At 41.5% G+C, this 72,089-nt stretch overlaps 2 long non-coding RNA genes across 3 annotated transcripts; one reads left to right on the forward strand and one right to left on the reverse strand.

Moving 5' to 3' along the window:
* Positions 1-24,567: 24,567 nt before the first annotated feature.
* LOC102901719 lies at positions 24,568-28,771 on the reverse strand. Of its 2 annotated transcripts, XR_006596208.1 has the most exons (4): positions 28,630-28,771; positions 26,688-26,829; positions 26,138-26,290; positions 24,568-25,813 (listed from the first exon to the last, which is right to left on the reverse strand). It is a non-coding gene; the product is annotated as an uncharacterized LOC102901719 (long non-coding RNA). The 2 variants fall into 2 exon arrangements; XR_442525.4 differs by having other exon boundaries at positions 24,568-26,290.
* Positions 28,772-28,901: 130 nt separating this feature from the next.
* On the forward strand, positions 28,902-32,759 carry LOC123384729. The gene is made up of 2 exons (XR_006596210.1): positions 28,902-29,038; positions 32,434-32,759. It is a non-coding gene; the product is annotated as an uncharacterized LOC123384729 (long non-coding RNA).
* The last annotated feature ends 39,330 nt before the right edge of the window (positions 32,760-72,089 follow it).

Genomic DNA, 72,089 nt, shown 5'->3' on the forward strand with positions numbered 1-72,089 from the left:
GATCGTGACCTGAGCTGAAGTCGGACGCTTAGCTGACTGAGCCACCCAGGCGCCCCCATTCATTTCCTTTTAATGTATTTTAACACAACAATAAAATGGCTGTGCCTATAATTTTCTTTATTTTCAAACTCTGGTCTAAAAACCTCAAAGACGGCGGGCAAGACAAATCTCTTGATCTCCCACAAAACATTCAGGAGTTGCACGACCAACCTGACACCAAGCCCACCAGCGCCTTTGAATCGCCGCAGTTTCTGGGATAGATTGTGACTTGGTACCAGGGCAGGTACCAGTTAGCACAGAGTTGCTTTTACAGAGGAAAAAAAAAATTGGAAAAAAAAAAAGAATTAAACACATGAAGTCTACGTACGGTAGCTGCATTTCAACACACTTGTCTTTCCAAGGTCACTGGGCCATGAACTGGAAAGTGAGACTCGCTTTCTTTGAAAGAACAAGCACTAGGAAGGAAGGTGCAATTGTGGGAAATAATTAAAATATGGTTAATGGAAGCTGGCACCTGAGATTCTTGTCTTATTATTCAACTTGAATCTAGCATTAAAAGCAGTATATTTTCCACTTCGTGGAAAAGTGGGGAATCTAGAGGGTCTATTTGTTTATCACGGGGGCCAGAAGTCTGAATCTTCACTTTTCAAGTCAGCACGTGACTTCTCTTTTCCGATTCCTTTGGACACTGAAGCCGAGACTGCTGTATTGAAGGAAGAGACCAGACTCCAAATACCTCCTAGACTATACCCTATAGGAGGATAGGTACTAAATCTGATTCAGTCCTGGGATCCCAAAGTCAAAACAGCACCTTACATGTACTTGGGATTCAATAACTATTATTTGGAGGAAAAAAAGAACGGAGAAGTAGAAAGATGTGTATACTTAGGATTTTCAGGTCCCACCATGGAGACTATTACAAGGTCTATCTTGCTCCCCTCACTGCAGATGCAATTCTAACTATAAGAAGACACCCTCCTTGTTAAAAGAAAGGGATTCTTATTCAAGAGCTGAAGAGCCCCTCCCCAAATATCTTTCTCCCGTAAAAGTAGGTTGATACAAATGGTTTCCTTATGACTAAACACCATGTTATTAAGATGTTGTCCCTTTAAAGATACAGACCCCTTACCTTAATTTTTACATAAGAACGCCTTACTGAGTTACAGAAATTTATCTGGGCCCACTTTACAGATGTGAATCACACCAAAACTCTAGCCAATAAATTTCTTTGACTGGTTCTTTGCGTTCTTAGTGGGACATGGCATTCATTCCAGAAATCACCTATTTGAGTCTTCTGAAACAGCTTTACAGGCAACCTGTAGTTTCACCAAAACCATTTTTACAAATTGCAATTGGTAATGTAAATTATATACATACTCATCTGGCTTTCAGAGAGTTCAAAATAGAATGTTACAACACTTTCAGTACTCGGGTATATGATTATCATTAGCCTGCCCAAATACAAATGGCATTTATTGTTTCTATTTAAAGGATTTCAAATTCAGTGACATTCCAGGACGCAGGTTGATGACTAGACCCACATCCTTCTTTTAGCTTGTGAACGCTCCCAGGGAAGTAATCCAAGACAGCAAGTGTAAAGCCAAACCAAACAAAATAAAAATTCATTTGAACGGTGAAATACATTTCACATTAATGAAGAGCAACTATGAAGAAATGTCACCTAAATTTTGAAATGGACGTTTTATTTACTTGTCTCACACGTTGCATTCCAGCAACTGGCAAGTGATTTCACCACATCCTGGCATCATTGTTTCTTGACAAGTCGGGTGCACTTTGGGTGGAAAATTGGTGATGGAATTCTATCGATAATGTCTGTGTGTACGCTGTTTGGTAATTACATAAACCCTGTACCCTTTTAAATTCTCTCCCAGATATGTAGTTAGAGGAGGGCACAGATATTAACTGACTTTGTTCTACTCAGCCATGGCCAACTGTTTCCTGTGTTACAGAGAAGCAGAGTACAGAGTTTGTAGGTATGACCTCTTAAATACATTGACCTAATTTCCAGCTTTGCCACATGTCCACATAAATTGACAGTTTTTTCATCCCTTTTCACCATCTTCTGCTAAGTTTAGAACTTGAGCTGGAGCCAGTACAGTCATTCACAAATACAGGATAACATATTTCATCACAAAGTCTTAGCTTATTTAATTAATGACACAATGCTGATTCGAGCCCAATAAATGGACTCTACAGCCTAGCACATTTCCTTTCTTGTCTATAAGAAGCAGAGATATCATGGTCCACTGAAATAGATCATAGATTTTTCTAGAATACCTTAGAATGGCCACTATTTCAACTTACTGATATCTCTTATGATAATGATCTTAAGAAGGACCAGAATGGGAAAATGAAGGAAAGGTGTCTTAAAATACCTTTGATGGTATTGAAAATTTTATTTTCCATTCTCAGTGAATTTTTGGAACAACTCAAAGTTAAAGTCACAATAATTCCCTAGGCATGGAAGCTAAATGAATTTACGTAATACTGAAGAAGGAAGGAAAGAAGGAAGGAAGGAAAGAAACATTCTAAGACCCAAAGGGATGATACTGAGTTTTAGACTTTCACATAATCTCATTTTCAATTTTCGTTTGCCAACTATCTGGTTCTCAACTGTTTTGATGCCCACTATTGCCAAACACACACACACAAATGTGTGTATATACTTTTTCCGTCTTTCAGTTCCGCGACTATAAATTTAATGTGTTTGGACTAGTGAAAGATCCCTAGATGAAAGTCACTTATTTCTTAAAATGATAAATGTTAGAATGATTTTATACCATGAAAAACATGCTTAAATGAAAACAGACATATATTTACATCATTTCATCACAACAGACAATGGACATATTAAGAAAACTAAAATGTAGAAGGTCACACAGAAGTACCTTTCAACTTCTTCAACTACCTGAATGTTGGCTTTGCTGTGGAAACTGAAAAGCAAAGTAAGACCCACCTCATGACACACAAATTGTAGCTGCTTTATAGACTGCACTAATTTTCAAACCATCCTTGAAAAACACCCACTTATTTTTTTGCAACAAAGTGCATGGGGCCTTAGCTCTTCGGTAAGTAGTATGCCCTTTCTGTTGGCAGCCCTTTATTTGGGTTTAGGTAGCACCGTGGGCACATAACTTAAATACATGGGCTTATTCATAGAGAAAAACAGTTGTGTATGCTACCAAGGTTATATTCTTTGTTCTGATAAGAGCACTTAAGACACAAGAGGAAAAAAGTGTGTTTGGGAAAGACCTAGGAAACTTCCCCTTTGTCTGCGATCTCCACAGGCAGGTGGTTACTTTCCGCTGGCCATTACCTGTTCATGGTCACTGCAGCCACTGCAGGCAGCCGGGAGCAGTCTAAGGGGCAGAGGGTGGGAATAGCAGCTCAGTGGCCAGAATTCTAGCACCGGGGGTCATTGGCACAGTGACCTTCGAGGTATGGTGATGTGGAAGGTGGGGCAGGAAATACTCCTTACTGCTCTCAGCATTTTTTTTTAATGTTTATTTATTTTGAGACAGACAGAGCCTGAACAGGGGAGAGGCAGAGAGAGAGAGAGAGAATCCCAAGCAGGCTCAGTGTTGCCAAGGGCAGAGCTGCTGTGGGGCTCGAACTCACAAACTGTGAGATCATGACCTGACCCCAAATCAAGAGCCAGACACTTAGCAACTGAGCCACCCAGGCGCTCCTCCTCTCAGCATCCTTATCTGAGCATCTTCAACTTGGAAGATGGTCAGGTACACACGTTTGAAATGCAGCTGGGTTGCCACATAACCAGGGATGTCATCGGAGCTACTGGCATTTACTGGATCTATTCAAGGGACACCAAGCCTCCTCTATGTCTAGGAAGTCCTGCATAAACAAACAAACAAACAAAGCAGTCTAAAACTAAGATTATTTCTAGATCGGAGAATATTCCATGATTCTAACATGTATTTTTTTTATCATATCTATGACCATCATCCTGTATATCCCAGCTCCTAAATTCCTATAGTATCTGTACTGAAAACCAGAGAGAAAGTAAGAGCCCTTGACCTTTAGACACCTATCAAAATTTGCTTTGCACAGCTCTGTCGCTATTTCCATCAGAAACTTAAACAAAACACACACACACACACACACACACACACACTAATGTAATAATAATTTTCCCAGTATTGTTGGTCTTTTATGTCCCAAGATTGTCAGCCATGTTGCTGAAACTTTTATTTGCAAAATATCCAGGCCCCTTATATGCTAATTACATGTAAAAATATACAGATTAATAAACCATCTTGAGGGTCTTGACTTCCTACTAGGGTAGCAGGAGAAGTGTTTTGAGGAAAAGTGTAATTAATTAGGACATCTTGGAGGAAAGGGTAAATACTGTGAGCTCTTTTCTAGCACTTTCCTCTCTTATTGGCTTGAAGTCAGCCCAGAAATGAGGTAGAGATGTTTTCTCCAGATTTCATGCAATAAAACTCTCAGAGGCAAATCCCAAAAAGAAATAGAATTAATGTCATTTGAAAAGAAGCAGTTTTTAAAAACTTCAAAGTTCAATTTTTATTTTTGAGATGTAAGATTTAATAAATCATTCACTGGAAGAAAAAAGATTGTAAACCTTGGCATCTTTTCATTTCCAACCAATAATCCTACTTGTACCATTTGAACGTCAAATCACCGTGGCCCTAAAAGGAGCCAGAAGATTTGAACCATTGTGCTGTTGGAACCAAGGATAGAAAGGGGGAGCATCCAGTGCTGAAAAGGGAAACATTAGTCAACCCACGGTAAATATGCAATAGATACCAAAAGGGAGTAATTATAGGAAAATTGCCCATGCTTAAGATTATTGAAGGGTTTCATGTGTGAAATTATAATGCTTAAGTGATACCCTCCAACATGAAGAAAAATCTTCACAAACTTATCTGGTCCTCAGAGGATGCCCTGAAGTAGAATGATTGATCTTCCGTCTAATTTTATCTCAGTGAATGGGATGGCTGATGCTCTCCTTGTTTAATCCTTGTTTGAAGATTTCCAAGTCTTAATAACTTGTGGCAGCGAGTTCTACAGTTTAATTATAAGACATCTCATTAGCCACATTTATCCATTTCAGATATGTTTCTTTTAAGCCGACGTTTCATAATCTCTTCAAACAGCAGCTACCATGAAGGCCTTCTAGGAGAAATGAATTACAGAACTTTTATAGGACAAGTCTGGGGTTGCTGCAAGAGAGACAGCGTACCAAAGAGGACAGAAGAAAGCGGACGCATGCACTTGCTTTGCTTTGCGTACCGGAGAGACCTCAGGCTAAGTGCTTACTGGATAAGCCACGTACATTATTATCTTGCTTCCTAGGGACACACGTCCCCAAGCACTTTGTACTGGTACTCAGTCCTGTTGGCGGGTGTGCCTGGGAGCTCCTTTTGGCTTTTGATAAACGCGATTTACATGCTTCCTATCATATCATCTACCAAGCCTATGAATATCTACAATTTCACCTACAGATCATTTCCCCCAAAGAAATCAGGGGATTTTCCTTGCTCCAAGCAACTGAAATGATTACTGAAAATATTGTTCCTTAATGGTACTACTATATGGCCTTTCCTCCCCCCCCAAAACAACCCTGGAATAAATACAATTACATTTATCTTTCTTACTTCTCTTCTAACACTCCCAAATGAATTACATGTCTTGTAAAAATAAGAATTCACTTGAAGGATTCGAGAATTTGATCTGCCTACAGGTGGGAACAAAGGAAGAGGGAAAACATACCACTTACAGGCACATGTTATCCTACATGACCTTGGGAAGTTTAACATCTGTGTATGGTTCATTCACATTTTTCAGTACCTGGCACGTCCCAACACCACGTTGAGCAATAGAGAGCGAAATACTACCTTCGGCACTATCTTAAAGCCTAGTGGTGAGGAGATAAGTTCAATCAAAGCATCAGCTAAATAATGTACTCCCCTGATAGGCATTATACGGTGCTATGAGAATATATACTAAGAGTGATTGAGCAGACAATCAGGAAGCAGGGCATCCTCACCCGAGAAAGCATGGGTTATGCAGAGATATATATGGTAACATGAATAAACTGAACAGACAGGGTGCAGAGAACTGGAGAAGAGTCTAGAACTGTTCTAGACAGGGTGATGGAGCATCATCATGGTTTTGTTGTTGTTGTTGTTGTTTTGTTTTTCCTTCCGAAAGCCAATGGAAACGACACTGAAACATTTTAGGAGAAGAGTGGGCCCTGTTGACTGCACTTGCTAGATGGAGAATATATGGGTGAATATGTGGTTGCCAACAGAGTAAAAGACCATTATTCCCAGGAGACTATTATCCTAACTAAATTAAAGACAATCATGCCACGGACAATGCAAATGTACATAAATTCAGCAAAGGAATTTATAAGACTTTGAGGAATAAGATTTTTTTTAAGGACTCCCCAAATCCAGTTTCCAATAATGAATGCTCTATTTTTACTCATGGAGATAGGGAATTCTCAATAAGATGTGGGTGTGAACAAGAAGATTCTGACTTCACATACCTAGGCCTTTCAACATCAAGTTTACCCTCTGACTCTCCGGCAGTGGAGGGTAAGCCCCACATGTAGCTGTGTTTTCAGAACACAGGGACCTCTTTGGGAAGTCAGGATCAGAGCTGGCTGGGATGCCCCAAGAGTAACTCAGACTTGACGAGGGCATCACGTAATTCGCTTCTCCACAACTTACCAAAGCTCCGAGTTTTTTCTTCCATTGCCTAACATCACTAGACTTATGAGCAGGGCGTGTTTAATTCTGTGTTGGTTTCTTATTGCTCTAGGTCAGAAGCCCAGCACGGCTCCTTGTGGACTAGAACAAGATGGCGGCAGCCTGTGGTCCTTTACGGAGGCTCTAGAGGGAAATCTGTTTCCTGCTCATTTGACTTGTTGGCAGAATTCAGTTCCTTGAAACAACGGAATTGGGTCCACATTTTCTGGCGTGCTGGGAGCTGAGGGCCATTTCCAACTCATATACTGCTTCTGTCTTTGGCTCTTGGCGCTATCTATCTCTTCTGCTTCTCTCTGAGGACTCCTCCAGAGTCACATCTCCACTAACTGCAGCTAGGGAAGGTTCTCTGCTTGCAAGGACTCTTGCAGTTAGGTGAGGCCCACTTAATCACAAGGCAGGCATTTCAAGTTCCCTAACTCAATCATATGCGCAACTCTCCTTCTGCCTTGTAAGGCAGTGTATCCACAGGCTCCATGCATTAGGGTGTAGGTGTCCTTGCAGGATGAAGGCATCCTTTGGGGACCCCAGCTTCTTACTCGTCATTGCTGCCCCCAAATAATTCTTCCTTCTCCTGCCTAAAACTCTCCAGTTTCGCACGAAAGAGGGAGTGGATGACATAAACTGGTCACATGGACTCCATCATCTACCAAATGCCAGGGTTTGCCCCTCCTTTATTTCCTGAAGATATCAGCTGCTGGATCCCCATCACAATTCACGTTGTACTCCTTGATGGTCACGGTACCTATGCAGAAGCCCCTTCCAGTGTTTTGTCCACGCGGTGCCCACACCTTGTCCCCTAAATTGCCTTGGCCCAACCCTTTCCAAGCCATCCGACTCCATGGTCATATGATAGTTATTACTGCCAAATTCTTCTACCCCTTCATGAGCTCAGTGTCAAACATTATATTCTACCTCTTCTCTGCTGAGCTCATCCCTGTATATTTTTTGAAGTATAATTAACACGCAGTGTTACTTTACTTTCAGACATACAATATAATGGTTCAACGATTCTATGCATTACTCAGTGCTGATTACAACAAGTGCACTCCTGAGCCCCTTTATTTCCCCCAGCGCCCCCCCCTCACCTCCCCTCTGGCACCTGTCAGTTTGTTCTCTATAGGTGAGAGTCTGTTTCTTGGTTGCCTCCTTTCCCTTCACTTCTTTGTTTCCTAAATTCCACATGTGAGTGAAATCATATGAAATTTATCTCTTTCTGACTTATTCCACTTAGCGTTATACCCTGTAGCTCCATCCATGTCACTGAAAAGGGCACGATCTCATTCTTTTTTACAGTTGAGTATTATTCCATTCTCCCTATACACAACTTCTTTATCCTGTCACGTATGGATGGACACTCGGCTCCTTCCATATCATGGCTACTGTAAATAACGCTGCAAGAAACGGAGGGGTGCATACGATTTTCAAACTAGTGTTTTCATTTTCCTTGGGTAAATACCTAAGTAGTGGAATTACTGGATATTATAGTAGTTCTATTTTCAAGTTTTTGAGGAACCTCCTTACTGTTTTCCACAGTGGCTGCACCAGTTTGCATCCCCACCCACAGTGCACAAGGGTTCCTTTTTCTTCACATCCTCACCAACACTTGTTAGGTCCTGTGTTTTTGATGTTACCATTCTAACAGGTGTGAGGTGATAACTCACTGTGGTTTTGATTGGCATTTCCCTGAGGATGAGTGACATTGGGCACATTTTCATCTGTCTGTTGGCCATCTGGATGCCTTCTTTGGAGAAATGTCTATGCGAGCACCCTGCCCATTTTTAATCAGATTGTTTCCGTATTTGTGTTGAATGGTATTAAGTTCATTATATATTTTGGATCTTAACCCCTTATTGACTATATAATTGACTATAACCCCTCATTGACCATCCAGTAGGTCACCTTGTCATTCTTCCTTACATCTTGACTGCAGTAACAAGTCAACACTACCAACGCCCACAGTGCATTGTGCTACCACCCCCCTCCTTGCCTCGCACCTCTCCTTAATCAGCCTAAATTGCAGGGAACATTATTACAAGCCTCAACTTCCCTCTACAACTCCTAGCCTCACAAACTCTGCTGTTCTGGTTTGGCAAGATCTCAACCCTCACTAAACGCAGTTTTCTGCCGTTCGGGGACAATATGAGCGCAGCTGCATGAGAGTGGGGGAAACGCACGACTGTTGACATCTTCCTTCAAATATATGACTTAACCTTACTGTATCCTCATAATGTCCAGCATTTGAAGCTATCAGTAGAATCCAGAACCTCTACCGCTACATCAATGCAGCTGTTTCTTTTCATTCCTGATTAAAAAGCAATCCCTCACTCCTATTTTTAAGAAAATACTTTCACTTATGAACTGAGTCATATTCCATAGGGCTCTCCAGAGAAAAAGAACCAATAGGTTGTGTGGGTGGATGGATAAATAGGCAGACGGATAGATATAGATTTATGTTAAGGAACTGGCTGATGCCACTGTGGATTGTGTCCTAAATCTTGCTGGTTTCATAAGCTGGCAGGCTGGAGATCCAGGAAGAGTTGATGCACTTGTCAAATCAGAAGGCACTTGTGCAGGCAGAAATCCCTCTGCCTCAGGAAAGTTCTTCCCCCCACCCCCACCCCCGCCCTTAAGGCCTTCAACTTCTTGGATGAGGCCCACCCACATGATGAAGAGTAATCAGTAATTGGCTTTCCTCAGAAAATACTGACATCAGTGCTAATCTAGAGGTACCTGGGGGTTCAGTCAGTTGAGTGTCCAATTCTTCATTCTGGCGCAGGTCCTGATCTCATGGTTTGTAAGACGGAGCCCCTTCAGGGTCTGTGCTGACAACATGGAGACTGCTTGGGATTCTCTCTCTCTCTTTCTCTCTGCCCCTCCCCTGAATGCATGTGTTCTCTCTCTCTCAAACCATAAATAAATAAACAAACATACTAGTCTCATTTGACCAAATACAAGGGTACTGCGGTCCAACCAAGTCGATAAATAAAATTAGCCACCACACTACCTGTCGAAGAATACCAGTCCACGTCTCCTGGAGCAATATTCTCATTAGTTAAAACATTTCTTTGACCCCCATTTCCTCCTCTACCATTACTCTCCTATTTTCTCCATCACCATTTACAGTAAAATCCCTTGATGATTTTAATCCCTTCACTCCTTTCTCCCATCTGAGTTAGGCTTTTGGCCCCCAACATTTTACCAAAACTGCTTTGTGTCAAGGTTACCAGCACCTCATGTTGGCAAATCAAAAGGTCAAATTCCAGGCTTTATTTCATTTCACCAGGGTTTGGCACAGTCAGTTAGTCCTCTTTGAATCACTGTTGTTCTCAGGTTATCCACAACAATCAAAGCATATTCCCTCTTCCTCCCTTCCTGGTCTGGCAACTCCTCCTTAGTATCTTTTGCTGACTCCTCAGTTATCAGACTTCTCAATTTTGAAGAGACCCGGGCTATGGTCCTTGGACCTTTTCTCTCAATAAACGTAAGCCTTTGGTGAGCTCATCTAATTGCTTGGCCTTAAAGACCAATTATATGCTGATGACTCCCAAATTTACATCTCCAGCCCGGACTTCTCTTTGAACTCTAGATGTCTAATGGAAACCTCAGCAAACATCAAGTCGGCTTCTCGGGTTTGGCTACGGCCAGACACCTTGCAGCTCCTGTGACCCCTGTCTTTCTCTCTTACTTCACATCTAATTCTTCAGCAAACTTTGTCATCTAAGCCTTCTCTAAAATGAAAGGTCAAGGGCACCTTTTCTATCTTTCCATAGGTAGTAGTGTCCTGGCCATATTTAAAACGCTGGGAGTATTTGTGTGGCATGCAATAAAACATATCATGTATTAAAATCAAGCCAAAGAATAAAATGTAATAGTCATAAGGCGACTTTTTTAAATAAAAGTAAAGAAATGTGAATGTGAATTCAAAGTAATATTATGTCATCACTGATAATTTCCTATGTGTGGAACTGGCATTTAAGTTATATAAGAGAATGTACTTTTTCTCAAGAGAGGTGGAAATATCTTGCTGTCTACAAGTTGCTTTCAAAAGAATCATCCATGGTTTTGTGTGTGTGTGTGTGTGTATGCGTGTGTGTGCGCGCGCGTGCGCGCGAGCGCAAAGAAAAAAGTTAAAGCATAAGCGGAGAAATGTTACAAATTAGCGAAGGTAGGGAAAGGGTATATACAGCTATCTAGGTGTTCAAGTGCTTTTTGCAAAATAAAGCGTTGGAAGAAAACGTATGCAGAATCCAGGCACCTCTGAAACCACCACGATTACCGCACTGGTCAAAGGCACCCGGCAACTCTAGCCTCATTTACTGTAAAAAGTTCTTAACCAGTCTTCTTTCTACCTCCTTGCCTTTCTGTCAGCTAATAATTATTTTTAACAATCGTATTTGTAAAATATGAACCGCATAATGTAATTCCTCTGCTCAGAGCCCTCCAACTGATGCGCCATGTTCGTGATTACAAAACTCAGTACGATCTGCCACCACCACCCGCCCATCACCTCTCTGAGCTAATCTCCTACTTCTCTACCTCCTCCATTCAAGCCACACTGCTCATCTTTCCCGGAATACACTAGGCACATTTGCTTCAGAGTCTTTAAACTTCATATACTTTCTGCCAGATACACCCCAAACACGCTTCAGAATCTTTTCCCACTTTCTTTAGACCATTTCTCCAGTAGGTCCTTCTTTCTATGATGTTCCCAGACCCCTCTACTGGAAACCACAACCCCTTCTCAAATGTCCCCTGATCCCTTCCCCTGATTTTTCTCCATAACACTTATCATGAACTGGCATATTTTACTGCCTCACTTATCTACTTTAGAATGTAGGACATTGTAGCAAGGATTTTTTTTTTTTTTAAGTTTGTTCACTTTTCTAGCCCAACGTCTGGAACTACGTCGGGATCTAAAGAAGTGCTACACGTGGAATGAAGATGTATTGAATGTGTAAATGCTTCCACGGAAGGGTGAAGTTTGGTTGAGTAGGAAGGAGGAACAAAGCTGGCAATGAGAACAATCATGCCACCAATTCTCCTGGGACATCAGTCTCCTGTTCTCAGAATCCAATCACAATAAATTCTTTACTTTTAACGTTTGTTTATTTTTGAGAGACAGCATAAACAGGGCAGGGGCAGAAAGGGAGGAAGATGTAGAATTTGAAGCAGGCTCCAGGCTCTGAGCTGTCAGCACAGAGCCTGACAGAGGGCTCAGACTCATGAACTGTGAGATCGTGACCTGAGTCGAAGTTGGACGCTCAACTGACTAGTCACACAAGCGCTCCCGTGATAAATTCTTAAATAATATCTAAAGAGTCATACATGAATGATTTTCATTACATTTTTGGAGGCCCTCAATAACACTTTAAGTGTATCCAGCAATGTTGCTGAGGCTCCTGGGTTTAACAGAGCTGAAAAGAATGCACCATGTTTTTCTGAAAGAATGAGCCATTGGTGGCCTTTAAAAGAAAGAAGTGTAGGGGTGCCTGGGTGGCTCAGTCAATTAATCATCTGACTTTTGATTTTGGCTCAGGTCATGATCTCACAGTTGTGAGGTCGAGCCCCACATCAGGCTCTGCGCTGGGGTACTGGGTATGGAGCCCGCTTAAGATTCTCTCTCCTTGTCTCTCTGTGCCTCCCCCACATGCACTCATGCACTCTCCAAATAAATGAAAGAAGGAAAGGAAAGGAAAAAGGGAAGGGAAGGGAAGGGAAGGGAAGGGAAGGGAAGGGAAGGGAAGGGAAGGGAAGGGAAGGGAAGGGAAGGGAAGGGAAGGGAAGGGAGAAGGGGGGAGAAGGAAGGGGAAGGAAGCATGTATAATCATGATCAGGACCTGTGACACTCTGTTTCTGTCTCTTCCCCTCCATACACATATACTACTGCCTAAAATCTGGGGTGTCCCGGGATGCAGTGTGTGATTTACTTCATTTGTAGCCATTCTCCATAGTGACCCTAGATCAATTCAACAATGCAGGGCTCTGTGAGTAGTAATTTAAGGGAGTCACTTCAAGCTATAAAGACAGGTAGGGTTTCTAAACTTAAATACCCCCTAACTCACAGGCGGATGGAAGGTTTGCGTGGCTCATGACTGAATTCAGAAAATGGCACCCTTCTGCTTGGTTTACTTCCTATCCTATGGAGCTTCCCCAGCCTTTCCAGAACTGGTCTGGGAAGAGCTGGAAGGCTCTTACGTAACCTATCACGGATCCTGCCTGCTTGGCAGAGAAACTGTATCTTCTGATTGGCTGCTTCCTTCCACCATGGGATGCCAAAGGCCTCCTTGAATTGCCCTGCAAAGCTGCCATCCTCTCATCACAGAGGCTTACCCATCATGGCACTGGAAGAGGCCAAAATAGCTGGGATACCCTTCCCTGGGCTCATTACCAAATAATATAATAAAAATAATAGTTATAATTACAGAATTATTTCCTGAATTAACTGAAGGAGAGTAAATTCTATCAGGATGTCCCCCTTAGGCTTCTCTTTCGATGAAAGATAAAGCTAAGTTACAGCAAGGCCAGATTTGACCTGTACTGATATAATCTGGTGACTTACAGGCCTGGTTTTGTGCCCCAAACCCTTTATCCACTAGGATAAACAAGCTGTCCCCTTCTAGAAGAGAGAGTAGGGATTCATCACTTCCAGAAACTATCCCCACGGTAAACAAATGGATAGATTAAGAGTAGCAAGATTGGGTGATACGGATAAAAACTACTCAGAAATATGTTGTTCAGAGACCTTGACCACAGGTGCCTACGGTCCAGAACCATCAAGAGTTCAGGATCCTGAACTGGGCCCTTGAGCTTCTAGGTAAGCTGAGCTGTGGCATAAGTAGGTTGTCAGTTCAACACCATCAATGTTGAACAGGTAGCTCCCCACTCTCTTTCAACCTCAGAAGGGCTGTCAGAAATCAACTTTGCTCTGTGACCGCAAAGAACAGAATCAGGCCAATGGGTGGCATAAGGAGACAGATATGGTGGTATCTGTGACCTCCTATCTGCCCTCATTGCTTCCTAATACTCAGACTTTAAATAAGTAAAGATCTAATACCTTAAAGTAAAACTTATAGTGCTTAATTATCTTCTGAATCAATTTTTTTTCTTTTTTCTATGTTTATTTATTTTGAGAGAGAGAGAGAGCACGTGCATGTGTGAGCAGGGGAGAAGCAGACAGAGAGGGGGAGAGAGAATCCCAAGCAGGCTCCATGCTGTCAGCAAAGATCCTGACATGGGGCTGGATCCCATGAACCATGAGATCAAGACATGAGATGAAATCAAGAGTCGGATGCTTAACTGACTGAGCCACCCAGGCACCCCATAATACTTAATTTTCTCCTCTATAATTTTTTTAAGTTTATTTATTTTTGAGAGAGACAGACACAGCATGAGCTGGGGAGGGACAGAGAGAGGGAAAGAAAGAGAATCCTAAGCAGGCTCCTCAATGTCAGCACAGAGCCCGACAAGGGGCTCAAACTCAAAAACTGTGACGTCATGACCTGAGCTGAAATCAAGAATTGGATGCTTAATCAACTGAGCCAAACAGGTGCCCCTGGATCAGTTTTCTCAAGTGCAGGCCAATGGTGTATTCCCAGATGTTGAAGGGTTCTTGTATTTCAGCCTCCCCATGGTTAGTGTCTTCAAATATTTCTTAAATATAATACTGGTTTCTCAGTTTCATTGCTTAGTTCTGGAAATCCTCCTAAGTAGGACTCAAGACTCTGAGGCAATTATAGCCCTGAGCTAAAATGAGGAGCAGTCTTTGGCTTTCTATGGTCTTCACTCTTTTTTACGAAAGACGTGGAACTATCTACTGAAATTCCCTCTGGAGGAACCTTGAACTCCCCAAGGAGTTCTTTCTTCTCAAAAGATCTGATGCATATTTTTGTATGTTATCTATTTATTAATTCACATTCTCTTTCTCAATGCATCCATGCTGTGCCTTTTTCTATGACTTTATAAGAGAATATAAGAAACCTTCCAGCTACACTGTCAGTTGCAATTCTCTCCCAAACCACCCTCGACTTCAGTGAGAATGACTATCTTACAAAGGTCTAAATGTATTAAATCCACACAATCACTTACACCTTATAATACACACAGTATTGTACTTCCTAGTCGTGCCTTCAAAGAGGAATCCAGGATCGATCTGCCTACATCACAGAGTTTTCATGAGGAAAAAATAAATGAGACTTTTTGGCTACTTCTTCATGACTTCCTGACTTCATCAGAGAAAATCATTTTTTATATCTTTGCACACTGGAAGAAATAGGTGGAAACGTTACCCACCTCGTCGATTCCATGGAGACGAAGGGTGTGCACTTGGCAGGACTGGCCCCACTCAACAGAGCTATGAACTTCATGACAAGCTCAATCACCTCTTATTCCAGAACATTTGCTTTTCCCTTTGCAGAGTCTATTAATATTCGGCTCTCTCCAGCCGATCTTTCTGGCTCCTTGATTACCCACTACAAATCAGCATATGCTAGCATGTATATAGGCATTAGAAAGGAGCATCCTGTCTTGGGGACTCTGAGAAGCCAAACACAGTCAGGTGAATGTCCCTCCCTCTGGCAGTGATAGGATCATTTTAGTTTTGTTGCTCTGGAGGGGATCGCACACAATGTCCCCCATGCCATGAAAAATATTCTTCCTAGGGACGTCCAGGTGGCTCAGCCAGTTGAGTGTCTGACTCTTGATTTCAGCTCAGGTCACGATCCCAGGATCATGGGATCAAGTCCCACACTGGGCTCTGCATTGAGCACAGAGCGTGCTTAAAATTCTTTCTCTCCCTCTGCCCCTTCCCACCTCTCATATGTGCTCTCTAAAATAATTTTTTTAGTTAAAAAAAGTGTAATTAATTTTTTTAAATATAAATAAAAATAAAATAAAATAAAATTAAGTTAAATTAAATTAAATTAAATTAATTAAATTAAATTAAATTAAAAATAAAATTTCTTCCAAACAGGGGCACCTGGGTGGCTTAGTCAGTCAAGCGTCTGACTTCGGCTCAAGTCATGATATCACGGTTTGTGGGTTCGAGCCCCGCATCGGGCTCTGTGCTGACAGCTCAGAGCCTACAGCCTGCTTCAGATTCTGTGTCTCCCTTTCTCTCTGCTCCTCCCCCACTCATGCTCTGTCTCTCTGTCTCTCTCTCTCAAAAATAGATTAACATTAAAAATTTTTTTGAATCAAAAAATTAAAAAAAAATTCTTCCAAACAGAAAAGAAATATTTAGTTGAACCTGTGGACAGCTTGTCAAAACAAGAGTCCGTGAAAAATTTCTGGATGCTTCCACTTCCAGCTATTCACGGCTAGATATCTGGGTTGACGTGGCCTTCAGTATCATTCTCAAAATATTAAAATCATACTAATAGTACTACCTCTTAAGCCACAGGATCTAAATCGGAGTCGAAGAATGGAAAGGGTCTCCAGAGGACAATGTTACAGATAGAAATCATTGCAACATTTTTGTATGTTTTCCGGAGATGGATAAAGATGCAGAGCGTTTATTTAGGAAAAGAAAGACCATGTTTGACCCAGGGCTTGTGCTCGCAGACAGAAGCACTATTAGGTGAAGAAGTCCTTAAATTTCCTCTAGGCGGCTCCAAAGTCAGAACCACAGTCAACACAGAAGTCGAAGAGGTGGGCAAAAGGCACCATTCATCACTGATGAATGATTAAAAATATCAACCTTACCTTGTCAATCACCCCCCGGTGGGCTCACTTAGTGGCCGCTGTGTCACCACAGGGACTTGGGTAAGGTCTGAAAACTGTTGCTGGGGATGTTCTAACCTGTAGTATACGTAACCTCGCATAAGATGTTTATATTAGAAAACACATCCCCTTGACCTCATAATCCCATTCATCCCAGTAACCTCAATGTCCCCGCTTCATTTTAGGATTTTTGATGAACCAGTATCTTTTCAGCCCACTGTGGGTAGCAGTGTTCTGAGACAGTCTGGGAGGAGATCACGAGCAAATGTTATTAGAGAAATTATCATATGCTCGGGGTCGTCAGTTTTGGCTTCCTATCTTTCCATTCACCACTGTGCATTGTCAGTATTAGAGCTGTTAAATACCGTTCCAGTATTTAGGCTCCAGCTTCAAACATTGCCCATCTGAGTTCTGAAAGAGGGACACCGAATCCCACAAATCATTGTAGCACTGTATCGCACCTGAAGACAGTACGTGTTGTATGTGACTTTTGTGTTACCAGATATATTGTGCTATGACCCATTTCACTTCTTGTCCGTCAGCAAGACGATTGGCTTCTCCCCCTCCCCCACCCCCCTCCAGACTCTCTCCTTCCCGTGGACCAGCACCGGGTCACGTCACCAACCACCTCATCAAGCCATACTTAGGGCAGGCACAGGTAATTTACTTGATCTTACTCGAAAATTCTTATATGCATGGGGCGCCTGGGTGGCTCAGTAGGTTAAACATCTGACTTTGGCTCAGGTCATGGTCTCAAGGTTTGCGAGTTCAAGCCCTACATCCGGCTCTGTGTTAACAGCTCGGAGCCTGGAGCCTGCTTCAGATTCTGTGTCTCCCCCTCTCTCTCTGCCCCTCCCCCACTGGTGCTTTCTCTCCCTCTCTTTCTCACAAAAATAAACATTAATTTTTTTTAATTCTTATATGCATGTTTAACACTCTTCTGACACTTATTTAGCTCAAGCATCTCTAAATGACAGATTAATGAGTAGTGTTATTTCCTCTCCAAATTCCATCAAGTGTAATTGTTGAGAGTTACCCAAACACGTTTGTAGAAGAATGCCTTTTTAAAAGAAATTTTTCTTTTGCAACACGCTGGCTTCCCAGGCAAAATTTTCCTCAGGTAAAATTTTGACTTGAAAACAACAAGAACAAAAATAAAATACACTTTCTTTAAAAAAAAAAAATAATAATCCCTTCCCTCTTTAACAACAACAACACAAAAATGCATCATTATTTGAAGGCCTCTGGGATCGTGTATTTAAATTAGATCAATAGGCAAAATTCAATAAACCACAGGAGGGTATAACAGCCCTTTAGGAAATGTGAATTTTTTTAGATGTCCAACTTAAAAAGGCAGACACAGGCCACTGAGAAGGTCAGGAGACTATGGTTAGTAGAGGAAGAATCTATGACTCTGCCAAAAGCCAATAAAGTGCATGGTTTGGGGAGGCAGTATAAATAATTGCTATAACTAAATCGGAATTCTTCCTCCAAACTCTACTACCAGACCTTATTTCTTAGAAGGTTCTAACAGGGAATTAGTAACAAAAGCTGCCTTTGAGGATTTTCTAATTGTGCGGAAGTGAAAAATCTATATACATCACACTAAAATGTAGCCATGGTGTGATTGCATTTATTGATATATACATAGATAGACACAGTCATTGGGTGCCTTCATCTCGAGGAGTCCGTTTTCTTCCTCACTATTGGTGTGGTCTATTTTTAAGTATCTCTATTTTCTGACACTGTCGCCAAGAAAAAGAAAATTACTCAAGAACAAAAGAAAAAAGAATATAAAAAGAGAACAAAGAGACTGTTTTCGGTCATTTAAACACTTTCCCGGTCAGAACACAGTCTCTATTGTTGAGGGCAATCATCTCCCTCTGGCCTGTGGACGGATTTGATGGTGCAAATAATATATTCCACACCAAAACTGTGCCTGATCAACTGGTAATAGTTTGGAGAGAAAAACTCTGCCTTCTCCTGGAATTTAGTTTTCTACACCTCAAATTAGTGGCTGTAATTTCACCTGCCCAGGTCTGGCTGGGGGTGGGGGGGGGGGATGTTCAAGGTAGTGACATCCAACATGTCACTAATTATCATTTCTTTTTTGCGGTGAGAACAATGAAGACCTGGCCTCTTAGAAATGGTGAAGTTCATGATCCAGTATTGTTGACTGTAATCACTATGCTGTGCCTGAGGTCTACAGGACTCATTTATCCACTGGGTGCAGGTGTGTACCCTGAAACAACATCTCCCAATTCTCCCACCTCCAGCCCGTGGCAACCACCATTCTACTCTCTATTTTCATTGATTGGGCTTTTTTTTACATTCCATTTGTAACAGAGATCATGCAGTATTTGTCCTTCTCTGACTTACTTCCCTTAGCATAATGCCCTCAAGGTTCATCCACCTTGCTGCAAATGGCACATTTCCTACTTTCTCGCAGCCGAATAATATTCTGCTACATATATACACACGTCTACATAGTCTTTATCCATTCACCCACCGCTCCACACTCAGGAAACATGCGTATGTTTTTGAAGCCCAGTACTTTCTCCTCATTCCTACCTGTTCACTGATGTAGAACTTGCTTCTCCGACCTCTGACCACAGACCTTGACTTCTCTCCGTGTATTGCTGGGGTTTCAGCTTACCCATTGGCTTCACCGAGGCCCCATCATTGCTACTTCTGAGATGCATGCTTCTGGGTCATGGATCGAACTGCTTGGTAAAGTCCAGTTCTGCATTTATATACCTGATGCATCACTTACTGTGTCCGTATGCAAGTTTATCTTGAGGAACACCCAGTCTTTCATGCCCTGGCACCCAGATTTCCCCTGATTTTATTCCCCTCATTTCCCTACAAGCAAGCCTTTTCTTAAGCCACAGCAAATTGTTTTTAGGTATTTCATGCCAATGAGCATATATATATATATATATATATATATATGCCAATATATATGCCATATACATATGCCAATATACATATATGTATGTGTTTGTGTACATATATATAATATATACATACAGATGCTTATATATATTATAAATAATTATATATATAACATATATACAGATGCTTATATATATTATATATAATTATATATATAACATATGTATATATGTATACACACACACACACACATACATATACATACATATATTCTTTTCAGAATGCTCTCCCTTTTCCATCCACACCCTACCTTCACAGAGCTGGATTTTACTTATCCTAAATGTCTCAGCTCCACTGTTACCCTGTGAAGCCTTCCCTAACCCACCTGAATCATGTCTGCACCTGTGACCCCACAGACCGTAGCAGATTCCTGAACTATCATACTTAACTCCCCGCGCCGAATGTTGGGTTCTTTTGGCTATCCCTTCTAGCTATCAAGTACCTCAAAGTCGAGGATTATGACTTCTTTGATTTCTATACCAAGGGTCATACGCTAGGCATTCAATACGCTTATGGAGGAAGACTCACTTCTGTGCACCCACTTCTTCATAAAATGGGAATGATGTTACCTGGTTTGATGATAGGAGTATATAGCAAAATAACACATGTGGAAGCTTTCATATATGGTCATGGATACACGCTATACCCAGCATAAATGTTAATTCTCTTACCTTTTTCTTCTGGCAACTTTTTAACAACTGCCTCAAGCTTAGTTTACAACCAGTTAATGTACCCAATTGACCTTGTCTTTGCATGTGATGTGCTGACTTGCCCGGTTCCTCTGACAAAAGTACTTACTTCTCCTACCCAGGGAAGAAAGCCACTGGAGGGCACATGCCTGAGGCCTCCCACTTGCTCAGTGCACATAAATGTCCTCACCCTCATGATGAGCAAGTTCCCCTGGTCCTATTTCTTCTTCAAAGCCCCCCCCCCATTCTGTTTTGACTGTTTTCAACTAAGACTAAATATGACATCAGACATGCCTTTTGAGGGGCACCTGGGTGGCTCAGCCAGTTAAGCATCTGACTCTTGATTTCCGCTCAGGTCACGATCTCACTGTTTGTGAGTTCGAGCCCTGCATAGGGTTTCAGCACTGACAGCACGAAGCCTGCTTAGGGTTCTCTCTCTTCCTCTCTCTCTGTCCCTCCCCTTCCCTCTCTCTCTAATAAATATATGAAGAAGAAATATGCATTTTGAATCACATTGTGGTGCATACATGGTAAGCTGAAAAACACCCAATGTTCCTGGAGCATTCTTATGACCTAGCACCTCGAATTTTTGCACGTGCCTTTTCTGTGAGATCAAGGGGGAGACTTCAGTTCATACTCCCCATAGGTGGGAACATATTCACGGAGCCTGCACACCTGCCTATATTTTTGAAGAATGTGGGAGATTTCTCCAGGAAAAAAAAAAAACAAGTTGGCATGAAGGCCTCCATATGCCATTTTGAGGACTCCTTTAGAGAATGATTTCCAACACTTCCCAAATCCACAGAAGATCACTTCGATCTCCCCTTATACGCCACATATTAAGATATATATTTGACAATGAAGATACATTTTCAAAAAAAAAAAGGATTGGTCTTTTCTCTTGGGATTAATCAAATGTGTGTGTGTGTGTGTGTGTGTGTGTGTGTGCGCGCGCGCACGCATACAATCAGAGCTTCCTGTTGGAATAAAATTATCAGCGTTTCTATACGTGAATGACAACTTTTTGTCCCAAAATGAAGAAATATAATGTTCCTCTTCAATTTTGCTGTTCTTTCCTGAAAAAAAGTGTAATTCTTAAATTCCTTAGAATATGCATGTCTCCTAAGGATGAGCTATTGCTTTAAGTAAAAGGATTTTGAGAATAATTTCCAAAATAGAGAATGACACCAACATCCTGATGTGTCTTAAAGATACAAGGATGGCATTTATAGCGTGGAGAGACTAGATCATGGGGTCCAGGGGTCCTGAGAGCTCAGAGGAGATGCAGGGAGGACCACAATGGAGGCAATGTGGTGCCTTGGACGGGTGGGGCATCCGTGCCCTACCCCAAGCAACCCGAAGCTAGTTTTAAGATAAATCAACAACATGGATAAAAATTTGAGATCTTCTTACAACATATGAAAAAAAATGCCAAAACACTTGTCTAAACCCTGTGGAGCAGGGACTGAGAGTTGACACGCAGCAGGAAAACTCAAAAGCAAACCAAGGAACACTGGATATACACTCACCCTAGAACAGCTGGGACTCTATCAACGTTTGTCTGGCAAGGAAAGTGAAGAAGCGGCATTTGCGATTTCGAAAAAGGAAGGAAACCAAGTGAAATCAACGTGTTTCTGAGGAATTTTGAGATGTGGTAAAAAAAAGGCCACCTGGGGAGGAGACAAGTGCCCCTCCTGGAGGCCACAAAGAGCAGGAGGGAGAACACCGAGAGCCCCAGCTCCTCAGCCTCTTCTGTCCTGAGTTCTACTTGATGTTCTCTGGAGCAAGAAGCCTGCTCATGGCTTTGCTGTACCGGTGACTGTTAAAACGAAAACGCCTCTGTGTTTTGGGGGAGGGAGGGAGGCAGATGGGTATATTGCATTTCCATAGCAACCGGCAGGTTATTTCCAAAAATATGTCCAATCATTCATAACACTGAATGAATCCCAAGTCTTTGCATAAAAAGTATATTCCTTTCTTTTAGTACTAGACATTCCTTTTGCTGGAAACATTGGGTTTGCCTATTCAATGAATCGTTGCCATTTTTTCCCACCTGGTTTCACTTCTGTATGTTGACAATCCAGTTCATTCTCCTCCCTTCTTTATTTACTAATTCATTGGTTCATCTATCCAAAATTTCAATGAATGTTTATTGATCACGTACTTGCTATACGGCAAGTCCTTTGCTCTATGTAACGTACTAGGGGCCATTTCTCATTTCTCATAGTGCGTAACTCTAAGGTAGAAGATCTAGGGGTACACACACAAAATGGAGATAGTGGCAATGGGGGAGGGGCAGGATGACTTTGCTCAGGGGAAGGGGGGCTCCTGATGTCTTCTCTGCACTACGCAGCACCCTCCCTGAGGGACAACGTTCTCCTGACATTAGCTTCCATGATGACAGAAGACAGAGAATGAAACAAAACCTGGAATGTGGACTAAAAGTCACCAGTTCCTGTCTCAGTTCTGCCACTTAATATCTGTGACTTCTAGAAACTTCTTCAGATTCTCCCCGCCCCAGGCTGGGGGGACTACTCAGAGCCCATTCCAGCACTCCATGAATGGTAGTTTTCTGACTCTCCATCACATGACTCCCTTTCTTCCCTTCTCACATGGCCTTGTCAGAACTGGGAAGCCACTGGGGATACCCTTGCTGTCTTCCCCCCAAACCCTGGTCAGATCCCCCTCGGGGCTAAGGACTAGAAAGAGAAATCGGAAACCACAGAAAAGAGACAGTCGGAAGCCACAATCTAGAGACAGCATGGCCATTCCTGGCCATATTCCTAGAAAGTCTAGATGTGCGGAAAAATCCTGACATTCTCCTTTATGTTCAGTGGAGTTCTGTAGGGCAGGTGACAGACATACAAAACACTGCAGCTGATAAGAAAGGGCATCAATATCGGAGAAAGTGTGCAGGCATTGAGGCAGACCTACAGGCCAGCTGCACCATTCGTGGGCTGTGTGATCTCAACGTGAGACCCCCAAGCCTTTTTCCAGCTCCTGCCTCCATCTCGTGGAGAAGCAAGCTTAAAGTAGGAGTGCAGGCCTTTGAACAAAACGATCACCACTGTGGCCGCTGTCCCGCTGTCATTACTTTCAGACAAGGCCAAGTACTCTGTTTACATTTGTCAGTTACACGCACACCACCCCGGATGCTCATTTGCCCCTTGTCTCCGTGAAAAAGAAAAGCATTGTCGATAGTCACCAATTCCGCTAACTTCAGGGCTGGCCACCCCGGAGGGGCCTGCCAAGTTCTGCCAGCAGTTAAGGGTTCAATTTTCCCTGTAGACCTATCGCAGAGGCAGTTGGATAATCACTTTTAATCACCTGCCAATCGATTGGGTTGCCTTTTGTCAAGCACAGCTGAGAAAGGCTCGGCCCAGGGCAGGGCACAGCCGGCAGGAACATGGCAGAAAGGGGGCAGCCCGAGCCTTTTCATTTTGGTCTGCTTCCTTGTACTTATGTTTTAAATCGCGGAAGATGACTTACCAGCGAGCTCTCCCCTCCTAACGCATTTGTGAGCACACAACACAGTGTTGTGAACTACGGGCACAGTGTTGGGCAGCAGATCTCTGGAACTTCTTTATCTTTCCTAATTGAAACTTTATACTCATCGAACACCAACTCCCCCATTTCTGCCACCTCCCTGCCCCTGGCAACCTCTCTGCGTCTGAGCTTGATGGCTTACGATGTTTCATATAAGTGAGAAAATGCATGTAGCGTTTGCTCTTCTGTGAGCAGTTTATTTCACTCAGCATGACGTCGTCCAGGTTTATCCATGTGGTCACAAATGGCAGGATTTCCTTCTGTTATAAGGTTGAATAATGTTCTCTAGGATGTATATACCCCATTTTCTTCATTCATTCATCCAACAACAATTTTTTGCCGCATTGCAGGCTATTGTAAATAATGCTGCAATGAACATAGAAGGGCAGGGATCTCTTTGAGATTCTGTTTTTATTTCCTTTGAATAAAGATCCCAAAGGTGGAGCGCTGGATCAGTTAGTAGTTCTATTTTTGATTATTTAAGGAACATCTATACTATTTCCAGAGTGGCCATACAACTTTCCATCCCCACCAACGGTGCATGAGGGTTCCCTTTTCTCCACACCCTCACCAACACTCGTTATTTCTTATCTTGTGGATACTAGCCATACTAGAATGGCTAGTATTCACATTGGCGGCCTTCCATGTGGTTTTGATTTGCATTTCGCTGGTGATGAGTGAGGCTGAACATCTTTTCAGGTACCTGTTGGCCATCTGTATGTCTTCTTTGGAGGAATGTCTACTCAGTTCCTTTGCTCATTTTTATCCGGCTTATGCGCTTGTTTGCTATTAAGTGGTAAGAGTTCCTTCCATATATTTGATATTAACCACTTACTAGATAGTCTGTAGACATTTTCTCCCATTCTTAGATGCCATTTACACTCTGTTGGATTTTTTTTTTTTTTTCTGCTGTGCAGGAACTTCTTAGTTTGATGTGGTTCCACTTGTTTATTTTTTCTTTTGTTATTTATGCGTTTAGGGTCATACCAACTAAATCACTGCCAAGAGCACTGATGGAAAAAATGAATGACGACACGAAGCCACAGATAAACAACCTGTGTTTGTGGGTTGGAAGACTTGGTATTAAAATATCCAAAATGCCCAAAGTAATCTAGAGGATCACTGCAATCCTATCACTGCAAATCCTACCAGGTTTTTTTTTTTTTCCCAGAAGAAGAAAAAAGTAATTCTAAAATTCACATGGAACCACAGAAGACCCCAAATAGCCAAAACAATCTTGAGAAAGAAAAACAAAACTGGAGATCCCAAACCTCCCAGTTTCAATATATATAAAACGAAGCTACAGTAATTAAAACTATGTGGTACCAGCATAAGACAGACATGTAAACCAATGGAACAGACTAGAAACCCAAGAAATAAACTCACACATATTTGGTCAACCGATCTTCCACAAGGATGCCGCAAATGCACAACAGAGAAAGAACAGTTTCCCAGTAAACAGTGTTGGGAAAACTGGATATTCACATGCCGAATAATGAAATTAGACCCCTATCTTCCACCATACACAATAAACTCAAAGTGGATGAGAGACTAAAACACAAGACCTGAAACTATAAAACTCCAATGAGAAAACACGGGCAGAAAAGCTTCATGATAGTGGTGTTGGCCCCAGCATTTTAGAGCCAACTTGTAGATCCCCTGGGAATCCAGCCACATTCTAGGCCCACCCTGTCATTTCCTGATAAACCAGCCTGCCTTGCTGGTCAGGTGGTGCTGTGTGGCCTGAGAGGCACAGCGAAATATTTAAGAAAGCAAGATATGAAGGCACTCTGTATTTATTTTTGTGAATCATCTAGATAGATGTTAGCACTAAAAAATGTCCGAAGAAATACTACGTTTTCACAAGCAGCAGACACAGACCTATAAATACAGAGAACAAACCAATGGTTGCCAGAGGGGAGGGAGGAGGTGGGCCGTAGGCAAAACAGGTGAAGGGTAGAGGGAAGTGAAATACAGGCTTCCAGTTATGGGATGAGTACCTCAAGAGATGAAGGGTGCCGCATAGGGAACATGGTGAACGGTGCTGTAACGGTGTTGTATAGAGACAGAGGGTAGTTACTCTTGGGGACGCAGCATCAGTATAGAGTCCTCGCGTGACTACTTGTACACCTGAAATAATGCAACATTGTGTATCAACCATACTTCAGGTTAAAAAAAAAAAGAAAAACAGGAAAAATTGTTTTAAGAGTCAATGCATTTGTGCTGATGCTAAGCTACTGTGAAATTTTGATTACTTTAAGTACAAAGGCTGAGAAGAGAAAGGAAGACAACTAGTTGGATTCCTTAAGAAAGTAGAATTGTACGGATAGATGTTTCTTGTTTTCTTTGGTGCCCTCTTTATTCCCTCAACAGGTACCTTGAGGGCCTTCTCTGCTGAGGACTTGGCTGAACACAGATGATATAGACTAAAAACAACACAACAAAAACCAAAACCTTAACGACCACAAACGGTGCTCATGGTAGGACGTGACGCGTGTTGGGCCAAAGACGAACATGACGGCTTCAGAGCGCAGGGGAGGGTGCCTCTCACCCTGGAGGAAACGGCACGCAAGGGGGTTCCCAGCAGGGCTGGATGGAGTAGGACATCTACAAGACAGTAGATGACAGTCAGATAAAGAAGGAAGAAAAGTCCAGGATCACAGGAGATCACAACAAACTGTGTACACGCACACGTTCATGTATGTACATACGCACACAGATATACGTCCACGCACGTTCATTTTCTCCATTGCATGGCTGTCACCGTGCTGGGCTAGCACAGTATACACAAGAACAGTCCGCCACCTGCCTACTGTGGGAGACTCCCTACGCACACAGCAGATCTTTCAATTATGCACGTGATCTCCGACACGCGGCAAACCATCCCCACCGAAATAGGGCTTCTCATCTAGCTTCCACAACGGGATGTCAACCCCCACCCTCGGGGTGCCAGAGAAGTCGGCATGGCTCTTCAGGGCTGTCATTCTTTGGAACAAAGACTCACCTGCCAGCTGATATGTCTTAGTGGCTCCTGTTAATTTGACAGCATTGACCGGAGGCCCCGGGTGCCGTGTCAATATGTTACCTGAGCCGAAGTCCTCTCAGAATGATCAGGGTCAGCAGTCAAGGCTCCATCCTCAGTGACACTGGTATCAAAGACAAAAAGGCAGGGACAATTTATTTTTCATCCTCTATTGTCAGCCATGCCCCAAATACGCCAATGGTTTGCAGCCCTATTTGTGGAAACTTTAACAGGCCAAGGGGCCCGTGCCACGTAGGGAGATCTGGGGCTTGCTGTATTTAATTTTCCAGAGGCCCTGGGATACATTTGGCCACAGAAAAAGGAATGAGCTCAGAGAGCAGGGGGCCCCACGGTGAACCCCGGCCGGCCACGTCCCGGGAACAGAGATTTTGACCAGAACAATCACATGCAGCTCAAACATTTAGATACAAGTTCTTGCGGCAAAATCAAGGAGCATGATACAGTGTCCTCGTCTAGAAAAAGAGAAACTGAGATGTGCAGGAGAGACATTTGCTTACCTGAGGGTAAAACACTACCAGGATTGAAATATAATTCGGGGGCAGGGGTAGGAAGACAAAGAATTTGATTAAGACACTTCTTGGTACATCAGGCAGCCCCGCTGATTGGTAGAATCACACACAAAGGAGTCTGAGCAATGACCTTCAGATTAACGGCAAAACCCAAAACCCCTGAAAAGACCAAGTTGTACCTGCCCAGCATCTAGTCTGTTGTCGTCTGGTCCCTGTGACTTTGGGACTTTGTTTTCCTTTGGGAAATACCCTTCCCTCATCTTCAACCCATGAGTTTGGACATGATGGAGGCACCCATGCCTTTGGTCCCCCAGGATTGCACTGCCCTGACCTCACCACTCACTTTTCGCCCTAATCTGGGCAAGCAGTGTGTGTACGAAGGACAGGAAGGAGACCCAGCTCTGGTACTTGGATTAGAGATGCCGATCAGGGGAGACACCATGTCCTCTGCACTCGCTCCGCATACCGGACTGAGCCTGAAGTGGACTGTCGCCACCCTGCAGGGAGCTTGTCCGAAAAGGGAGTCAGTTCAAGGTGAGGCAGAGAAAGGACAGAGAGAGGGACAGTGTCCTGAAAACAGTGTTCCTGGGTCTGGCTGAAACTAGTCATACATACGAGGATTTTCTTTTAAATCCCTTTGTCTCAGTCCACAAGTCAGTCCTAACGGGTTTTGTCAGTTCAACAGAAATAAATCTATTACAGGGGCACCTGGGTGCTTCAGTTGGTTAAGTGTCCGACTCTTGGTTCGGCTCAGGTCATGATCTTCAAGGTTCTTGAGATGCTGTGCTGACAGCACGGAGCCTGCTTAGAATTCTGTCTCCCTCTCTCTGCTCCTCCCCTACTTGAAGGCCCCAAGGTGAACGCGCGCGTGCTCTCTCTCTCTCTCAAAATAAATACATAAGCTTAAAAAGAAAAAAAAAGAACTCTTACAAACTATGGTGGGCAGGACTGTGTCCCCTATAATCTCCTGCTTGTGAACTGGATTCGTTACATGACCAAAGGGACTTCACAGATAGAAATAAAGCAGCTCGATCAGCTGACCTCAAAATAAGATGAAATGGTTCTGAGACACAGTTTCTAACCTGTGTGTGGCCAGGGATGAGGGTCCCGCGCATCAGAACCAGCTGGATGCCTGCAACTAACCTCCATTCTGACGCTCCCCGTGCCCTCCCCCCTCCACCCTGAGTTAGCATTGGCTTCTGCAGGCTGAGAGCTCAGTCCTGCAAGAAGGTCCCCACCTCGGCTTCAGGGCTCAGTCACAAGCCCAGGCTGTCACCAGTACTTTCTGATCTGCTGGTTATAAGATCAGAGGTACCTATGAACCCATGGAACCCATCATCAGGAGGACTGATTTGCTAAAGCAGCCACAGAACTCAGAGAAACACTGTACCTACTGTATTACTGACTTCAGGCAGGTTGCTGAAATCACCAACATTGGGGATTGAGTCAACCTCCAGCTCCCCGGCCACCCCCAGAGGTCCAGGGTGGGGCTGAAGTTCCAGCCTCTAGGGAAGGCTGGCTCCTTTTATCAATGAGTCCCCGCCTGCAGGGCTTTCCAAAAAGGCAAGTCATTGACATAACAAAAGACTCTTTAATTGCTCTCTCCGAAGAAATTACCAGGGTTCTAGGTGCTCTGTGTCAGAACCTGATTGGCCCCCAGAACCTCCAGAAGGAAATGCACGCTTATCCGGCCAGCCCCCAGGTTGGAGCCAACAAACCAGCCAAGCCCAGCCTACCTCTGACCTACAGAACAGTGAGCTCACACATTTGGGTTCTTCTCAGCCACAACTGTCACGGTCCTTGGTATGCCATCCAGGGAACAAAGCAACACATGTCCTAACACATCTGTTCTAACACATTCAGCAAGTTAGCAATCCCTCTGATTGTTCATTGCCGTTATGCTGTTGTCTTTTGGATGTGGAACTACTCGGGAGAAAGGGTTTGAAATGTGTATTTATTTATTTTGAGAGCGGGAGAGACAGCAGGGGAGGGACAGAGAGAGAGGCAGACAGAATCCCAAGCAGGCCCCATGTTGTCAGTGCAGAGCCCGATGCAGGGCTCGATCTCACCAACCATGAGATCAGGACCTGAGCCGAAATCAAGAGTCGGATGCTTAACCCACTGAGCCTCCCCAGGAGCCCCAGAGGAGAAGGGTTTTTAAAAACGCTAAGACACCCAGACCACGGACAGAGCTAGCGATGTCGAGATGGTCCCCGATGCACAGTGCATGTTTAAATACTATACACGAGCACGTAGAGTGCAGACACAGTCTTAATGGGGGCAAAGTGTGTGGGAGCCACAGGGAAGGCTGGGCCTTTTCCCTTTAGAGACACACATGCAGGCTCCTTGCTCTGGTAAGTGGGCTTCTGTCCTCAGAGGAACAGTCTCAGGTCACAGCCCCCAGACTTTGGTCGCTGAGTATGTGCTCAGTCAAGAGAAACAGTGATCTGTCGCTGCTGGGATTCTCCTAAGGATGGATTTCTCAGCACCCTGTTACTTCCAGTACCAGGAAGTAACAAACACTCACCATGTCAGCGAGTCAGGTCTAGGTTTTCCTTATTCCCTGCGGTTTAGTCAGTATTTTACTTCATCAACTGTTCCTTCCTTCCTTCCTCATTATACCAGCTAAGCTCCCACATATTCAGACTGGCCAGTCGGTGAGTGATTGGCCAAAGGCCATTTTAAGGGCCAACGTCCTTTTATGTAGAAACCATGAAAATGAATGGACGCCCCTATCTCTGCCCTGAAAATGGGTTGCTGATTGTTCTCTCTCATTTCCAACTTACAACGTGGAGGCAAAACCTTCAGAGGAAGTGTGTTGAGAACGAGGAGGAATGTTGGAGTTCTCTGCAGCTAATGGCCTCTTTTGATGGTCCAGGGAGCCCACTGCTGACGTGTGGGATGTCCCAACTGGGAAAACAAAAGCATAAACTCAGGAGGATGATCCATCACACAGCCTCAAAGAGATAGTACAGCACTGGTTTTGTCCCTTCAGAGCTCTTGGTAGCCACCCTAATTTCTGTTAAATGAGAACACCACGATACAGCTATCACTATAAATACTTAGCAGTTTGTTAACACTTAACTAGAAAGACAATAGAAGCAAGTGATTCTACATATCAGCATTTGGACAGGGGCCAGGTTGGTTTTGAAAGGGCTGACCAGGGGCGCCTAGGTGGCCCAGTTGGTTAGGCCTCTGGCTCTTGGTTTTGGCTCAGGTCATGATCTCATGGTTGCCTGCGTTTGAGCCCCGTATCAGACTCTGGGACGACGGCACGGGGCCTGCTTGGGATTCTCGCTCTCCCTCTTTCATTCTGTCCCTCCCCCACCCATGCTGTCTCAGTTTCTCAAAATAAATAAGCTTAAAAAAATTGAATAAATAAAAAAATAATGGGCTGACCAAAGCCAAACTGGTCTTACACCATAAATATAACCATAGCAGACCCAAGACCTTACATAATTAATTCATATTCCATCAGGAATATGTGTGTCTGGTTTTTATTTGGGGGGGGTGGTGGTAGAGGGAGTGAGGTACACATGAGTGAATGGGGAAGAGGGTTGTGTGTGTGTATGTGTATTTATTTCTTACTGAGTCACCTGCAAGGGGGGGTGGATGTCCTTGGTTCCCTTTTCTACTTGGTTTACATTAGTTACATCATATGTATTTTTTTTTTAATGGGCTCCACACTCAACGCAAACCTTGACCTCATGACCCTGAGATCAAGAGTCGCATGCTCTACCAACTGAGCCAGCCAGGTGCTGCCCCATCATATTTATCTCAAAATATTATTTTTGTCATGTCTTAAGCATTACATAATGGTTCCTGAAGGGCACATATCCCCACTTTTTTATCTCTGTAGCTCCCAATAGTTCAGTCAAAGATGGAAAAGAATCAGAATTTTGGGCCTGTCCATCAGAACTCTAAAGCCATTCCTGCCATATGGTCCTGTTCCTTGTAGCTCTCTGAAGAAATGCAGGTTGATAAACACCGGGTAGAATTAGAAAACTCCTACGACTTCTTGCAAATGCCATTGAGAGTTCCTTTACCCTGCCATCATATTGAACAAATCCCGAGCAAAATGTTAAAATCACACTATTGGAGGATGCTAATATGCTAGATGCAACATTAATAAGAATTCTGTATTGCCCATTACATATATTCAAACTAAAATGGCCACATGGGAAAAAAAACCTAAACTCAGTAATGTTAGATAACTTTACATGTAATTACAAAAGTTCCTTTCTGGGGGTCGCCTCGGTGGCTCAGTCGGTTAAGCGTCTGACTCTTGGTTTTGGCTCAGGTCACAATCTCATGGTTCATGGGATCGAGCCCAGCATTGGGCTGTGCACTGACAGCATGGAGTCTGCTTGAGTTTTTTTGTCTCTCCTCCTTTCTTTGCCCCACCCCCACTTGTTCTCCCTCCATCACTCTCTTAAATAAATACTTATTTTTTTTAATGTTTATTTATTTTTGAGAGAGAGGGAGAGGCAGAATGTGAATAGGGGAGGAGCAGAGAGAGAGAGAGAGAGAGAGACAGAATCAGAAGCAGGCTCCAGACTCCAAGCTGTCAGCACAGAGCCCGATGCAGGACTCGAACTCACAAGCCTCGAGATCATGACCTGAGCCTAAGTCAGATGTTCAACTGACTGAGCCACCCAGGCACCCCAATAAGTAAATAAACTTAAAAGAAAATTAAAAAATAATTACTTTCTGATCACCAGAAAGCCCAGAAAGCCCATCCATGGCATCTGTGTGTGAGTGTATCTGTGTCTACAGACAGTAATACAGAAAGGGCACCTGTCACTTCAATCTGTCCCTCACTGTGACCCCACATTCATGCTTCCCAAAAAGGGCATCATGAAACGAAATAACAAAATAAAATCCCAAGTGCATAATAGGGGAACATTTTGCCGTTGTTGTAAATTGGCAAATACTCTCACAGCAACCAACCAAGTGGACGGAACCAGCCCCAGCCCTCAGATCATGGCGGAAGGTGCCCCAGTCGGCACATGGAGGTAAGGGAAGAATACAGGCTCTGGAGACCGAAAACCCTGGGCTCGTATCTCAGTTCTTCAACATACAAATTCTGTGAACTCAGGAAGTTACTTAAGCTCTTTAACCGCTGTTTCTCCTTTATCCGAAATTTGATGGTGGTATGGTCAGAAAGATTAAATATTCAAACAATGTATATTTCACAGTGCCTGGTGCCTGCGTAATGTGCAGAATAAGCCTGGACTCCACCACGTGGCCCAGAGGATAAAGCCAGGTCTCTCCCGGATCAAAGCAATCCAACTCACTTCTGGAGGAGAACCTCTGCCCCTGCCCTGAGGGAAGTGCCCACCCGCTCCTTCTCTGCCTCCAAGATGACAAGGAAGCAGAGAACACTGTTTGCTGTGAGATTCTTCAGCATAAAATAAAAAGAAAATCTGATTTTTGTTTTAGTTTTGCATAGCCAGTGAGATACTTTTTTTCTCCCCCTCAGATCTGACATCTAGAGTCAGAGAAATAAAGACTGTTCTCAGAAGAATAATAAGTGGGGAAGTGATTCGGTTTTCACACCAGGTCCCAGAACGCCAGCGTCTGGTCTGGAGATGCCTGCAGGTGAGGGATTGGTATGCAGCATGTGGGAGACCAAAGCGCCTGGGTGGTGGAGGGAGGAGGTATAATCAAGCTAAATGCGTCTAGTCTGGGGGAAAAAGGATATTAATATTCCAGGGGAAATTCCAGTGGAATTCATTTCTTGGAACTCTATTTCCCTTGACTTTTTTTTTTTTAAGTGCTTCAGGGTAATCTTTTGCAAATCAACCCTTCCCTTATGGACACGTGCCATGGGACACAGAAGGCAAGAGAGAAAACGTGGTGAGCTAGTCCCTATAACTAACTACTTCTACATCAGACAGGAACATAAAAGGCTTGTGAAATACAGCCCACAGCCAGAGCTCCCCCATTTGTTTGCTGGCATCTTATTTCATTCATAAAAACAGAAGGGGCAGGTTTGTCTCTTCTGCTTATTTGTATTCATTCTGTCGCCGCATCATTAACACCCCTGGAAATCCACAGCAGAAAGTAAGAGAACACAATGTAACGTCGGAGCCACCCCTGTGCAAGGTCTCAGGATTAGGTGAATTGTGGCTAAATCCTTATTTCATGATCCTCAGCTAAACAATCAACAGCCGCATATTGTTTCCCATGTACCCATGTTCAAGAGCTAGATTGGGCAATGATGTAAAAAGCAACACACTTCTGTGTCTCTCTCTCCCACATTTTCAGACCAAGACGCCGGGCCATCGCGATCACACCGTAAAGGGGCACCTGGGAGACTCAGTCAGTTAAGCATCCGAGTCTTGACCTCTGCTCAGGTCATGGATCTCACGGATCATGAGACTGAGGCCCACGTGGGGCTCCATGCTGACAGCACAGAGCCTGCTTGGGATTCGCTCTCTCCCTCTCTCAACCTTGCCCCTCCCTCTAAATAAATAAGCAAACATCTTTTAAAAACTACATTCAAAAGGTATTAGAGCTGTGTAGCATGTTCACGGCTCCGAAATGTTCTTCAAAAAGTTTATTGGCACTGATCACGATTACCCTTTAAGCAAATCATTGAAGCCTTTGATCTAAATGACAATACAATAATATGCCTCAGTTTCAGCCTTCATAGGATCGTTTTTAATGAGATCCTATATATGCTATTCTATGCTAAACCGTTATTAAAATAAAAGATGCAAACTAGGAATTGTTAGACAAAAAAACCTCATTTAAATTGGCAGTTCTTTGATTACTACTCATGGTATCCTCACCGTTATTCCAAATATTTGATGCCCCTGCATTTGTGGTCTATGCTTTTAATGAATCTAATTAACTATGAGACATTTGAGGTCCAGGACGATTCCTTATTCACTTTCCAATGGCCAGGGCTTGGCAAATTGCATAGTGTATACAAATTAGTTCTCAAATCATTTGCTGAATATTCTACATGGTCTTTTTAATTAAGTGGTAAAAAGAAGAAAAAGAACCGAGGTCTGAGAATCTTCTCTAGAGAACATCTTGTGGCAGGATATAGCCCATTAACCAGATCTTTATGGATACTGTCTTGCAACCGATTCCAAATGCATCATCTAATGTGTTAAAATTGTTAAAATCCAGGTGCGTCTGACGTCTCTGACCGAGATTTCTGCTTCCTGTGCTGAGGAAGAAACATGTGTTAAACCAATGACTTTAACCTATTTTCTAAATCCCATGTGCTTATTTTAATCATCTCTTCTCAATTAATGCTGAGAGCCAATAACAAGTCTCCACTTCATAGGCTGTAAATCCCGGTTTTGCATTTTCAAAATGAGAACTAAGTTGGTCTCAACCAGCCACCTCGCCATGAATGACATCACTCGCCTTGTTTTCAAGGATCCCAGACTGCACGTTGGTGACATCACCTGGAAGTGCCCCATTCTGTCCTATGAAATGACCAGAACCAGGAACCAGACGTTCATAAAGCCTGTAACGGAACCATTCTTCAACATATTCCTCTCCAATTGGCAGTAAATCATAGTAGAAAAACTGTAATAGGGGCGCCTGGGTGGCGCAGTCGGTTAAGCGTCCGACTTCAGCCAGGTCACGATCTCGCGGTCCCTGAGTTCGAGCCCCACGTCGGGCTCTGGGCTGATGGCTCAGAGCCTGGAGCCTGTTTCCGATTCTGTGTCTCCCTCTCTCTCTGCCCCTCCCCCGTTCATGCTCTGTCTCTCTCCGTCCCAAAAATAAATAAACGTTGAAAAAAAAAATTAAAAAAAAAAAAACTGTAATAATGTTTGCTAACTACGGCCTGCTGGGATATGCTTGTGGCTGCTCGGAGAGCGTTTCTGTCCACGGGACTCACTGGGGCTCTTCGGTTAAGTGTCCCGTGGCAGTTACTTCCTCTCCGTCCTTTAGACACTTTTTCCATCCATGCTGTGTGATGATGGCCAGAGCCCCAGAGAAGCCCGTGAATTCAGGGGGCCCTGGGCTGGCTACGTTGACTCTTCTCTTTGGTCTTTCTCCTGACACTCCCACCTTGGCTTGTCTTCTGGGCTCACCTCATTGGGGCTGGGCTCACTCAGCAGACGTCCCTTCCCATCACTTTAGAAAACCTTTCTGTATTTTGACAACACCTGTCAGTGCGTTGGAACAACACCGTGTGACTCCAGTTACCGAGAGATCAATTGCAAATGCCTTTCCTGCTACTTGAGATACAATTTAAGTTGGATTGAACCTGTATTGTGTACTGGGTGCTTTCACGTGATTATCTTGTTTCAATCTCATGATGAGCCATTCAGGCAGATATTACTAGTGCCTTTTACAAACAAGAAAACTCAACTCAAGGAGACTTAGCAAGGGTAATACCCGGAATTGCGGCGTCTGGTTTCAAACTGTGGCCTGATTGATCTGATGTCAGATCTTGCTCTTGTATCAGCCGTGTTATCCTCCTGCTTATTTAAATTTCAGGTTCAGGAGCGGAGCCAGTTCGTCGGGGCTGAAAGGAAGCATAAGGAAGTCTGGAAAACACTGACGCGAGTCTCATTCTAAATCCAGATTCTCCACCAATCTGCTGTGGGACTGGGGCAAATAGTTCCTCCTCACAGGCTTACTCTGCTCATCGGTAAAGTTGGTCAGGTGATTTCAAAACACTCGTACGTGTACAGGGCATGGGTGTATAGTCTACAGTTCTATTTTTTTTTCAAGTCACGCACACAAGTAAATTCATTTGGGAGAATTTTCTTTTAATTTGACACAGGGGGAAAATGCTGGGTTCAAAGTAGGATTCACATTGCCAAGTCTGTACGCAAGTGTTTCCTGTTTCCTACTGCACATTGACCACCTCCTCCCTTCCCACTGTCTTGATAGCTCAGTAGACAGAAATACGGACACACCGTCACGTGCACCAGCTCGCAGACACACCCCATCCCCGGGACTTGTCCTAAGCGCTACCCTAGGTCTCAGCAGGCTTTTAATGGATGTGGCCACCTCTGCAGAGAGAAGGGGCTTTGGGATGAGAGAGGAAGAAAGAAGTGACACGGCAGGGGGGAGGGAAGAATGATAAGCAAAGCCGACTAAACCTCTGCCTCTTCCTCCTGCAAGTAGCTCATCCTGACTCTTTGGAATCTGCCACTAAGGATTCTGTGTCTCTAGCCTTATGCTGTGAGGGCTGGCCAGAACTTCCCTCGGCCATCTGAGTGAAGGAATGAAGCTTGGCATACTCATTCATAAATAATGTTTGCACGTTTTTACATGTAGCGACACCAATATAACGACGCGTGGAAGTTTCCAGGGTATCCGCCATTGCCTCTATCTCCACCTTAACTCACAGGCACTGAACTTCAAAGATATTCAACAGGGAAAAAGAGGACTGGCTAAAGTAGTCCCAAAACCGGAGAACGCAAGCAACCAGAAGGTCCTCAGCAGCTCCAGGGCCCGCAGAACGAAGTCACCATCTGCATGATCCTGTGCAATGGTCCCTACCTGCTCCTCACGCCCCAAAGGGCACAGTGACCATCTGTCAGCTCCCTGGAGAGTCACAGTGCTTCTGGCCTCAGGACCCTGGTACAGGATGACGTCCCTGCTCAGAACTCTCTCTTTGTGACTATCTACTTCAATTCTCTGCTGACATGCTGACCTCTCGGCAGCCCTCTGTGACCATCTCAACTGCTGTCACACCCTTGACTGACTTTGTGTCACTGGTGTCTGCACTTCCTTGCTTTGTGTCTGTTTTTGCCTTGTTTCTGCATCAGATTCTAATGTCCAGGAGCTCCAAGATTCCTGGGCACGGAAAACCAGGTTTATCACAATGCACGCAAAGGACCAGGTGCGAAGGATCTATCGCTTAAGGTCATGAGCCATCGCTTCTTCTTCAGTCAGGTGATGTCTTGAATGACAAGAGATCTGCCTACCACTGCATGGCTAGAGAGGGGAAAACGGGAGCCAGGGTTTCCCTCCCGGTCTTGTGACTCTCAAACTAATGCTATTTCGAAGATGCTCTCACGCAATACATGTTCTACAGGGACCGGCTTATCTCACTCAACTTCATGTCCTCTAGGTCCATCCAAAATGGCAGGATTTCCTTCTGTTTCAAGGCTGATTAATTTTGTTGTATAGATAGAACATTTTCTCGCTCCATTCATTCACAGGTGGATATGTATGCTGTCTTCACATCTTCACTGTTGTGAATAATGTTGCAGCGAACACGGAAGTGAAGGCCCTGATTTCATTTGCTTCAGATACATACACGGAAATGCAAAAGCTGGCTCATATGTTAATTATATACACATATTTTTGAGGAACCTCCATCCCATACCCCATGGCGGCTCCACCAACTTACATTCCTACCAACGGTGAAAGAGGGTTCCGATTTCTCCCCATCTTCCCCCAACGCTTGTTATCTTTTGATTCTTTTCATGGGAGCCCTTCTAACAGATGTGAGATGATAACTCAAGCCTGGAGGAGCGAGGACCACACCTTTCAGGTTCCTTTCTCCCGACTTAACGCCCCTCCTTATTTTCTCCCTTCCTTTCAGCTTCTCAGTCCCCCATTGGGTCCCCAGTGTTGCTAGAAAGCCCGCCCTGGAGCCAGCCTCCTTCCACACGCTCTGGACGCCCACGCCTGACTCCGTGGTTGAAGCGCCTCGGTGCTACGTATAGCCTGGCTGCTTCCCAGTGTGCGTTTTCTGGACTTCTTGCCTGGAATCCATATGCATGTCTACAACTGCTCCCTTGAAACTTAATTGGCCTCTCCACAGGAAACTCAAACTCACACTTTTAAAATGCGAACCCCCACTGCCTTCTCAAATGCTCTGCTCCTCACCCTTTGCCTCTGTCAGCAAAGGGTCCCACTCTCCATGTCGTTGCTCAGGTCAGAAACCTGGCAGTGACCCGGGAGTCTAGCACACCCCATAACCACCAACCCTAATCCCCCACGTGCAACTCAACGGCAACTATTTTTATTTTATTCCAGTCATCTCTCTTCTAGTTCAGACAAAATAACTTTTTGCTACAATGGTTCAAGGGCCTCCTGGCTGCAATGTCTTCCAGCTTTAGCCCTACCTCTATCCAAAAAAGAAAAAAAAAAAAACCTCCCCATACGACATATTATTTCTAAAATGGATCTCACCATGTACCCTTCCTTCCTTGAAAAACCTTTATGGTTTTCAGAAACTGTTAGTGCACAGCATAGAAAGAGCTACCTATTGGGGCACCTGGGTGGCTCAGTCGGTTGAGCGTCTGGCTTTGGCTCAGGTCATGATCTCACAGTTTGTGGGTTCGAGCCCTGCATCGGGCTCTGTGCTGACAGCTTAGAGCCTGGAGCCTGCTTCGAATTCTGTGTCTCCCTCTCTCTCTGCTCCGCCCCGCTCATGCTCTCTCTCTCTCCTTCAAAAATAAATAAAAACATTAAAAAAAATTTTTTTAAAGAAAGAGCTATGTATTTACAAGGCTTTTGTGATCTGTCCCCGATTCACCTCCTCAAACTTTCTCAATATTTCTTTCTACTCGCTCAACAGATTTAAATGTAAGACCTAAGACTATAAAACTCTTAGAAGTAAACACAGAGGACAAACTTCCTGGCATTGGTCTTGGAGATGATTTTTTGGATAAGACACCAAAAGCTCAGGCAGCAAAAGCCCAACGAAACAGGGATGGCAGCAGGAAATATTCACCTTTAGTCCAAAACACTGACCTACAGAGTTTTGATAAGGACCAAATACGTACTGGTTGCTATATTCTTAAAGGGACTCACAACTGCCTGTGCATCTCACCCACAGTTAACATCGAACTGAACCATATGCACCAAGAAATCTTGCAAAAGTAGTTTTATGAGAAGGAATTCGAAGACGACTTTTATGATCTAACACTCCGTGCACATCCCCTCCCACTTGAGCACGAAGCATATAACCACCAGCTCTGTCTGCCCATGGGTCCTGTTCCTCTGCTGCTTTCATAAACTTCTTAAGCTGTACTTGTAAACTATCTCAAGAATTTCTTGGCCATTGCACCTGACGACCCCACAACAAAACTACATCAGACCAAACCCTCACAAGGCAAAGCAAAATGCTGGGGTTTGGGAGATGACAGTCAAGAAAGCACTCTTGAGATACTTTTGGTGCCAAAAGGGTGGCTTTATTAAAGCATGGGGACAGGACCCAGGGGCAGAAAGAGCCGCACTGAGGTTGTGTAGAGTGGCTGATTATATACCTTCAGGTTGGGAGGGGGTTAGGTGTAAGTCTCCAAGGAATTTTGAAGCAAGGTTTTCAGGACCTTGAAGGGCTCGCTGCTGTGAGAAAAAGGCCATTTACTACCGGCTAGTGAAACCTCAGTCATGAGACTCTTCAGACGTGTATGGGTGGGCCATATGTTTGGAGAATGATGCTACCGTATGTCTTGGGGGGACTTACAGGATCCTGGAGGTCAGAATAATGTTAAGCTACGCTTCCCTTCTGTCCTTAGCAAAGTATTAACTCGAAGCAGCTGAGTTCCTAGGAACACTCTGCCTGTCTCAAGGACTTGTCAATGGGCTATAAATTGTAATAAAATTTAATTTTTTTCTTTTGCCTTGTTATCTACATCAGGAGCTGCCAACAAAATGAAAAGGCAGTCTACTGAATGGGAGAGAATATTTGCAAGGCATATATATGCTATGGGGTTAATATCCAAAATCTATAAGGTATTCCTACAATTCAATCGCAAAAATACAAATAACTCCATTTTTTAAAAATGAGCCAAGAAACTGAGCAAACATTTCTCTAAAGAAAACATACAAATGGCCAACAGTTACATGAACAGGTAGTCTATACCACTAATTATCAGGGAAGTGAAGATCAGAATCACAATGAGATATGACCTCAGTCCTGATAGGATGGTTCTTGAAAAATAATAACAACAATTGTGACAATGTGGAGACAGGAGAACCCTTGTGCATTGTCGGTAGGAATGTAAATACTATGGAAAACAATCTAGAAGTTACTCGAAAAAATTAAAAATTGAACTGTCCTATAATCCGCCAATGCTGCTCGGGGTCTGTATCCAAAAGAACTGAAATCGAGATCTCCAAGAAATACCTGTACTCCCATGTTCACTGCAGGATTATTCTCAGTAGCCAAAACATAGAAACAACCTAAAATGGATGGATAAATGAGTAAAAAAAAATGTGGTATATACATAGAATGGAATATTATTTAGTCTTTAAAAAAGCAGGAAATCCTACTACTTGTTAACGACACATATGGACCCGAATCCATTCAAGAGTCAAACTCATAGAAGCAGACAAAAGAATGGTGGTTGCCAGGGGCTGGGGGGAAGAAGGTAAGGGGAGTCATCCATGGGTAAAAAGTGACAATTACATAAGACGAGGAAGTTCTAGAAACCTGCTGCAAACACGGTGTCTATGCTTAACAATATGGCCTTGTGCACAGTCTCATCCATTCAGGTTGCTGTAACAAACCACCACAGACCAGTTGCCTGTAAAGAGGAGACATTACTTCCCACAGCTGTAGAGGCCGAAATTCTGAGATCAGGGTGGGAGCACGGTCAACTGAGTGCCCTCTTCCTGGTTGTAGACTTCTTGTAGCCTCACGTGGCAGAAGGGACGAGGAAGCATTCTGGGGCCACTTCTATTTATTTATTTAAAACAACTCTTTTAACATTTATTTATTTTTGAGAGAGAGAGAGAGTGCAAGCAGGGGTGGAGGGGCAGAGAGAGAGGGAGACACAGAATCTGAAGCAAGCTCCAGGCTCTGAGCTGTCAGCACAGAGCCCGACACGGGGATTGAACTCACGAGCCCTGAGATCATGACCCGACTTGAAGTCCAACTCTTCACCAACGGAATCACCCAGGCTGGGGCCTCTTTTAAAGGAGAATGAATCTTGCTCATGAAGGCTCCACCCTCATGACCAAAACAACCTCCCCAAAGTCCCACCTCCTCATATCATCACATTGTGGGTTAGAATTTCAGCATAGGAATTAGGGTGGACACAATTAGACTACACAGCACGCACTTAAAAAGCTGTCAAGAGGTTAGATCTCATGTTGAGTATTATTGCCACACACACACACACACACACACACACACACACACACACTGACGGGAATTGTGGAGGTGATAGAGATGTTTGTTACCTTGGTTGTGGTGATGGCTTCACTCTTGAATGAGTATGTCCTAACTCATGAAAATGTATGTATTAAATCCAGGCAATTTTGTGGGTATCTAACATACCTCAGGAAAGCTGTTCTGCCCATTCTCCTTTAACCAGGCTGTAGTTCCTGTCTTTCAGACTATTTCACAGACATTACTCTCTCACTTTGACTCCCCAGGACTGTGGTGGGTTCCACAAATATATGCCACATGACACTCTGTAGTTCCCCCATGCTGGTATTTATTTTTTTAATGTGAAATTTATTGCCAAATTGGTCTCCATACAACAGCCAGTGCTCATCCCAACAGGTGCCCTCAATGCTGATCACCCATCCACCCCTCCTTCCACCCCCCCTCAACCCTCAGTTTGTTCTCAGTTTTTAACAGTCTCTTATGCTTTGGCTCTCTCCTTCTCTTTTTTTTTTTCCTTCCCCTCCCCCATGGTCTTCTGTTAAGTTTCTCAGGATCCACATAAGAGTGAAAACATAGGGTATCTGTCTCTCTCTGTATGACTTATTTCACTCAGCATAACACTCTCCAGTTCCATCCACGTTGCTACAAAAGGCCATATATTTCATTCCTTCTCATTGCCAAGTAGTATTCTGTTGTGTATATAAACCACAATTTCTTTATCCATTCATCAGTTGATGGACATTTAGGCTCTTTCCATAATTTGGCTATTGTTGAGAGTGCTGCTATAAACAGTGAGTACAAGTGCTGATATTTAAACCCCGAAACAAGTAGCTACCAACACTGTGATTGTTCCCTTGCCGTTGCTAAATTCCCTTTCTTATCTCTTAAGCGATCAAGTGAATACATTTCCATAATTTCCACTCTTTTTGTATCTTTAATTTTCAAAGAACTCTGTTCACACAGACTTCACTCACTCTTTCATCTAATTTCCTTTTTAAAATTACACATCGGATATTTCCGACTATAGCAAGATACTTCTTAAAAAGAGAGAAAATTCTATAGTAGCGAATTTTAGCATTTCAACTTCAACAAAAACACATGGCTAGAATAAGAAGAAAAAAAATTGTATTCAACATGCTCTCCCATTCCTGAAGTAAGTATATACAGCATCCAATATTGTTAAGTCTAACTCATTATCAACTTTTCCTGTTGAGGTTGGAATTTTTTTAATCAGAACTATTGTAGGCATGACAATTTTTTTTTTCTGGTAATGAACCAGATTCTGCAAAGATTTAAAGTTCTCTTTGGCTGTAAATGATACAGCTTTGGGAACTATTTGGCATTGAAACTATCTGGTTCAATGAGCAATGATTCTTTTCTCATGACTCTTCTGGAAGCTGCAAAGTGTTATTTGGAACTGCTCTAAGCACAAAGAACCATATATTTTTGTGCCATTCTTCAAAGAGGTCTGTCTGATGACAGTTTGATTTTTCAGACCTTCTCAAGGGTAAGACTATCTTATTTTTATTTAAAAAGCAATTTTGTTATATTATGTGGTTAGATTTTTTTTTCTAGCAGATCCCAATATGTCAACCTTATTTCACTATTTTGATCCCTGTCCCTCATCACTTGCCTTTATTTTGAAGATTTGGGGAAACATCTTTTGAAGAAGAAAATGTGCTGAATAAAGTCATATGGATCTTCTCCATCTAAAAAAAACCAACAGAAAACAAAAAAACAAACAAACAAACAAAACAAACAAAAAACATACCAACATAGATTTCAAGCTCATAAAAAGAACTCTTCAAGTTTCTTTTGGTGTATTTAATACTAGGGGTTCCTAGGTGGCTCAGTCGGTTAAGTGTCTGACTTTAGCTCAGGTCATGATCTCACAGTTCATGAGTTTGAGCCCCACATGGAGCTCCAGGCTGACAGCTCAGAGCCTGGAGCCTGCTTCAGATTCTGTGTTTCCTTCTCTGCTCCTTCCCCATTCATGCTGTGTCTCTGTTTCTCAAAAATAATAAGTAAATGTTAAAAAAAAATATTTAAAAAATAGGAGTGCCTGGGCGGCTCAGTCAGTTAAGCATCTGACTTTTGGTTTCGGCTCAGGTCACGATCTCACAGTTTCATCAGTTTGAGCCTCCCATTGGGCTCTGTGCTGGCAGTACGGAGCCTGCTTGGGATTCTCTCTCTCTCTCCCTCACTCTCTGCCTCTCCCCTGCTCATGCTGTTGCTGTCTCTCTCAAAATAAGTAAATATTTTTTTTAATTTTTTTCATGTTTTTTTAATTTATTTTTGAGACAGAGAGAGACAGAGCATGAGCAGGGGAGGGTCAGAGAGAGGGGGAGACACAGAATCTGAAGCAGGCTCCGGGCTCTGAGCTGTCAGCATAGAGGCCGACACGGGGCTCAAACTCATTGAGTGTGAGATCATGACCTGAGCTGAAGTCCGACGCTTAACCGACTGAGCCACCCAGGCACCCCAATATTTTTTTAAAATGAAAATAATACTCAATGGCAATAATTCCATTAAAAAAACGTATTTAGCGCCATAACTTCTGTGTTCGGTTAATTTTAATGCATTTGAGAGAATGACTGACATTAGTCACACTTTCTACTTCTACTAATGGAAAACATTTCACTCTGAAAAAAAGAGACTGTTTCACTACTCATAAAGCGAATACACGATTCAGATCAGTATTCCCACTGAGGAAAATTTTTAAAAAACGCTAAAAACATCAAAAAGCCACAAGACAAGGTAAAATGATGAAGCCAAACCTTAGAAAAAACAAAGCCAAACCAAGCATAAGGCCTACCTCTCTTTTGCTCTGAGGGCAAGTGCCTTTCCCCCCAAAAAATGTCAGCAGAAACTAGGAAGCGTCTGTTGACATTACAGGGTGAGAGAAACTGATGCAATTAGTTAGAAAGAATCCATGACTATGACACCAATTAATCAATAACCTGGAAGGATGTGCCTTCTGTTTTAAGTGAGCTGGACACCGAGGTTGGGTTTCCTTTTGACAAGCAGCATTCACTCCCTTCCCTATGTGCGCTCTTCTCTATGTTGCAGAGTTAAGGATCTGGGAAACTTCATTCCCTAGAATCTCTTTCAAGCAGGGCTCCCTTTTAGATTCTGCCAAACCAGCAGAAGGAATTACTGTGCATCCAGAAGCTTCAGGTTTTCCAAGAGCTTCAGGGTTTCCCCCAGAAAGCATCTTGGCAGTGGGTATCTTAGGTCACTCCCAGCAGCTTCCAGAGTGTCTGGAAACTTCTTGATCCCCACAGAGAACTCCCAGCTTTGCTGACATCACTGTCCCAGCCCTTCTGTGGTTTTAAAAAGACTAATTTATCTTTCTTGATCAAAAATAGGCTTGGCTTCCCTGACTGTATCCTAATTGATACAGTAAAGGAGAGAGGTAAACTTGTACGTGAGTGAACACGTACATCCAACTCGTGTGAGTGTCCAGAGAGCTTATAGTCCTGCCATGTCCCACACCCCCGCCCAATACCAGGGGTCAGAATAAAATTGAAATCCCCATCCTCGGCCTCAAGTTATCGCCAAAAATTATTTCTCCAAATTGATACATAGCTAACTATCCAAAGATACCCAAGCACAAGAAAACAAGATTCTATGATTCAGAACAATCAGAAACAACAGACAAAAGAAAGAAATGTGCAAAAAGATACTGGCTTCACAGCCAAGCATGATTAAAATAGGCTTTTTATGTTGACATAAATAAAAGACAAAGTTAAAAATAACGAAAACAACAACAAGAACGACATAGCAGGTTAGAATAACTAAAGTTATCAGAGTAATGAGAATAAGCTCACAGGAAATTAGGAAAAGCAAGAAAAGGAAAATGAATATAGTAAAAAAAGAGACTGAAAACGTGGGCTGCAAAGTATATTAGACACAGCACAAGATAAAATTGATGATTTCTAAGACACATAATAAAAACAATTAGCCAGACAGCAAAACAGAGAGATAAGGAAAAAATAATACTTGAAGATAAAATGTCTATCCTTGTACACAGGTTTAAGGGTATGTATATATAGGTATATGTACCTTTATCTAAAATATCTCACCACAATAAAGCAAGTATCATGACAGCGATAAATAAAAATCTCCAGGAAGAAGATACATTAATTAATCTTGCAAGTGAATGAGTTAAAGTACATGTTTTATTTAGAGAAGGCAGTAAAAATAAGTGGGAGGATATACTTTTCAAAGTAAGTGAGAAGAAAAGGTGTGATAAAAACAATCAGTTCAAAAGAGGTTAACAAAGAGGGAGGGAAGCACCTGCGAAAGTAAAACTAGAATGAAGCACGTACTCCCACCACTCTACCGTGGTGACAATGACACATCCCAAGGAATAAAAGTTCCAGCTAAATAACAAAAAGCGTCACACTAGATAAAAATGTTTCTACCTACGTGCTGTTGACCAGAGACACGTGAAACCAATTACATCCAAAATTGGAGAGTAATAAAATGGGAAAATAAAAACACCCCCACGTGCAACAAACAATCCTGTCGAATCTGCAGTGATATCAGTCAAAATAGATTCTAAAGCAAAAAGAGCAGTCATTTCTGCCGTAGCAAACGTAGGTATCCCTAAAAGTGAAGGCGCCGTGTAATACCTTGCAATTAAAAAAGCAAACAAGCAAAACAAAACACAGAGAAGGACAAAACAGAGATAGGAACAAACCAACAGAAACATGGTCAGTGCAATATACTGTAACACAGGACCACTTGATAAAGGCGGTACAATTTCACACGTGGTAGAAGGTCGACAATTACATAAATACTGCAGCGAGTATAAATTTTGAAGACGACGTGAGGTTTGCTTGTGGAAAGGGGCGTTGGGAGAATTGTAGTTTATGAGTCACCGGTGGGAAGAAGGTTATCTGGAATTAGGAGAAAAGAAGAAATGGGGGGGGGAGGGCGAGGGGCAGAGAGAGAATACCAAAGCACCATGTGGTTGGTGAATCTGAACGTGTGTGTGTGTGTGAGAGAGACAGACAGACAGACACTGTGTATTTTTCTATATGGCTTAGCTCATGTTGGTGCAATTTCACTCACTCACTCACTCACCATTTTGCAGGGACAAAATTACACATAAGTAAAAAGTGAAATTTATGTATTCATCAAGTTTTCCACTCATGTGACTATTGTGCTTGAAAAAGTACAAGTTTTCAAAATCAGCACCACAGCAGAACTGGCTAGGCTAGCTATCTAAAGACCACTTCAAAATGGGAAAAAATTAGCCAGGAAAACACAAAAACTAAATGTATACATTTCCAGATACAGACAGATCTGTAAGGATCAAAAGAAAACATCACAGTTATAAAGGAAGACTTGAACACACCTCTTCAAATTATTTGATTTTTTTTAAGAAACACAAAAAAATAAATCAATGTGTATTCGATCAGTATGATTAACAAATGCTACAATCAAAAGGCATAAAACATTGCAGGCAACAATTAAACATAAGCATTCTGTAGGACACAGAATATTTAGAGGGATTAACCACATACGAGCTATCAAAAGACTCTCAACGTATTTTTAAGAATAGAGATTATAGAGAGTATCTTCCCCTGTTACCATGTAATTATGCTACGAAATAGAGAACTAGATAATAATTAGAAAATTCTCATATACTTGGAAATTTAGAGATAATTTTTTTTAATTTATTCATTGAGAGAGATGGAGAGAGCATGAGTGAGGGAGGGGCAGAGAGAGAATCCCAAGCAGGCTGAATGCTGACAGCATGGGGCTCAGTCTCAGGAACCATGAGATCATGACCTGAGCCAAAATCAACAGTTGGATACTTAACCAGCTGCACCACCAGGCGCCTCAAAATAATTTTTAACAAACCATGAATTAAAGAAGGAAAGATTTTCTGATTAATGTCTTTTTTTAATTATTTTTGAGAGAGAGAGAGACAGAGACAGAGTGTGAGTGGGGGAGGGGCAGAGAGACAGGAAGACACAGAATCAGAAGCAGGCTCCAGGCTCCAAACTGTCAGCCCAGAGCCCCACACGGGGCTCGAACTCACAAACTGTGAGATCATGACCTGAGCCGAAGTCTGACGCTTAAATGACTGAGCCACTCAGGTGCCCCAAGATTTTCTGATTTCTGGTGAAAATATTCGACACTTCATTCATGCACCAAATAAGTACTTAAAAGGTATATAACCTTAAATGTATATCCTGGCAATGGAAAAAGCCAAAAATTAACAAACTAAGCCTTCATCTCAAATTAAGAAAAAGTAAGTATATGTAAGAATGGAAAACAATAAAACAGAAAACACTATACGAAGAATAAACCCAGGAGAGGTATTTTTTAAACTGTCAAAAATCAGATAGTACTGACTAAAGGCAGAGAGAGAAGGCAAAAATTAAATCAGGAATTGAATACTGGGACATCTCTGTAGATCCTGTGGATATTAAAATGATAGTAAGATATTATAAGCCACTTTATCTCAAGAAATTTGAAACACTGGATGCAACGAATAATTTCCTAAAGAAATCTGCCTCTTAAAAACTCACTAAAGAAGAAACACAGACTCTGAATAATCCTAGAAATATTAACAAAACTTAATCCCTCATGAATTCCCCCTCCTGAGCGTGCATGCACATGTACACACACACACGCGCGTGCGCGCACACACACACACACACACACATACTCTTTCTCTCCTTATACCAAGCAAAGAGCTTCAGGCTCAGATACATGTTGTTTTGGGGTATTGAGAAAAGCTCACAAGTGACTTTTAATCAGAGCCCTGAAAAACTATGTTTTATGCTCAAATTTTAACAAAAATATAAACACATCCCATGACCCTCATGGTAGGATGACAAAACATATGATAATAGACCTCCTGAAATTAATTTACAAGTTTAATGTAAATAGAAATCAAAACAACCACAAACCCTTTCTAAGCCAGTGTTGGTCAATTTGATTCTGAAGTACATAAAGAAAAATAAGTATATAAAAATAGCTAGAAATTCCTGAAAATTTGGGACTCGCCCAGATATTAAAACATACCATCAAGACCCTGTAATTAAAGCAGTGTGGTGCCACTACATAAATGGATTTGAACCAGCAGTGCGGGAAATCCAGAAACAGATCCCAATTGACATGAAATTGTAGTATCTGATGAAGGCAGCATCGCGAATTCAGACATTTGGTGAAATATAATATTGAATTCAAGGGCCATGCCATCTACAAAATCAGTCTCAAAGAGATGAGCTTTATAGGAAATCCAGGATTCTGAGGAGACACTAGTGGCAAGGACAAGTTTTTTGAATGTTCTCAAACCCCAACTTAAAAATAGTTGGGTTGACTAGAGAGCAAACTAAAATCAAGAATAAATATCCCTGCCTAATGTTTACAAGAAAATTAGATGACTAGCAGATCTTCAAGAATCCCCAAACACAAGCAAGTAAGGAGAAGCCACCAACAGCTGTCAGACCGGCACCACAGAAGGTATCCGTGCAGAAGCAGGGAGATGGAGACAAGGGTACCTGATGGTTCTGAGATCATGGGAAAGCCAAACTAGCCAACTGATAGTAATGGAGGGCACATCGGCCCACACTACAAGGCAGGGCTCGTTTCCATAAAACAAGGAAAGATTTTAGCCACTGCGGGAATGCATGAAAAGGGAGAGCAGCCCAGCCCCTATGGACTCTCAGTCACCTGCCAGAATTTGCTTGCAGGATCAAAGAAGAAACTATGAGGAAGAGTGGAAAAGGGGAACAGAGCTAGGAAATATAAAAACATCAGTCACTATATATTGTAACACTACACACACACACACACACACACACACGAGGAAGCTCTATGAAGCTGGAAAATATAGAAGAAGATGCTTTCCATGTGACAGGAAAATAAAATCCACATAAAAATGAGCAACAGGAAATTATCAAAGCCACACATCATACAAATGTACTGTAAGATCGAAGAAAGACGCAGAACAACATCCCTACAAAGAAAGCACAAGAGAAAGACAAGCCAAAAGCAAAATTGAGTAATAGCATTAATATACTATTTCAGAATGAGACTTTTAAGAAAGGATGTGGGATGTGAAAACAAACCACATAAATGAGAATTAGATAAACTAAGTTATGAGGAGCCAGACTCGAGAAGATTACATACAAATTATTACAAAAATTAACATTAAATAAGAAAGAACAAAAGAGCAAATCAACTGAATAATAATGTCTTGAAATAATGTCTTGAAAACAGAAAGCACAACAGGAAAATTGTGACAATAAAAATAAGAGGGGCACCGTGGTGGCTCAGTCACTTAAGCCTCTGTCTTCAGCTCAGGTCATGATCTCTCAATTCACGAGCTCGAGCCGCGTGTTGGGCTCTGTGCTGACAGCTTGGAGCCTGGAGCCTGCTTCCCAGATTCTGTGTCTCCCTCTCTCTCTGCCCCTTCCCCCCTTCACATTCTGTCCCTCTCTCTCTCTCAAAAAAAAAGAAAAATAATAAACATTAAAAAACAAAAGAAAAAAATAAAAGAAGTGAAGGAGGTAAAAATAATTTAAGAGAAAATGTCAAATATTAAAGGTAGGCAATGAAGGCACAATATATGAGTAATAGGAGTCCTTGCAAAGTAAAAATAAGAGACTAGAACAAATGCTAAGTACAATATATCTATGTCTATATCTATATCTATATCTATATCTATATCTATATCTATCTATATCTCTCTCTCTCCTGGAATAGAAGAGATATGAAAATACATATTGAAAGAAGACATCATACACCAAAGAAAATCAAATCAGAATGGCTAAAACGAAGACATAGTACAGGAAAAGTATTGAATTTTAGAGAGACAGTCTTCAGGCTTCCAAGTAAATTATGTGATCTTCCAGCTTCTCCACAGCAATGCCTGATTCCAGAAGAAAATGGGGCAACATGTGAGAGATACTCAGGGAAAGAAAATGTGAACGAAGGATTTACATCCAACAAAACTGATCTTCAAGTAGGGAAGCCTGGATGGCTCAGTCAGGTAAGTGTCCAACTTCAGCTCAAGTCATGATCTCACAGTTTGTGAGTTCAAGCCCCGGGTCAGGCTCTGTGCTGACAGCTCAGAACCTGGAGCCTGCTTCGGATTCTGTGTCTTTTCCTGTCTCTGCCCCTCCCATGCTCATGCTCATGCTATGTATCTCTCTCTCTCTTCCTCTCTTCCTCTCTCTCTCTCTCTCTCTCTCTGTCTCTCAATAATAAATAAACATTAAAAAAAAACCCTGATCTTCAAGTATATAAAAAAATTCAATTACAACCCCTTACCAACATGAAAGAGCTCAGAAGATTGTTTCTTTGAATGCAAATTTTTTGAATTTTACTTATTTACTTTTGCGAGAGAGAGAGAGAGACAGAGAGATGCAGGGAGAGAGAATCCCAAGCAGGCTCCACAGTGTCAGCACAGAGCCCAATGCGGGACTCGATCCCATGAACCATGAGATCACGACCTGAGCTGGTACCAAGTCAGACACTTAACCGACAGAGCCACCCACGCATCCCAAGTTGTTTGTTTGAATGTTTTCTAAGGAGTGTACTGGAGAACAAGCTTCACATAATCAAAATGATTATGAAAGACAGAAACAACTGGAGGTGAGTATTAATGAGCCTTAGCCAATTAACCTGATGAACACCAGTGAATGTCGTGTTTGTTGAGCAGAAGACACATGGGGCTACAGTAGATGTCATTGATAATTAGCTGATTTAAGACCTCATGAATACTGACATGGTGATCACTTCATATGGGTCATGAACACTGGACACCTAGGATGCTTCAAGTGTATGTAAAGTATTAATCATAGTTGGTGCCTCCTTATCCTTCCATCTGTGTTCAGCTCACTTGCTTACCGGCGTCTAATATGTCGTCAGCTACTTGTGCCTATAGTTACTTTTACTTATGCTCCTAATTCAGTTTTTCTCTTCTATAGCTCCATTGTTGTTTTATTATATAAAACAGCACATATCAGAGTGAAATAAACACTGGTGCAAAATGTTGACATCTGATGAAACCAAATGAAGGGTGCATGGGGATTCATTATACATATTCTTGTGACTTTTGAGACTTTCCAGAATGAAAAGTTGAGGGGTTCTCTAATTTCTCCTTCTGCCACTTCATTACTGGAGTATGGAAATGCAACAGATTTCTGTACATTGATTTTGCATCCTGCAACTTCATTAAGTTCGTGTATCAGTTCTAGCAATTTTTGGTGGAGTCTTGAGTTTTCTATACAGGGTATCATGTCATCTGCAAATAGTGCAAGTTTGACTTCTTCCTTGCCAGTTTGGATAGCTTTTCTTTCTGTTTGTTGTCTTCCATGGCTAGGACCTCTAGTACTATGTTGAATAAAAACGGTGAGAGTAGACATCCTTGTCTTGTTCCCGACCTTAGAGAAAAAGCTCTCAGTTTTTCCCCATTGAGGATTATGTTAGCTGTAGTTTTTTTTCATGTAAGTTCTTTATTACTTGGAGGTATGTTTTCTTTAAACCTACTTTTTGAGGGTTTTTATCATGAATGGATGTTGTACTTTGTCAAGTGATTTTCCTGTATCTATTGAAATGGTCATACAGCTCTTACCCTTTACTCATGAGGTGTACCACATTGACCGATTTGTGAATATTGACCCACCCTTGCAATCCAGGAATAAATCCCACTTCATTTTGATAAATAATTTCTTTAATGTACTGTTGGATTTGGTTTGCTAGTATTTTATTGAGAATTTTTGCACCCATGTTCATCAGGGGTAATGACCTGTAGTTCTCTTTTTTAGTGGGGTTTTTCTCTGGTTTGGGTATGAGAATAATGCTGGCCTCATAGAATGAATTTAAAAGATTTTCTTCTTTTTCTGTTTTTTGGAATAGTTTGACAAGAATAGGTATTAACTCTTCTTTAAATGTTTGGTAGAATTTGCCTACAAAGCCATCTGGCCCTGGACTTCTGTTTATTGGGAGATTTTTGATGACTGATTCAATGTCACTGCTGGTTATTAGTCTGTTCAAGTTTTCTATTTCTTCCTGTTTGGGTTTTGGTAGTTGCTATGTTTCTAGGAATTTATCCATTTCTTCCAGATTGTCCAGTTTGTTGGCATATAATTTTTCATAACATTCTCTTATAATTGCATTTCTGTGGTGCATTTCTCCTTTCTCATTCATGATGTTATTCATTTGGTTCCTTTCTCTTCTTTTTGGTAAGTCTAGCTAGGGGGTTATCAATTTTACTAACTTGTTCAAAGAACCAGCCTCCTGGTTTCACTAATCTGTTCTATTGTTTAATTTCTGTATCATTTATTTCTGCTCTAGTCTTTTTATTTCCTTCCTCCTGCTAGTTTTAGGCTTCATTTTTTTCCAGCTCCTTTAGGTCTAAGATTATGTTATTTATTTGAGATTTTTCTTCTTTCCTGATACAGGCCTGAATTGCTACATGTTTTCCTCTGAGGACTGCTTTTGCTGCATCCCAAAGGGCCTGGGCCATTTCATTTGTTTCCATATACTTTTTAATTTCTTCTTGGATTTCCTGGTTGACCCATTCATTATTTAGTAGCATGTTGTTTAACCTCCATATGTTTGTGGTCTTTCCAATTTTTTTCTCTTGGTTGACTCATAGTTTCATAACTTTGTGGCGAAAAAAGATCCATGCTATGATTTCAATCTTTTTGTGTTTGTTGAGGCCTCATCTGTGACCTAGTATGTGATCTGTTCTGGAGAATGTTCCATGTGCACTTGAAAAGAATGTGTATTCTGCTGTTTTAGGACAGAATGTTCTGAATACGTCTGTTCATCTGGTCCAGTGTATCATTCAAAACCACTGTTTCCTTTTTTTTTTTTTTTTTTTACCTTTTTAACCTTTTTTTCATTTTTGAGAGACACAGAGAGACAGCATGAGCAGAGTGGGCAGAGAGAAGGAGACATAGAATTCGAAGCAGGCTCTAGGCTTTGAGCTGTCAGTACAGAGCCTGTGTGGGGCTTGAACCCAAGAACCATGAGATCATGACCTAAGCCAAAGTCGGTCACTTAACCCACTAAGCCACCCAGGTGCGCCCATTGTTTATTTATTTTATGTTTAGGTCATCTGTCTATTGATGTTAGTGTGTTAAAATCTCTTACTGACATTGTATTATTATCAATGAGTCTATGTTTGTTACTGTTTCATATACTTGGATGCCTTCACAATGGGTGCATAATTATTTACAATTTTAGACCTTATTGGATTGTCCTCTTTTTATTACATAATGCCCTTCTTTATCTCTTGTTAGTTTTTAAAGTCTAGTTTGTCCGATATAAGTATTGTTACTCCAGCTTTTTTTTGACATCCATTTGCCTGATACATGTTTCTCCATCCCCTCACTTTCAATCTGCAGTTGTCTTTGGGTCTAAAAGGAGTCTCTTGTAGGCAGCATATGGATGGGTCTTATTTTGTTGCTGTGGTTTTAATCCATTCTGACATCCTATGTCTTTTTATTGGAGCATTTAGTCCATTTACATTCAGAGTCATTATTGATAGATATGCATTCATTCCAATTTTATTACTAATTCAAAGGAGTACATGCACCTTGATATTTATAGCTACAACGGCCAAAATATGGAACAGCCCAAGGGTCCGTCAACTGAAGAATGGTTACAGAAGAGGTGGTAACTGAAACTAACATCACACTGTATATTAACTACACCAGAAATTAAATAAAAATTTTGCTAAAGGTTGGGGGAAAATAAAAATTTTAGAAACGTAAGGCAAAAACGAATGCAGAGAAACACATTTTATACCGAAGGAACTGTACATATGCCATTCTCTCCCCCTGCCCCAAACAAAGAGCACTCGATTCTTTTTTTTTTTTTTTTTTTTTTCAACGTTTATTTATTTTTGGGACAGAGAGAGACAGAGCATGAACGGGGGAGGGGCAGAGAGAGAGGGAGACACAGAATCGGAAACAGGCTCCAGGCTCCGAGCCATCAGCCCAGAGCCTGACGCGGGGCTCGAACTCACGGACCGCGAGATCATGACCTGGCTGAAGTCGGACGCTCAACCGACTGCGCCACCCAGGCGCCCCATAGAGCACTCGATTCTTTAGAGGGACTGAGATAGTGACCAGTGTAACTGGACAGAGTCGCGTGGGGAACAGAGGCAGGGACCACACCAGAGAAGCATCGTTGACAACTGGCCATTGCAGGAATCCTGGTGGAAGCTGGCAATAGCTGGCATTCTAGCAATGGCAGTGGATACCAGAAGACGTCAAAGGTTGCAGTGTATGTCCATACATGTTTTGTAATTAGCATCCGTTGAAAGTTTGGACTTGAATCAGGAGAAAGAGGTTTACCAGAGGACACCAGCATTATGGCATTACTACCGTCACCCGCTGAGACCTGGTAGATTTTGAGAAGATACCAACTGTTTACTGTTTAGCAGATATAAGTCCGTAAGATACGGTAGTTCCTCCTTATCCCTGTGGGATACGTTCCAAGACCCCCAAGTGGATGCTTGAAACCGGGTATGTTATAGTTTTCCTACACATACACGCCCATGATAAAGTTTAACTTCTACATTAGGCCAAGTAAGAGATGGACAGCATTGATAACAGAATATAACGATCTACTGTAACAGAAGCTACGTGAATGTGAGCTCTCTCTCAAGATAGCTTACTGTCCCATACTCATGCTTCTTGTGAGGATGCGAGATAATGAAATGCCTATAAGAGGAGACCAAATAAGGTGAATGCTGTAGGTGTTGTGATGTAACATTAGGTTGCTACTGACCTTCTGAGGCTATGTGAGGAGGACAACAATCTACTTCTGGATGCAGTTGACCCTGGGTAGCTGAGACCAGGGAAAGCGAAACCATGTAGAAGAGGGAGCTTCTATATATGAAATATTTAAGGACATATGAATAGCCCAATGTCACCCACGAGGTAAGTAAAACTCAGGATGAATCCAACATCATGAAAATATGTGCATTTACATACTCTATCTGTGTGACTTCTCAAACCCCTGCCCTTAATGGTGACGTTACCCAACAAAATACTTGGAGCTTATTTGGGACAATGGTGTTTACATTCTCCCCTACCTTTAGGAAACTAAAAAAAATACCCTAACCCCACTGACATAAGGAATACTAAAAGGTCAGGGAAAATGAGACTTCTCTTTCCTACTTAGAATTCTCTGGATCCAAAGACAAAAGGGCAAGTGGTTGAAGGAAGACTGAACCTCTGCCCTCTGAAGTTCCAAGCTTTTTACTCAGATGTCTCACACCGAGAAAGAGGACAAACAGGGCTACATCAGACTGGGGGGGTCAAGAAATGAAGCCACTACTGCCTGCCTCAGGATCAAATGCACAACCTGTTGCTATCCTTTACAGGGGTGACGTCCTGCCTCTCGAGTCCCTCAGCCAGGCTAACAGGCACTTCCAGGAGGGCCTGCCTACACAAGGAGGTCTAATGCATTAACCATTTACCCACGTAAACCTGTGAGGACTACCCCCTTGCGTCCAAACAAAAGCATTGTACTGGACAATATCTCTGATGACACAGCCCAATACAGAGATGTCATTACGTGGTCTCTAAACGGAATGTGAAGTTTGGATACTTAAGATCCTGATTCTTTTCACCCACAAGAAATGCAACAACTTTCGTGTGACACAATATTTAAAGCACCGATTTAAGATCATTGACACCTCACGAGGAAACTGTTGAGCATTGTGCACATGGTCTATGTTAATGTGAAAGACTATTGCAAATCCTTCACTACTGTTTCCAGAGCTGTGAATACACTTGGCAAAGAAAACACCGGAACTTAAGTACTGACTGGATGGGGCGGGGGGGGGGGGATGGCACTCAGTTCGGTTTATTTCTTTAAGTCATGTAAACAAACTTGGAAATTAATACTGGCACCTCAGCTATTAAAAGAATGGGGTAGAGAGAAACAGTGTGTTTATGATACCTTTAGAACTGTGACACAATAGACTTCAGACCAAACCAATGAATGAGCCCTTGCCAATTCATAAGAGAACCAGAGATTGGAAACCACAGAGGGTCACCAAACCTAAATCCAATGGCATTTGTATTTGGTTCGTTAGGAGGTTGACGAAGCAACTCTCCAGTCATTTCTTTGGGGTACCTTAAAACACAAAGAGAACGAGGTTTTAACACGACCACCTTCGACTTGAAATAAGGCCACCAAGTTCAGATGCTGACTCTGCACCAGTCTTGCTCTATAACCTTGAAGAGATCATCTTAACACTCACCAAGTCTGCAGAAGGGAATTTTAAATGCATTTAAAATCCTGAGATATTAAAAAAATAAAAAATAAAAAAATAAAATAAATAAAATAAAATAAATAAAATCCTGAGATATTGAAGCCGGAAAGGGACCCCAGAGATCATCCAATCCCCATTTTTATAGAGTGGCCAAGGGAAGCCCCGAAGGGTTAAGATACCACTTAAATCAGGACTTTTTTTTCTGATTCTTATTTTTTTCAAGAATTTTCAAGATTCTTATTCTTATTGCAAGAGAATTTTTCAAGAATTTTCGAGATTCTTATTTTTTCACCAGCAAGGATTTAAGTGCAAAGAGGTTAGGAGCAAAGGAAAATATATATGATGAATGCTATCATTTGTTGACTCCCCTTAGACACAACAGCGACACTTGATATGCATTAAGTCTCACCATATGCATTTTATATTTGTCAGATTAAAAGAAAAGGAAACTGAAGATCAGAGAAAGAAGTTAACTTGCTTCAGTTCCTAGGGCAAGCTGGTAACAGACAGGAAACTTACATTCTTCTTTACTTAGTTGCGCTAATTAAAAAGGCTCCCTGCGGCCGCCTCACAACGGATTCAAAAATCAATGCTTGCATGTCAATTACATGACTTAGATTTGTTGATATTTTACGATGCATTTTTATGTCTAAATTTTATGAAAGAGCTTGATCTATGACTTTATCTCCCTGCGATGCTTTTTGACGTTTTAGAATGAGAGTATTTCTTCCGGTTTCCTCAAATAAGTGCAGGGGGTAGGAGATTATGGTGACCTATTTTCTGAAGACAATGTGCATTCTTCCCCCTTAAATGTTTGTGACAATGTTCCGTGGAACTATCTGCAGCGGCTTTTTTCCCTGTAAGGCTTTTGATTATGGATTCAATTGCTTTAACAGAGGTATGCCCACTCAGCTTCTCTATTTCTTCCTGAAACCGTGTAAGTAATTTTTGGACGAAATTGGTCAATTCTATTAAGTTGTCAAAGTGGAGTATAGCAAGAAACAGAATATATAAAGATTGGGGGGAAACAGACAAAAAACGTCTTTGGTTGCAGATGACATAAATACGTAGAAGAAAGGGAACCTATAAACTTCTAGAGCAAATGAGTGAATATATAAGAAGTATTTATTTTGATTTATGCTAAAAAATAATATTATTTGCAAGATTACTTCATTATTTTTAATGTCATATCTGTCATGATACGACTTCTGTAACTGCCAATAGTGATGTGTGATTTTTTTTCTTTTCCTCCTTGATTATTCTTGTTCGATTTTTATTAATTTTATTAATCCTTCCACAGAATCAACCTTGAGGTGTGTTATTTTTTTTCTATGCTCTATTTTCTATTCTTTTCTGTTTGCCTTCTATAATTCATACTCCTTTCTCTAATTACTTTGATGTAACATCCTAATTGCTTTGGTTTTCTTTCTTCCTAACTTCTTAGAGTGGTAATTTAAATAATTTCAAATAAGGTGGTGTTTTAGAATATGAAATTTTCAAACTATAACTTTTCTCTGCTTTTAGCTATGTCCCACATTTATATTTCCATTAGCCTCTAGTTGAAGATATTTATAATTTCTCTTGCTGTTTCATTTTGACCTATAGTTGATTTATAGTTCTGGTTTTAAGTTTCCAAGTATTTGTAATCTTTTCTATGTATCCTACTTTTGTTCAATTCTAGTTTAGTTTTGTTAAAGAACATACACTGTTAGAGGTATCCAGCTTGATCTGACTTGGGAAACTAGCTACATACCCGGGATTTTAACAAGCCTGAAATGGGACATGCCATGGAAATCTGCAAACACTCAGATTAGGGCTTCTGTTTTTGGAAAAAAATCTGGCCTGATGTAACAAAACTGAAACCAGTATTTCAGACTTTTAAATTTTTAGATGCATTTGATGACTTAGCATGCAGTCTATGGTGGTGACTATTTCAAGTACACTTGAAAAGAATGTGTAGTGTTCAGTGTTATGCACATATATTTTCATGTTAAATTGGTAAATACTGTTTTCAGATCTCCCATATATTTATAATTTCTTTTGACCAAATGTTAAAAGAGAATGCTGGGGGTACCTGGCTGGCTCAGTCAGAGCAGCCTGTGACTCTTGATTTCTGGGTTGTGAATTCAAGCCCCACGTTGGGTATAGAGATTACTTAAAAATAAAATCTTAGGGGCGCCTGGGTGGCGCAGTCGGTTAAGCGTCCGACTTCAGCCAGGTCACGATCTCACGGTCCGTGAGTTCGAGCCCCGCGTCGGGCTCTGGGCTGATGGCTCAGAGCCTGGAGCCTGTTTCCGATTCTGTGTCTCCCTCTCTCTCTGCCCCTCCCCCGTTCATGCTCTGTCTCTCTCTGTCCCAAAAATAAATAGACGTTGAAAAAAAAAATAAAATCTTAAAAAGAGAGAGAGAGAATTAAAACTCTTAAATATGATTGTGAATTTCTCTAGTGCTCCCTTTAATTTTACCATTGTGTTCCTCTTTACCAATACTTGTTTTGAGATCCAATTAGTCTGAGATTAAAAGAGCCACAGTAACATTATTTGCATAAAGTACTTCCAGTTCCCTTTATATCCATTTGTGTCTACGTGGACAGAATATATTGGGAACTTGCTTTTTGTACCTATTTTGAAAAGTACAGCCTGTTTACTGGGAATGTCAGCTCTGTTTGTATTCGGTGCGGTTATCCGCATGTGTGGTTTACGTCTACCGTCTTGTTCTTTGTTTTCTAACTTTGCCTTCGGTCTTCTCTCCTGTTTCTCTTTCCTCACCTTGTTTTGTTTTAATTTCTTTTTTTTTTAAAGAGAGAAAGCAGCAGGGGAGGGGGAAAAAGAGAGGCAGAGAGAGAATCTTAAGCAGGCTCCATGCCAGCAAAGAACCTGGAGAGGTGCTCAAACTCATGAATTGTGAGATCATGACCTCAGCCGAAATCAAGAGACTGAGACACCCAGGTGCCCCTCACCTTGTTTTGGATTAAGTGAATTAATTTACTGTTATTTTAATTTCCTTATAGGTTTTTTAGCAACCCAGTTTTGCAAATATTTTTTTTATTTGTTCCAGTATCATACTCTCCTCTCATACCTTGTTAGAATACACTGGCGTTAGGCATGATATTATTTATATAAAATGTAATATCCTTCAAACTCTAAAATTTTACTCTCCCAGTATTTCATGCTTATTACAAGTTTTACCTCCAAATATGTAACAAACGCCCAATTAAATGTTTTTTTATATGTATTTGTCAGTTATCTCTCCAAGAAAAAAGCATAATCTTTTATATCCATCTACTTATGTTTTTCAACGCCCTTCATTTCTTCTTTGGACCTGAGCTTCTGTCTTTTCTCGCTGCCATTTTATCCTGAAGAACTTTCTTTAGCAATTACTCTGGGGTACATAAGCTAACAAGGAATTCTCTCTCCTGTTTTCCTTTTCATGTTAATGTGTATCTATTTCTTCTAACTTTTGAAGGCAATTTCAATGGATAAAAAAAAAAAAGAGTAAGGTTCAAGGGTTTTATTTTTTTTTCCTTTCAGCATCTCAGATGTGTCTTTTGGTATCCATTGTTCTTGATGTGAAGTCATTCGTCAGCTAAGTCATTTTTCTTCTATATATAATGCGTCAATTGTCTCTGGCTGCTTTTTTCTCTTTACCGTTTATTTCCAACCATGTACCTATGATATGCCACGGTTGCTTATTTTTGTATTTTGTATTTATATTGGTTTTGATATGTTTGTATTTTATATTTATTATGGCTAAGCTTCCTCATTTTATGAATTGACTTTTGACATTTAATATAACCTACCCATCATTATTCAAAGTATTTTTTTCTAACTCATTCTATTTCTCCTTCTCTTTCCCTCTGGACCTACAATGACACAGGAGTTGAATCATTTGATATTGTCCCATTAGTTACCAAGTCTCTGGGTGTTCCCCATTATTTTTCTTCTACTTTTTTTGGGAAGACTTATTTACCTGCTTTCATGGTCAGTAACAACAATTTATTCCATGGTATCCATCTGATGTTATGTTCATTCATTGCAATTTATAAATAGTACATGTTTAACAATGGAATTTGTATTTGCTTCTTTTTATACTTTTTACTTACCTGCTATGATTCCCTATCTCCTTTCTAATTATGGAGTTTTTATTTAAGTCTTTGAACATACTTATAAAATACACTTAAAATAGATGCCAAAACACACTTTTGCTGTTTCCATCATCAGTGTTATCTTGGGATCTATTTTTGTTTGCTCCTTTTGAAAAAAACTGATATGTTTTAATTAAAGTTCCATTGATAACATGTTTTGAGTTGATAACAGTCTCCTACTTCTTTGTAGGTTCAGTCATTTTTAATAGGGCTCAGCTCATCCTGACAACGTTCTGTTGAGGGATTGGCTTCTTTGGAGTGTTTTTTGTTTTTTTTGGTTTTTTTTTTTTGGCAGCCATTTGAATCACTGGTGAGCTCTTTGTTCCTATCTTGTTTGATTTTACTCTTTGCTACCGCGGGCCTGTTTGGGTTTTGATCTCAGTCCTAGAGTAGGGCTGGTGTCCACGGGGTACTCATGGTCTCTGGGATGTCCCAGGCATCTCGCACATGAGGAGAGAGCTGTCCCAGTTTGTATGCACGCACTCTACAGCCTTAGCTAGCACACTTCAAATCTAGGCATTTTTTCTAAGTGCCACAGAGTCTTACTCTATACACATAAGAGGAATCCTAAACCAGAGACCAGCCATGAACCCCCATGCCCCACAAATCCCAGCTGGCTCAGCACCTGGGCCTCATCTCTGTGCCTGTTTAGCAAGACCTGCCTGGCATCCCACCAACTGTCACCTATCACAGCAGAGTGTGCGTAAAGCAGGACGTTGGGCAGCCGTGACATTCAGCTCTTGTGTTTCTTGTCTATCAAGGACGCAGTCATACACTGCTTGCTGTTCGGTGTATGAACGTTGCTGCGTGTGTATTGTCTAGTTTTCGAGTCATTTTGGGGGGACAGCAATTCCTGTCCCAGTTAATCTATCATGGCTAGAAGGGAAGTCCCAGGGTAGGTTTCTTTTACTGTGAATATGTGCCTCTTAAAATGCAAATTTTTTTTAACTTGAGTCTAATAGGACGTTCAAATTAGCACACATAGGCCTCTCTATAGTCAAAATATCTGAAGTCATGTGATGTTAAGCAGGGCTCCCAAACTATTACTGCTACATAAGAAATACACATCTTGTTCATTAATGGTGAGATTATCATCCCTCAATAAATGTCTTATCTCTAATTGCAACTTTTCTGGCATGGCACATGACAAATTCAGTTTTCCCACTCATATTCTGTTGTATAGTTAGACAGATGCCTATTGAACCAGTAATCCCATTAATGTGGTAGTGACGATGTTCCGTAAGGTAGATTTACAGAGAAGGCCCATCAATTATTGTTTCATTTTATGCACTGGTATCATAGATTTCCCCAGGGTCCTATGTACAAAAAAAAAAAAAATCTACAAAACCTCAGAATTAGTATTATTTAATATTAATATAGTCTCAATCTAGTATCACTTTGTATTAGTTTCCTACAGCCGCCATAAAAGCAGTTTCATAAACTCGGTGGCTTCAAACAACACGAATTTACTCCCTGACACTCCTGGAGGCGAGAAGCCCAAAATCCAGGTGTCAGGAGGCTTGTTCTCCACCCAGAGGCTCTAGGAAAGAACCTTCCCTGCATCGGGGCCTACTTCTCCCGGTTGCTGCCATTCTTTGGTGTTCCGGGGCTTGGAGCTGAACCACTCCAGTCCCTGTCCTCATTGTCACATGGCCTTTGTTCTTGTGTGTTCCCTCTTTGTGTTTTCGTGTCCCAATTGTTTTTCTCATAGGGACACCAGCCACTGGATTTAGACCCCGCCCCCCACCCAATCCAATATGCCTTCTGTTTCATGTCCTATCACGTTGTGAAAAACTTCTAGCACACGGTTAAATGGTCATGGTATATTTTCATTCCCTTTTGATTGTTACAGAAATATCTCTAGTTGTTTTACTCGTAAGTATGAATTTGTTAGTCGAAGGCAACATTTTTTTTTACATTTTTGCATAATCAGAAAGTATATTTCTATAAAGGACAGTTGACGTTTTACCAACCACTCAGCTTCCTACCCAGCACCTTTTCCTGGGTTTTTAGGCACTCGGTTTTATAAATCACATTGAGAGGCAGAGCCCCACCTCCCATCATGGAGGATAAATAGAGATACCCCCTCCTCTGTACCCAGGAGCATAAACAGTGCAGTAGGACAGCTCAGAAGAAATAATCCCTCGTGCTACCAGTGGGAGGTTAGACAGAGAACTTCACAGAGGAAGAGCACTGAAGAGAAGAATTTTAATAGAGAAGAAAAAAATATTTGGGGCTATTTCTTTAATATACATACATATATATAATATATGTATATATATATGTATATGTGTGTGTGTATATATATACATATATATATATACATATTGTGTGTGTGTGTGTGTGTGTGTATATATATATATATATATATATATATATATTTCTGTTAGGAAAAACTGCTACAACTTGAAAATTATCCCAGCTAGCTGCTTATGAAATTTGATGATTTAAGTATGTCAACTTTTGATGATGATTACCATAAATCTTGTCTTTTTTTTCCTTACTACATGTGTTAAAGATTTTGCATTATATTTTGCCTATTAGCCAGAGAAAAAACAAATACAGGAAGCCATGAACACAGAATTCTGCAGAGAACCGTTTTCTATTAACTTGAGCAACCTCAGTGACATATTAAGGATGATCTGTCGGCTTTTTCTTAGGGCTCCGGGAATGTTTCACCGGATTTTAATTTTTAAAGACACGAATGCCTCAATCATTCTTGAATCTCCGCTGGAATTAGCATTCTGCCTTTCCCTGAGTCGATATCCATAAACAGGTTTAGGACAGGTGGGTTACAAAGACCCATGTCTATAACTGGAAAGAATAGACACCAAGTCCAAAATATCATTGGTTCTCTTTGTTTTAACCGAAACTAAGTTCAGTGTGCCAGGTAGAATGGCTGCTCTTGACTTCCATCATTTTTCTTTACTTTAGATATTAGATCCTTGTTGTTAACAGCAACTGCCAAGTCATAGCATCTGTTTATTTGGTATTAGGGTAGTGATCCCAATTTAAAATGTAATGCTTTCCCACTGTTTATGCATTGCCATAAGCCATCCATCCAAAAAAATATATCAAAATCACTATTATTTATCACTTATTGTCAAGTACACAATCACTCACTGCACAGAAGATCTATTCCAGATGAATAATTCAAACTATATAACCCACATTTTGCATAGCTTATAACTGACTACAGTTTTATTTGTTCTTATACAGCAATGATCATACTGGAGGCACGCTCGCCTTGGGAATTTTGTAAAATCAAAGACATACACAAAATCCTATTTTGTATGACAAAAAGCCTATTGGAATAAATAAAGAATCAAAATTAAGGCTTCTGGTTTGTCCAAAGATACTAAATAAGAAAGTGAGAGAGAATAGATACTCCAGCATCTCAAGACCATACACCCCGATCCAAACATGTACGGATATTGTTCTGCGTGACGATACTTTGCATCCCAATGTGGCAGAGGACCAGAAGGCATGGCGCAGTGGATGATTCATTAGAGGAGCCAAAGCAGTAGAACAGATCAACAATGTAGGAAAGACAAGACAGGAACGCCAAGGGCAGCAGTAAATTAGAAAATGGTACCAAGACTTCCCAGGGAACACTTGTTGTCCTTTTTAACTGGCAGGAGCATCACAATCTGGGGCTTAAAATCTAGTAACCACCATGTCGTAATGTACAGGAGAAATGGGGGAGGTAGTCAGTATATCAGGATGTGGAGTAGCTCAGCAAGTGTGGAAGGTCCTGATTCTCACGATTCTATTTATCCAATATTTCTTACACCGCATGTCTACCCTCTACTGAATGGTGAAAGCAATCTCTGTTTTATCCTAATTGTCACAAAAGAGCTGACAATACAAATTAATTGACCATTAACTCCCATTTAACTATGTATCTTAACATTACTAATGAACCATCTTTGCAGACTTTCACACGTACCTGCTAGGCCATGAGGAGTCCATAAATTCTTCTTTTCTCTAAGTAGGTTTCTATCTTTTGAACCAACAGTCCTGCCTACTGGACCTCCTTTTCAACATCTCTTGCCAACACTATTAATTCCAACCTACATGATTTCTCTTGAGCAACAGCGATAGACCTCTAACCTACCTCCCTGCCTGAAGTAAACTCTCCCTCCAACCCATAATCTATATTATAACTAGAGAGGAGGTTTTTTTATTTTTATTTTTTTAACGTCGATTTATTTTTGAGACAGAGAGAGACAGAGCATGAATGGGGGAGTGTCAGAGAGAGAGAGGGAGACACAGAATCTGGAACAGGCTCCAGGCTCTGAGCTGTCAGCACGGAGCCTGACACGGGGCTCGAACTCACGGACCGCGAGATCATGACCTGAGCCGAAGTCGGACGCTTAACCGACTGAGCCACCCAGGCGCCCCTAGAGAGGAGTTTTTTAATTACTTTATTTTTTTAATTTCATTTTTTAAATTAATCTCTCTGCCCAACGTTGGGCTCAAAATCACGACCTCGAGATCAAGGGTTGCCAGCCAAGAGCCCTACCAGGGAGGATTTTCAAAATGCACATCATGTTGCATGTTGCACAGTACTTTTTGGTGATTTCTAGGTGATGTGTCATCATTTTGAGTACCTATCATCAAACGTTCTTTCTACTTAGAAGAAATCTCCTAACATGCAGGACTTTAAGAGACAAAAGGCACAGCTCTCTAAGGCAGCTGCAGAGAACAGTCTCAGACACTTTTCTCCCCAAGTGTCCTGGGATCCAGGGAAAGGTTTAGCTGACTGACTGTTCCATCCAAGAACATCGAACATGCGACTAAAAGACAGTGGTTGATGGGAATCTGTCTGTACCCATGTTCAGCAGTATTGTGCAAACCAGCTGTAGCTAGTGGGGGGCGGGAGGATTCTAACCAGCCCATTCCTATGGCTTGACTTTGGAGGTGCGTTCCCCACCCAGACTCCATCAGTCCCTGACCTTGTTCTCTTCCTGGTTCTCTGGTACTTCCCATCAATTACACAAACCATGTGAGCAAGTTGAGGTACTTTATCCAGAAGTATTGAAATGTCTTTCAGTCAGTGAAGGGGTAAATGGTGGTCCATCCAGACCATGGAACATACTCAGTGCTAAGAAGAAATGAGCTATCAAGCCATGACAAGACATGGAGGAAACTTAAAAGCATATTATTAAGCGAAAGAAGCCAATCTGACAAGGTTACATACTGTATGATTCCAATTCTGTGGCACTCTGGAAAAGGCAAAACTATGGAGACAGTAGAAGTATCAGCCAATGGTTGAAGGTATGGGGGAGAGACGAGTAGGTGAAGCCCAGAGGAATTTTGTATGATGCCATAATGATAGACACATGTCACTATCCATTTGTTGAAACCTCTATAATGTACAACACCAAGAGTGAACCCTAACGCACTAACATAAACTATGCACCTTGGGTAATAATAATGTGTCACTGAAGGTTTGTCCATTGTAAAAATTGTGGCACTCTGGTAGGGATGTTGAAGGGAGTGGGGGAGGCTGTGCATGCGAGGGGGGAACTTGGCAACTTTGTACTTTCCCCTCAACTTTTACCCAAACCTAAAACTGCTCTTTTTTTCAATAAAAGGAGTAGACTGGAAATTATGCCATAAAATACAATGTTAATCGTATCATAGATGAAGGTAACTTTTTCAGATTCCTCTTCATGAAGTTAGGCGACGCATGATTTTCATGAGACCTTCTCGAAAGCTCTCCTGCCAGACTTTGCTCCACTGAATAATAGCTTAATTCAGTTCTTACCATTCAGGATTTAACTCCCCCTGAATTTTAAAGGCCTCTTATATTTGTCTTATCGCCTATCCTGGTCCTTTCCCATAGTTTCTGCATCAATAGAAATAAACTGTTTAAGCATCTTCATAGGACTTTTTGGTCAAATAAAGTTTAAAAAATCCTTTTATTTCAGAGCACTACACTTACTTATCTATTTTTATGCTTCAGGATAAAATTTCTTCCTCTAAAACTCCCCTAAGAAATCAAAAAAAAAAAAATCACTCTTGGTTCTTTATTCCCCATCAGTAGTAATGAACAGTGAGAATGTTTTCTGCCTTCTACTACTTTGAAGCATTTCATAATAGGGTTAACATAGAAATATATTTCTTTTACTGGCGTTCAGCTACTTTTAAAGTTTAAATTAGAAAAGCTTTCTGATACTATTTGCCAAAGAGAAGTAAATAAGATTTTTTAATGCTAAATAAAACAGTTTAATATGTATAAAGATCACAGTGGTTTAATACTATTAGAAAGTGATATCGAGGGGCGCCTGGGTGGCTCAGTCAGTTAAGTGTCCGACTTCGGCTTGAGTCACGATCTCGCGGTCCCTGAGTTTGAGCCCCGCGTAGGGCTCTGGGCTGATGGCTCAGAGCCTGGAGCCTGCTTCCGATTCTGTGTCTCCCTCTCTCTCTGCCCTCCCCCATTCATGCTCTGTCTCTGTCTCAAAAATAAATAAACATTAAAAAAAATTTTAAAAAAAGAAAATGATATCGGTATTAAGAAATACAGGATCTATTGAGACACAGGAACAAAATGCTATGTCAGAAGGATACTGTGATACAGACATATTACTAAAAATCGAGATAGCAGGCAATTTAGGGAATACCATCTAAATATATGCAATCCGGGAGCCAACTCTTTATACACATTTTTAAGAGATGACCTTAACCCTAGGTGGAATGCCCCCTCTTCTGCCTTCCTTTCAATGTGGGTGGTCTTTACTTCCTTGAAACGTCTACAGCTGACTCCATAGGTTTCCCTACTATATCCTTGTTGGTGTTTTTCTCACAACCCAGAAAGGACCAGTGTTCTAGGGACGTGGTCTTGGCAAGCTCCGCCCTGAAGATTTCACCACGTATTTCATAGACCTGGATAAAAGGCGTGCAGACTTCCTGATCCTTGACAGGGAGGAATACTTGTTTGTTGTAGCGACAGTCACCAAAAAGTTCTGCCTCCCGGATTCCTGACTGGTCTCCTAGCCCCCAGGCTTGGAGAAACTCCCCTCCTTGGAAATGTGCTCCTATAGGTGGTTTCCACACAGTCACATTTTGAGGAGTTGTTTCAACAAAAGCATTTATACTTACCTCAAGGAAATCTTTTTAATGAAAGGAAACTGGAATCAGTTTCTTAATACGCTCTTTGTAAGCCACAAACGGCTCCTGAAAACCTAAAAGAACAATCTACACCTGCTTTCTTCACTTACATAAAATTTCTCCAAATTCTATTAGATCTCATTTTTACTTTGAAGCCTTTCCCAGATATTCCAGATATTACGTATGTGGCCTTGTTCTCAATGTACCACCTATTATCCGAACAGTTCATCAATTCCAGTCACAGCCTAAGTTGTATTATTTGGCCATTTTTATATGTATGTCTATTCCTTGTAACTTCCTAGGGTAGCTGTCTGTAGAGCTGTGTCCAGTATCTAACCACGTAATAAATATTTTATAGATGCCTGCTGGATGATAATTCTTTCTACCAAATTGTAAATGGATGAAGACACATTTTTCAATTGTGCAGAGACATTGTACGTTGAAAACATAGCAGATAAAACATCGTTCATAAACAAAAGGGCAGATTTTCTCAGACAAACACTCTAACAGGAAGTTAACAGTAATCATAAATATAGCTGCAAACCTAAAACGTGTGAAATTATACACCTCACCTTTCCAGGACAACTTAATATCTTAGTGCCTTTACATGGCACGACCCGTGTGATACTTGTAGTGAGAAATGCATCTCAAGATTTCATCTCTGCTCGAATGTAGCCACATTTCTGGTTCTGCTGAGAGAACGCCAGTGTGGACTTATGTGTGTGGTTAGCTAATTACAAGGGTGAGTCCTTCCTACCGGACATCAGAAAAATAAAAACTGGAGGGGTGCCAACTCAAGAAGAAACAGAATGTTTGAATAAGTCTATATCCACTGCCAAAATTGAACCAGCAATTATATAAAACTTCCCACACGATCTCCGATGGCCTTAGAGATTAATTCAACAAAACACCGTAAGAAACAGATAGATCCAAACATAAAGAATTAAAAGTCTCCCCCCGCCCCCACCCTGCCCTTCTATGAAGGGAGTTTAGCTAGCGTTCAGAAATATTGAGAGTTTTTTGTGACCAGTCTTGTACATAGTGGGCATTTGAAATGAACATGTACCCATTTTTCTGCATTCCGAATATGATCTGATCTATGTCGTTGATGTTTCTGATTTCTTGATCACTCATGAAATGAACGGTTCAATGAGGTCTCTTACAATCACTCTGTATTTATTTCTACATATGTAAATTACAGTTTTTGTCTTTTGAATCTTTTTACACTATGATAGTTTGTGCTTAAGAACTACAAATATTGTATTTTGCTTGTGAATTGTGTTATCATTGTAGGTGCTCCCTCTTTTTTAAACATTGGTCTCTACCCTAAACATAAATAGCCTCATTATAAGGTCATGACATCTACCAGGCTGCTGTATTATCTAGTGAGCTAGCATCTATCCACTTAGCAAATTCTGTTTGCATTTGACTGGTTTGTGCTCCACATCCATTATTTTCGTTATTTTTGAGTTTCTCAAGTATAAAGTGTCTCAAATGACTTCACAAACAGGGGTTTTCATCTCCCTTCATTTGCATTTATATGTTGGTATTACAGCTCTTACAGGATTATTTCAAGCTTTGTGTTCAGTAGACATAAAAATAGCCACACAGGGGCGCCTGGGTGGCTTGGTCAGTTGAGCATCTGACTTCAGCTCAGGTCATGACCTCCAGATTCATGAGTTTGAGCCCCGCGTCGGGCTTTGTGCTGACAGCTCAGAGCCTGGAGTCTGCTTCTGATTCTGTGTCTCCCTCTCTCTGTCCCTCCCCTGTTTGTGCTCTGTTCATTCTCTCTCTCTCTCTCTCTCTCTCTCAAAAATAATGAAACATTTAAACAAAATTATAAATAGCCATGCAGACTGTTTCATTGGGGCATTATGTTTCTGTATATACACCTGTTTGCACATAGATGTGTATGTTACTTTTGTTTTCTGATGTTTTTCTTTCCATTTCTTTTCTGATCTCTGCCAAAGTTTTATTTCTTCCCAGGACTTTACCATCTCTTCCCTGAAATCTTATGTCCTTACCTTGTGTTCTTCACACATGCAGAAATTTTATTTATTTATTTATTGTAGCATTTTTTAAAAGTCTCTTGTGACATACTTAGGCATACTTTATAATGGCTCATTATTTTTTTTTTCTGGTAAAAGCTCTTTCTTGGTCTTTTTATATAGTTTTCCACACAACAACCAATTATCCCCCCGGCATCTAGACTTGAAGGAATTGTTCATGTGTACACCCGGAAACATCTATAAGATTGTGTGTGATATCCACACACGCTCCATAAAAACATGAGTATCAATACCAGGAGCCTAATGGTGGAAGAACAGAAATGCAACAAGGTTTAGAAAGGAAAGGCCCTACCCTGCATGGAGAACTACTGAGACCAGGTCTGAGACCGGGGACAGCAGAGAACTTCCTCCTGCAGCAAAAAGAGAAGGGATTTGGGAATGTGTAGAACAAGAGGTGGCGGTCCTAGAAAGCCACCAACTCAAAGTGAGAGCAAAGTGACTTGGAACCAGAGGTCATCCTTAGAGATGCGGCAAACACGAAGAAGGAAACAACAGCCATTAGAGCCCTTCTCAGAGCAAACAAGAACAAAAATGGACCAATAAGAATCCAAAATCGTCACCCACATCTGGTTCCTGAATATATAAAACATCACAAAAAACTTGAAAGGCGAAAAAAAGAAAAAAAATACAGGCTTCCATGTAGAGCTATTAAAAGAAGTCACCAATAGAAACTGACGCTCATAACAAAATCTTCCCAAAGTGTCAGAGAACAAAGGAATACACTTACCAATTACCCTACCCATAATTAGTCATCTTAAAAAACTATTTGTAGATACAAAAAAATAAAAATAAAACTAAAAACTTTGACGGGTGCCTGAGTGGCTCAGTCAGTTGGGTGGCCAACTTTGGCTCGGGTCATTCATGATCTATGGTTCATGAGTTCGAGCCCCACATTGGACTCTGTGCCCTGGAGCCTGCTTCAGATTCTGTGTCTCCCTCTCTCTCTCCCCCCTCCCTTGCTTGTGCTTGTTCTCTCTCAAAAAACAATAATAATAAATAAACATTAAAAACAATTAAGAAAAACTTTCTATCAGAAATTTAAAACTTTAGACAGAAATGGACCAACACGGCAAGATATGAACTGAGTCACCTGAACTGAGGAAAGAAACTGAAGGAGAAAAGATAAATACTAAGTTAGACAGTCCCCAAAGAGAAATGAATGCAAAGACAATAAAAGAAACATGACGTGAAGAAATATATACAAATCGCTAAGAGGAAATTGATATAAAAGAGAAGGTACAACAAAATTATAGTCAGAGTCCTCAAAGGCTGAAAAGCCAAAACAATCATCTGCCAAACTTTAAAACTATAACCTACCAAAACTTCGCAAAAATTGAAGAATACGTAGATCTGCATATTGGAAGGGCTCACCAGGAATCTGGGAAATTGACTTAGAATGGTCAGTTCCAAGATGTAACCTACATATGTCTCTCGGCAAGGACCAGTGCGGAGCGCTGAACATATTTAATGCAGATCTCAAAGGAAATCAAAGAGGGGGTAAGACTGGAGGCATGGGCTGACAAAATCCAAATAACAAGCTGAAACAAAGTGGAAGTGGAGGGAAAATACATTAAGCTTATTGATTATTATACGTAAAGATCGGACATCTTCTAATTTCGATTAAACAGATAAGGGATGGTTGAGCTGGGAAAAAAGCACTCAGGTCATTATATAAAGTGTTGTTAGAAAGAAAGCCACAAGACCCAAAAGGCAGTAAGTAATACAAATGAATACCAGTTTAGAGAGAAAGAAACACAGTACATACAATAAATATATTCAGTAAATTGCCTAAGGTTATAAAATGTATAAATGTAAACGAGCATAACCTCATTATTAAAACACAGCGTTAGGGTAGTGTGTGTAGAAAAGCTAAACTCTGTACTGCAGAGAAGAGACCTACAGAAAAGCAAAGTGAGCTGGATAAAACTAAAAATCAAAGGAGGGACGTAGATGTTACAGAGCAAAGACAGATATTATGAAAGCATGTTTGCAAAAAACACAAGGTAGGCATCAGGCCACAAAGCTTTAAGTGAGTGAAAAGAAAAAGGATCCTTTATTTTAGAAGTCCCAATTCACAATATAGATACAATACTGGGAAATACCCATGCACCAAATAGCACAGAAACCACCATGACGGAGCACGAATGAAAGAAGATGCAAGAAAAAACGGGTGGACGGCACCATGGAAAGGGGAC

This window comes from Felis catus, chromosome B1, assembly GCF_018350175.1.
Source record: "Felis catus isolate Fca126 chromosome B1, F.catus_Fca126_mat1.0, whole genome shotgun sequence".
In the NCBI taxonomy this organism is placed as follows: Eukaryota; Metazoa; Chordata; class Mammalia; order Carnivora; family Felidae; genus Felis; species Felis catus.